Source organism: Rattus rattus, chromosome 8, assembly GCF_011064425.1.
Source record: "Rattus rattus isolate New Zealand chromosome 8, Rrattus_CSIRO_v1, whole genome shotgun sequence".
NCBI lineage: Eukaryota > Metazoa > Chordata > Mammalia > Rodentia > Muridae > Rattus > Rattus rattus.
In genome coordinates, this window is record NC_046161.1 from 10,181,030 (window position 1) to 10,253,118 (window position 72,089).

The 72,089-nt window shown below is 47.2% G+C and overlaps 2 protein-coding genes and 1 pseudogene across 2 annotated transcripts; all 3 read right to left on the bottom strand.

Moving 5' to 3' along the window:
* Window positions 1–294: 294 nt before the first annotated feature.
* Endod1 (endonuclease domain containing 1) lies at window positions 295–30,438 on the bottom strand. The gene is made up of 2 exons (XM_032909754.1): window positions 30,060–30,438; window positions 295–4,135 (listed from the first exon to the last, which is right to left on the bottom strand). Exons 1-2 carry the CDS (start codon window positions 30,357–30,359, stop codon window positions 2,930–2,932), a joined length of 1,506 nt encoding a protein of 501 aa, XP_032765645.1. The 5' UTR covers window positions 30,360–30,438; the 3' UTR covers window positions 295–2,929.
* A 3,268-nt stretch (window positions 30,439–33,706) lies between these two features.
* Window positions 33,707–44,088, bottom strand: LOC116906621 (annotated as a pseudogene).
* Window positions 44,089–62,461: 18,373 nt separating this feature from the next.
* On the bottom strand, window positions 62,462–63,844 carry LOC116907224 (lysine-specific demethylase 4D-like). The gene has a single exon (XM_032910188.1). It carries the CDS (start codon window positions 63,842–63,844, stop codon window positions 62,462–62,464), a length of 1,383 nt encoding a protein of 460 aa, XP_032766079.1.
* Between the last annotated feature and the right edge of the window lie 8,245 nt (window positions 63,845–72,089).

Genomic DNA, 72,089 nt, shown 5'->3' on the forward strand with positions numbered 1-72,089 from the left:
CTAATCAGCTGGTGGACTCCAGGTTCAGTGAGAGACCCTGTCTCAGAAAAACAAGGTGGAGTTCAACAGAGGAAGACAGCTGGCTCAACCTCTGGCCTCCGTGCATACACACCCACAAACATAGAGAGAAGAAATGAGCACAGTACGTAACTCAGTAGGAGCGGCCTCTCCTAACATTAGCTAGGTTTACTCTCCAGCCTCACAAAGGAAAAGGAAGGAAACGGGAAAGTCGCAGACAGCCCCAAACCTCAGTCCAAGCGCTCAGGCGCCTCTCCACACATCTCTCAGAAGCAGTGAGCTGTCAGCAGGGCTTTATTGAGCATCTGCAAGGTACACAGCACTGTACACAGTTATGGTCAACATGGTTTGCCTCGGCCTCTGTAAAGGTGTCCTTCGTCTTCCTGATCGTATATCCTCAGTGTGCTGCTTGCCATGATACACCACAGCAGGGATGGTATCGTACGTTTTCCCCATCATACTGGGGACTCCTTATAGATGGAGGATTTTCCACCTCTGCAAGCTTGACACACATCTGCCGGACAGATGGATGTATGAAGAACAGAGGATGCTTCCTTTGGGTTCCTTTCGTTCCCTAGTTTGCATTAGGAGGGAAGGCACTAAGGGAGGGGGATGTGCCTGAGAAAATGGCTGACACAGGCTAGGAAAACAGCTCCATGAATGACAGAGTTGGCCAACTTCCCCAAGGGCCTGAGAACAGAATGAAGCCACAGCAAAATCTCCAAGCTAAAGACAGGGTTCAGCTTCCTAAACCCCCACGTCAGAGGTCTAAGTAGCCTTCTGGGAATAGGCCATCAGCCCAGAGATCTGGTAGGACTTTAAAAATAAATACGGCTAGTTCCAGTAAACCAGAAACCTGCCGACAAGAAACTCCAGAATGAAGGGTCTCGGCCTCCAACCTGAAGGATATATTTTTGTTTTATTATTATGTCCCATATTCTAAAAAAAGCCACAGAAAAATAAATAACCAGACATTGGAATATGGCAGCAGGGGGGAGGGGGAGAGGGGGGTGGGGGTGGGTATTTCCAAGTGGTTCCTTATAAGGGATTGGGCACTATGGGTGTCCTCCTAGGGCCTCTCAGAATGCAAATATTCACTGAAAGGGAAAGGGGGCTTCATTGAGACGCAGTCAGCACAATGTCTTCTGTGAATACCTGGCCTTTTGTTAACCATGCTATGCCCAGTTGATGAGACAGAGCCTGGAGTCTTTGATAGGTGATCAAATCCTACTTACAGCAGGGAGGCCCACCCCTGTGTGATAGGGTGTTGTGGCCCACCATGACCTCCTTCCAGCCAGCCCTGCAAACAAGGTCAAATACAAACAAGGCCTTGTGACTCTGGGTCCTAAACAAATGAGGGTTTGGCCTCTGGAAACTTCTGAGGATGCCCGTTTGGACTCGCCAGTGCCAAGGTAAGCCCTCACCTTCCCATTGACATAGAAAACTCATGGCAAATACTGCTGTGCGTCTTGATAAACCGTGTGTATCTACCTGAGCACGGGCCAGTCTGCTGTCCAGATTCCTAGTCACGGCTGCATGGAAGCTTACAGGCTGCTGGTCCCCTCTGGTGCTAGTCAGAGCTTCTTCTGCAAAGTTTAATTCTGGCTACATTCACATTCTCCTGTGCCAGCTCCCTGGGAACAGCTGAGGTATGGCCCCCTCTGTGTTTCCTTTCTAGACTCCAAGTCTTTACAACTAATTTCCAGACAGCCATGGGCCATGCCCCCCAAGTTAAGTGCACACTTGGCCCTTTTCTCCTTGAAACGCTAAGAGAAAAAAAAAACTAGACAATTCATTCTCTCTGTGGGAATGTTTGGTTCCCACAAAGCAAGTTTGGCTCCTTTTGTTACAATTTCTAGTGCAAAATTTAAAGTAGCAAGGGATTGATCAAAACTGGAAATAAGCTCCCAAATTTAACTTGCATTAATGAAGCACTGATTTTTTTTAGCCTCAAACACACTATAAAAATAATGTTCTAAAAGATGATAATTCTTAAATATGTACATACATATACGTCTACCCAAGAGGACCAGAATATGTTTCGCTTTTTCTATTACCTAGAAAGTTATAACAAATAATTGTTTTCAGGAGAAAAGTCAGACCGATTTATGGTGTTGAATACTCGCTTGATGGATCAGGTGCTGTGAAATAGGAAGCTCTAGTAGATTAACATGCAGATCGTTGTTTTAATGTCGTCAGCCAGTGATGTAATAGGACCGGTGGACACGTAACACCTGCTTCATGCTGCCTCCTCTACACCTGGAGGGACCAGGTCTGCTCCGCCTGGGGCTGGATCCAAATTTTATTCCGTTTGGCATAAAATGCTTATCGGGACCCAGCAAAATTCGACTTTGGGAGAAAATGAAAGTCAAACAAGCCCTGGAGGCCTAGGTGAAGGTCTGAGCTACAGCAGATGCTACCCCCAGAAGAGGTGAGGGGATTTCAACAGAGCAGTCGCTGGCCCATTCCCGGGTGGGAGTGGAAGAGATAGAGGTGCAGAGACTTTAGACAACGCTATTCAGATCTAGTTTGCCTTAAATCTCCAAGAGCAATGGGAGGCATAAAATACCATTTCTCACAGCATTTAATGTCATCCTCCTTATTATTAATCTTCATAATAAGCCTGGGTCATGCCAGGTGTTTCTTCCCTCTGAGTCAGAGCGCAGTGCTAACGTCACCAGACTCATGGACGTGGACCTGTGTCCTTGCAGGTAGTACACCGGAGCAGGACATCAAACCCATCCTGAACATTTCTCTTAGATCAAGTCTAAAGCCATACTCTTTTTGCAGAAAAACACCCACCCACCAGGCGAACATAACACAGTAGCTGACAAGGAACAGAAACTTGCTGTTTTAAAAAAAAAAAATAAATCAAAATTCACCACAATGGATGTTACTAGGTTTTTGAGCTCTATAACTCCCCAGAACTGTCTAAAGTAACCCTGCAGCCAATCCGCTTGAAGACACTAAAAACAATCTGAAACAGGCCACCCATGGTGCCAAAAGCAGTGTCAAAGAGGAGCGAGAGGGCGCCACCCAGGCCCAAAGCAATGTCCTTGCACACGATGGGAATGGCCCCCACGGTATACACAGGGAACGTGGCTACATCCACAAGGACGCGGAGAGGGATGCTCAGAGCTCGACAGACAGCCTTCAGCACACAGCAGAGGATCCGGAGAAAGGCCCTGATGACCTTGGCCACGACCTTGAGCACTTTCCAGGGGATGCTCACCAACTCGTGTCCAATGGCCACGAGGTATGAGACGACAGCTTCGCCCAGTCCGTATAGGCTACTCGCAACACCGTTTATCACCTGCTTGGCAACAAACCAAAGAAGATGGGCTACGTTCCTTAAGACCGCTGTGATGAGGTAATAAATTAACTGGAAAAGCTTAATGAATGGGGTAGCGAGGAATCCCAGGACTTTCCCCAGAAAACTGCCCCCTCCCTCCGGTGGTGCTTCTGGGGACAGCAGGGCAGACCTCTGGCTTCGGGTGCTGGCCAGGGGACTCATGTTCTCTTGAGACTGCAGAGACCGCTCCTCATCTTGGACTTGGTTGACCACTTCCAGAATCTTCTTCATCTTCTCTGTGTCTTGCTCCGTCTCGCCACAGTTGTCCTGGAACAGCTGAGGCTTATGCGGAAGTAGCTTCTCAAGGTCCCTCACCATCACATCTTCTATGACATCATTGTCCTGGGTGTGCTTGATGAAGCCCATGGCCCAGCCTCCTCCGGGGACAGCACAGCAGGCTGCCAGCCAGACGAATTCAGGGACAGTCACTTTGCCCTTAACTTTGTGGTCGGAGGGAACGGCGCCCGTGAGGAGGTACAGGTCTTTGCCGTCGCCGCACTGTGGGATCAAGGCTCGGTCCATAAGGCTGTTGAGATTCACGTGCCATCGTTCCCGGAAAGACCGGGTCATCGGAACCGAATTTGTGAGTGGGAATGCGGACATCTGGAGGTCACTGTTAAGGGGAAATGGGTACAGCTGTCCGACTTCATAGTCCGAGTCAAGGTAGTCTGCACTCAAGGCTTGCTTGCTTCCCAGGTTGTTCACGGAGGAGACAGCGTCAGCCTCTTCAATTACTTCCTCAAGGTTGCTGTCAGGGTCATCGATCTGAAAGACAAAAGCAGAGTTGAGAGCCATTCGGGCTCACAGCAGAGGGAGGAGCACAGGAACCACCAGCCAAAGCTCCAGGGACATCCTACCCTTCCCTTCCACCATGCCTCACCCTTCGGGTTCTCAAGAGACGTGTGTATGTGTCACACACACACACACACACGCACGCACGCCATTCTAGTATCATCAATGCTAGTATTTGAAGGTATCCTCAAATAGGATACACCCTGCTTCATGTTCTATGCCTGCCCCACCTCATACAGGCATGATGACTCCTCTTAGTCTGTGTATGTATATACATGTAGGTACATGTGGAGGTATGTGCATACAGGCACATGCATGCATGTGACATCAGAGGATAACCTGAGAGCCACTCACCTTTAAAAACACCTATTAACTAACAAAGAATTAAGTTTCATTATGGCATTTTTCTCAAACAAAATTTGGTTTTGTCGTTCCTCTTTCAGGCCTTGGTTTTGTTTGTTTGTTTTAAATTTAAACAGAAATTTAATTACATGCTACGTATTTGTGAGGAGTTTTGTGCACTGTGCACAGATGCACACAAATGCCAACAGAGGGCACCAGCTCTCCTGGAGCTGTACTCACAGGAGGCCATGTGCCGGTTATGGAGCTGTACTCACAGGAGGCCATGTGCCGGTTATGGAGCTGTACTCACAGGAGGCCATGTGCCGGTTATGGAGCTGTACTCACAGGAGGCCATGTGCCGGTTATGGAGCTGTACTCACAGGAGGCCATGTGCCGGTTATGGAGCTGTACTCACAGGAGGCCATGTGCCGGTTATGGGACTGGAAACAGAACTTGGCTCCTCTGGAAGAGCCATCCGTCCAGCGTGCCAACCATGTTTATTGAGACAGAGTTTCTCGCTTACCTGGGGTTCACTAACTAGGCTGACTGGCCATCAAACCTCAGGTACCTCCTTGCACTGGCATTACAAGACCAAGCCACCGCATCTGGCCTCTTTAATGTGGTTTTGGGGGATGGCGATTGTGACCTCAGGCTCACTCTGAGAGCACTTCACTGGCTGATACATCCTCCAGGCCTAAGCTTTCTTTTTCTCAGTTGCTAAGACTGAGCCCAAAAGACCAAGCATGGGCCCTTCCAACTCTGATTCTGTGATAATCTTTTAAAATTTCTCTTTTAGATTAACTGATGTTTGAATTAATCTCTCCATGGTGCTTACTATAATTAACAAGCCACATGTAAATTATCATATATAGATGTATCTTTTTCTTCTTTCTATAAAGGTACTTTTGTAGTTCAACAGTGTAATATATACATACATAGATGTGCACACACATATAGATATAGATAGATGATAGGTAGAGGTAGGTAGACAGACAGACAGATGTTAGTCACTTTGCTAATCCAAAGGCATAAGAACTCTGAGTTAAAGACTATGTTTTCCTTTCCCAAAATAGACAGTAAATTCCTTGGTCCCAGTGACTGTAGTTTTGCTGGAGGATCCAGCTTAAGGCCTGCGGGCTTTCTGTTCACTTTTAGGCCCAGAGAAGATCTAGTGACAGTGTTTGTAACAAGGGCTTGAACAAAAATCTAAACTGTGAAGTAAATGATAAAGCCACTTGCAATTCTGCGGAGGGTGTGATTTAGAAAAGCAAAGGCAAGATCCAGAATTAAATGGTTGGGGCTAGAAAGATGGCTAGGTGGTTAGCGCCAGCTTCTTTTGCACAGACTCAGTTCCCAACACCCACTTATTAGCTTGTGTCCATCTGTAACTCCACTTCCAGGGGGATCTGATGCCTTTTTCTGCTGTCTGATTGCAGCAGGCTCACACATGGTGCAAACAGAAGCATGCAGGCAAACACTAAGACGCACAAAATAAAATAAATAAAAAGTTTAAATGATCATAATTTGCTTAAAAGCCCCAAACTATCTCCTCTTAAAAACACCCAAAACATTTTAAAAGGACGCCTGTGCGATCAACACTGGTTGATTGATTCCTGGATTGCTGATATTTCCTTCTATTTTTGGTCCCTGTACTCACAAATCAATTCAAATCTCTTCTTGCTAACTGACTCCCTGATACTGGAGCTAACTCCCCATACCACCCTTCAAACCTCCAGTAAAGCCAAGGTCATAGGGCTTTGACCAGCCTAGGGCAGGCTGACTATGAGTTTGCCTGGTTCTGCTGCAGCCTTTCCTAGGGTAAATACAGAGCAAGTAAGGGTGGGGACCCAGCAGGCTGGCATGAAGCAGATGCCTACTGGAGCCTCCCACAGTTCCCTCTGTAGGCTGACCCCGCCATGTCACTCCGTCCTCCCTAGCCTAAGAAACAATGTGTCTAGCCATGTCACTCCATCCTCCCTAGCCTAAGAAACAATGTGTCTAGCCATGTCACCCCATCCTCCCTAGCCTAAGAAACAATGTGTCTAGCCTAAGAAACAATGTGTCTAGCCATGTCACTCCGTCCTCCCTAGCCTAAGAAACAATGTGTCTAGCCATGTCACCCCATCCTCCCTAGCCTAAGAAACAATGTGTCTAGCCATGTCACCCCATCCTCCCTAGCCTAAGAAACAATGTGTCTAGCCATGTCACTCCGTCCTCCCTAGCCTAAGAAACAATGTGTCTAGCCATGTCACTCCGTCCTCCCTAGCCTAAGAAACAATGTGTCTAGCCATGTCACCCCACCCTCCCTAGCCTAAGAAACAATGTGTCTAGCCATGTCACTCCGTCCTCCCTAGCCTAAGAAACAATGTGTCTAGCCATGTCATGTCACTCCGTCCTCCCTAGCCTAAGAAACAATGTGTCTAGCCATGTCACTCCTCCTCCCTAGCCTAAGAAACAATGTGGCTAGATGCTCCCCCAAACCCCATCGTAGGAAAAAGATAAGAAGCTCATTCATTTTGCAAGTCTTTTGTCTCCACTTTCTTACAGCTGAAAGATATACCCCAGGAAACAGTAGCTTCGCTGCTGGAGGGGGAGATGAGGACACAGCAGAGTCAGGATCTCTGGGTCATCAATAATGCTTTAAGATGCTGCCTTTGTATTCATTCACTAGAGTAGTTCGTCTGCACTGAGGCAGCTTAGCTCTTCCAGGGGAAGACTGCAGATGACTTCTGGTCACTCTGTTGGCAGAGCTCAGACACCATACTGAAGTGTCTTCAACGCCAAGGGCCACGGAGGGATAGACTGCAGGCCTAAGACATGACCAGAGAAACGGGGTTCTTAGATGATGAAGGAGATAAAGGGTAAGGAGAGGGGAGAGGAGGAGGAAGAGTGAGAGTCCGAGGACATAAACATCCTGGTACTGGGGAGAAACTAGGGCTGGACTGACACACGGCAAACTGCAGGCTAGCCTTGCTGCCGCCAGCCACAGGGCTCCACGCAGGACACTGAGTGGGGTGCCTCTGCATGTGTTCTGACCACATGGGACTCGCTGGGCCTCACAATTCTGGGATCTTTGCTGAGCCTGACAGTTTAGCTTTTCTTGGGGTTCCGTGTGTTTGATCCTTCCAAGGACTAAAGCTTTATGTCAGGAAGAAGCATGAGGCTTTGCCAATGAAGGATACTAGAGCCTGAGAAAGGAATCCTGGTTGCACAGCTTATCTAAGGCTCCCTGGTTACGTGGGGGTCCCTTCCTGCTTCTTGCTTCTTCCCACTGAGTTCAGGACTATGAGGGGACTGACTTGGTGGGTTTGAACTGAAGGTTTGCTATCTGTGCTTCCTGGGTAGGTGGGGAGCAGACCATGTGGGATAGCCATGAGGGCTGCTGTGTCAGCACTTCATCTAGCTGTTTCTTTTTGTTCTGTACACCAGCGGAGGTGACACAGAACACCGAGCAGCCATGCGAAGCAAACTTTCTGAACGAAAATCACAAAATCAGTGCCAACAAGCCTCCTCCACCCCCACACCGCATGGTGGAGTTAAACAGGAAAGGGTCCTAAGTTACCAAGGTAACCTCGGTCACAGGATCTCACCTTCCGAGACCTGTTTCCAATGGACAGAGCTTCACGTCTCCTCCAGTAATGACAGATTTGATGGAATGATAAAGGAATGGACACTCAAGGCAAGTTGAAATGGACCCACAGAGGTCTAGGAACTGTGGCAAACCCTGGAGCTGCTGGGATAGAAATGGTTCCAAAGAGACGGAGGTATCTCTGTGCTCTGTGTTTCAGAGTCACTAGACCCTAGGTGTATGTGATTTCGTGGGCCATGCCTGACCTGTCCCACCAAGGTACGGTACATAACTCATATGGCGGCTTCTTCCAGTTCCCGGGGCTTGTCCTTCATGACCAGAACTTGCACAGAGGTCATACATGGCCTCCCTAGCCACCTGCCACCTCACTAACATTCAGCAGCATTTCAACAGTCATCCCATATGGTTTGAATGTGATCTGTCCCCACAGGTCATGTGACTGAACACTCAGTCCAAACAGCCGGTCTCGCTGTTTGGGAAGGTTATGGAACCTTTAGGAAGTAAAGCCTCAGTGGAAGAAGTGGGTCACTAGGGGTGGACCATGCGATTTTATAGCCCTCCTCCACTCCTGTCCCATTTCTGCACCCTGATTGGCTCAGATGTTGTGAGGAAATTGCCACACCACAGCATGTGCCTCACTTTCTCCAACATGATGAACTGTACCTTCAAGCCACAACTAAAATAGATCTGCCTGTCATTTGCATTCAGTGATGAGAAAAGCAGCTAAGACTCATACTTTCCTACTTAAAAATTGAAGCGACAAGTCTGTCCCGGTGATCTTTTTGTGCTCTGGGTCAAGAGTGTCACTGTATTATATAGTTTGTATTATGCTAACTTCTGTGCATGCACAGAGTTGAGTGCAGACTGCATCATGCACGCCCTCTCTCACTTTCTGATTGGCTCAATAAAAAGTGGGTAGCCTATAGAAGAGGAGAAGAGAAAAGACTGGATTTCAGCAGAGACGGAAACTCTGGGAAAGAGTCCCATGTGGAAGATTTCACTAGCCAGATGTGGAAGAGGAAGCTGGCTGGGGTGAAAGCGAGAGGGAAGTAATAACCCATGAAGTAGAACATAGATTAATATGTGTGTGCTGATTTAAGTCATAAGAGCTAGTTGGGAACGAGAGTAAGCTAGGCCTGAAGCTATAATAAATTAATAAATACAAGCCTCAGAGTCTTTATTCAGGGCTGGGGCAGGCATAGAAAGTCCATAACAGTTACACAAATCCAGTGTACTCCCTTTTCATACCAATCCCCATTACGACAGGCTATACATAATTACGGCTATAAAAGGGCTGTCCGTGAGGCCAGTGCCCACCTCTGTCCTACCAGCAGTCGGCGATGGAAGACAGCTGAACACTGCCTTTCCCTCCTGCAGGGGCCAGGTAAGTGCTCACCATTGTGGGCCTGATTTGTCTGACCATGACTTCAGAACAATACACTAGTACATTCAAATTAGTGGGGATCTACAAGTCAGAAAAGAACTAGAGAAATCTCCCGAGATCTATCTAATCCAGTATTAAACTGTCGGCAAGAGGACAGGGGGCAAAAACCATCACAAAACGGCAAAGAGCCTGTTCTTTCAAAGGCTTGGAGGTCTTCATGGCTGTCCAGATCCCTTCCTTCCTGGCCTGGTCTCTTTTCCGCATTTTACACCTTACTCTCTCCCCCTGACACGGACAGAACTAGATGTTCCATTACAGTGAGACATTCTTCCTAGAATTTATTTCGCCCCTACCTTCTAATGCCTTTTTACCTCATGGGAGTTTGAACACACTTATTTAAAAGTTCCCCTAAAGATGGTCTGCTTCTTCCGATTGCTTTGGTTCATTTATCTCCTTATTAATCGTACGTGTGTGGGGGTGGAATGGGGGTCCTCATCTTATAGGCTGGGCACTTTACACTGTGCCCTCTCTGCAGCTGGCTTCTGCTAATTGGCTTTCGGGTGGTGGGTATGTCTGCCCAAGCCCTGCAGGGTCCGCTGGGGAATGGGGTCCTTCTAGGGCCCAGTGGGCTGTGTGGCGAGCAGTGGAACCAACACTAGTTGCCTTAGCCAGGACCCTACACACGTCTGTGACTCTGGACTAGCTTCACAATGGTTTCCTCAGTTCAGGGCTTCTCATGGAGAAGGGAGGACAGAGCTGAGGAGGACGAGGGCTAGTTCTAAGCATCTCCACAGGGGCCTAGGCAATTCCTCACAGCCTGGCCCTGCAAGCCTGGGCGTCTTGCTGGACTTCCCGGCTGCCCCCAGTGAGCCCTGTTGTGCTTTCATGCCACAGGCAGGAAGGTGGCCTTTATGTCCTGTCCCTGGGCTTGTCAATGCCCAGTCCCTGTGGTCCCGCAGGCTCCCTATAGATCCTTTTCACTGTTTCTTAAAGTAGTTTCCATACCTAAGAATTTCATTCCCTTTTTGCTCAAATATGAATTTAACATTTTTAGATTACACATATGTAGTGACAGTCAGAGAACTCCCATGCTATGGCCCTTGACCAGTGCTTGGGTCTAAACAGCATCTCTGCCACAGACCTTTGACCCTTTCTGATTTGCTGGACACGGATCATCCCCAAATGTGTGTGAGCCAGGTGACTGGGTGCACGCCTAGCACAGGGAGGCAGATGCCCATAGGTCTCTGAGTTCAAGGGTAGTGTGGTCTACACAATGAGTTCCTGGATGGCAAGAGTTGCATAGAGAGACCCTGTCATTAAAGGATGAAAAGAACTTTCTACTCGCTTGGCTTAAATCTCCCAGGAGTTTTAGTTCCTTGGGAGGCTGGAATGCGTATGTTTCAGCCCCTGCAGTGAAGGTGCCGAGAGGTTTACAGGAACCCCACCTGTTCTAATTTGCTTTCTGTGGCCGTCACAAACACCATGGTCTAAAGTAACTTAGGGGAAGAAAAGGCTTATTTCACCTAACACTGCCAAATCACAGACTGTCATGGATGAAAGCCAGGGCAGAAATTTAAGGCAGGAACCTGAGGCAGAAGCAAGGGAGGACGGCCATTTGCTAGTTTGAGCTCTGGTTGGCTCAGCTGGTTTCCATAGGTAGCCTAGGAATGGGGCTGCCCACAGTGGGCCTGGCCCTCCTATATCAATCAAGACAACCCCCCAAAGCCAACCTGTGTAGGCAGTCCCTCAAGTAAGGCTTCTCTTAGCTGACTGTAGGCCCAGGTCAAGTGATAACCAAGGCCAAAAAGGTCACCATCACCAACACAGGGGTTTGGGGACTCCAAGACCGTCACCAAGTCACATGGGGCAGCTTTTGGAATACAGGGTTCTTATTGAAAATGAAAAATGGTTAAGAGCGGGTGACTCAAACATTAATATACTCTCTGGCCTGCTGTCACCTGAAGGGCAGATGTATTTTCCACGCCCTAGAGACGCATTTAATGATCTGCTTACTGCAACTGCAGTAAATTAACGACAACGCAGGTCCCTGAAGACAACATGATACCTATGACAGAAGAAGCAATTTCAGGTTAGTATAGTCTCCAGGTTACACCCACCCCGGCAGCCCTGGATTTGCTGGTTCCCAGGGGCATCTCTGTAGAGAGAACACACAGAACCTCGCTGGCCAATCTGCCTCCCAGCTGACCCCGTCCCTCTGGACCGCTGATGTAATTTGATGCAGTGCCTGTATTTAATGGAATGTTTTTCCCTAAGATCAACATGTTAAATAGGCTTTAGAAGTTGTCTCCATTTTACTAGTCTCCAGCCTCACAAATAACCTTATAATAAATTCCTTTTCAAACTTAGTACCAAGAGAAAAGAGTGTCTCTCAAGAAGCTTATGTGTTTCCTTAACAGATACTTAAACCCATGGTTTTTCAACCCGTGGCATATCTTTTGTGTTTGTTTCAGAATTAAATAGCATGCCAAATTTGTGATTATATTCACGTTAGAAAAGTGAAGGATTGCTACTTTAAAAAGATTATGACAATATTTGCCCATTAAACAACACTGATTGGCGCTGTGTCACATTTGACCTACTGTAGAAGGAATACTGGGATGGAATAATAGTGACAGCCACGACTGACTGACCTATAAGACTATTATTCTAATAATAATAAGACTATTACTCTAGGCCTATTTTAAGAGCTCTGCATGTAGTGAGTCAGTGAGTCCCTCATCTAAACTCAGCACTGCGGGTTTGTCCCCATGTGAATAGGAGGTTGGACAGAGGGCTGGAAGGAGAAAGGTGACAGCTTTTAGTGTAGTTAAGACCTGCCTCAGAAAGCATGGACACTACCTACTCATGTATACATACATAGTGCACACACACATATGTATGTGCTCATTCCTATGCCCCATACACAGGGTCATGCACATACATGTACACCAGCATATTTGAAAGCCAAGAAGAAAGTCAGAGAGGGAAGCTGAGAGTTGGCCCTGGGTTGTTTCTCCAGACTGGAGGTTTGGTCTACTCTCTTAACCTTTGACTGCCTACACCATAATGAAGAGGCTGCCTGTATAGTAGGCTCAGGGTAGCAGGAGATCATATGGGACTGAGGCAAAGTGGGTGTCAGAAGCATTTGGGAAGTGTCAGCCAGTGTGATGGAAGGCTCTCCTGAGAGGAGGGAGGATGAGGCTGCTGTGGATGGTTCCTGGGGCTTGTGGTAGTTAGCACTGACATCACAACATCCAGGGCAGAGCTCAGGAAGAACTCAGGTCAGCTTCTTGGGTCAATGCACTGGAGAACCAGCAAAGGGGAAAGAAAGGCTATGCAAGTCCCAGGTGGAAGGGTCAAGCCAAGCATGCTGGTGGGAGGCTGGCAGACATGGAGGCGGAGCCTGGGCCGCTGGAGGATGTGAAGGCGGAGCCTGGGGAAGCTGAGCAGACAGGGAGGCGGAGCCTGGGGAAGCTGAGCCGACAGGGAGGCGGAGCCTGGGGAAGACTGCGCAGGCTGGGAGGCGGAGCCTGGGGAGACTGATTAGTTTTAGCAAGATGACTACTGTGAATGGAGAAGAAGCTACAATTGACAGACAAACTGGAATTTGAGTACTGTAGAAAGATTGGAATTGTGTGGGTTCAAAGGCCAATTACTTTTATCTTGGGTTAGTTTTAGCCTTCTGGAACAGCCATTCTTTCCCAATTCTGTATCTGAACTAACATCTCATAATAACAAACAAAAGCCTCTCAGAAGCTATAAACTTAATTCCACCAATCAAAGAGCTAAATGTGTCATCAGCTACATCCTGAATCCGTAGAAAAGCTTCCTCCACCTCCATGTATCTGCCTCTCTGGCACACCCAGCTATGTATGTTAACTATAAAACCTTGTGAGACTGCTTCCATATTGGAATATGAAAATTTGAGTAACCTAAATGTGTTTCCAGGCCATGGTCACTCAAAATGGCTCCAGAATAAACTATATCGGACTCTGTCTAAGATAAGGGCTGTAAGCCAGGCAGAGTGGCAGATGCCTTTTATTTCCAGCATTAGGGGGGCAGAGGCAGACAGATCTCTGAGTTCAAAGCCAGCCTGGTCTACAGAGAAAGCTCAAGGACAACCAAAGCTACATAGAAAAACCTTGTCCCAAAAAACAAACAGGAGGAGGAAAAGGAGGAGGAGGAGAAGGTGGAGGAGGAGGGGGAGGAGGAGGAGGAGGAGGAAGAGGAGGAAGAGGAAGAGAGAGGGAGAGGGAGAGGGAGAGAGAGGGAGAGGAGAGAGGGATAGAGAGAGAGAGAGAGAGAGAGAGAGAGAGAGAGAGAGAGAGAGAGAGAGAGAGAGAGAATGAGAGCTGTGGATTTTACGTTTCCGTCAGTCACTGCACTGAAAGGGCATTACCCATCTGTTTGACCTGCTGACCTGAAGGGTCAGGCTAGAGTTCAGCTGTGTCTGCTCCACACCTGGCACGACAGCCTACCCACAGGATGCACGTGGGATTCATCACAACTTACACAAGAGACTGGAAAGAGAAGGGGTTGCCCTTTCTCTTGCTGCCTACCAGATTTCCACTAGGAAAAGGTAGTGCTGATGAAGAGTCATCAAAGTGACTTTAAACTTGGGTGGGTGGAGTTTCCTTCCCCTGGAGAATTTTAAGACACAACCAGATAAGCACTCACTCACAGGGGAGCCGGCCCAGTGAGCACCAGTGTAACTGGGGACAGAGCCTTCCTATGGCTTTGTTTTATTTTTTTAACAAGTCTTAGATAATAGAACAGGCTGAATGGTGTGTGTTCTACTGAGCTACGATGATGAGAAGCAAGTGAACTTAGCAAGCAGTGAGCTTGAATGCACACTCGCACACACACACAGACACACACAACACAGACACACACGATACACACACGATACACACACACAACACATACACAGACACACACACAATACACACAGACATACACATAGCACACAGACACACAACACACACACACACTTACGTGTACACAACACACACGCACACACAACACATACACAGACACACACAACACACACAGACATACACATAGCACACAGACACACACAACACACACACGCACACAACACACACACACACTTACATGTACACAACACACACACGCACACACAACACATACATACAACACACACTGTTGGTGGAGGAAGTCCCTCCTTACCAGGAAGGGCAAGAACCTTGAACTAGACCATCAATCAGATAGATGATCTTACCAGAGCTGTCTAGAGCAGAAAAGCTCCCTGTGAGCACACTCTGGATTTAACTGTCTGTGGGGCCAGGAGGCTTTCATCCAAACATCTCACCAAGGACAATAAGGAACGGCCTTACAACAATAACAACAACAACAGCAGCAGCAGCAGCAGCAGCAGCAGCAGCAGCAGCAGCAGCAGCAGCAACAGAGAGCTAGGGAGCCTCAAACAGCAGCCTTGCAACCCTGGCTGGAGGAGGGACAGACAGGAAAAAAAAAATACTGACCCGCCCATTCAGCAAGAAGCCCGCCTAACTCCCTACTAGGCTCCCGTAATATCAAATCCCTTGAGAACAGAAGCGGCTGCAGAGGATTTAGATAGACGCTAACGTTCCTCCTTCTGCTTTTTTTTAGGCCCAGAAATCAAGAGGTTTCCATTTCCTGTGCTGAGTGTCTGGTACGGCAGAGGGCCTGCTGGCCTTCTTCCTGGTGAATCACCTTCCTCTGGGCTCCCGGGCCACACACACACCTTCCTGTTCTGGCTCCTAGCAGCCAGCCAGGCTGGGCACACCCATGAGTTAAGTGCTACATAACCTGCAAGGATGCTCAGACCAGCTTCTCATCAAGTGACTCAGAACGCTGGGAAAAAGAGAAGCCCCTTCCACTTCAGACTTTCTTCTTGAAAAAGAAATTAAAATAGAACACACCAATTCCAAGCTGGCAGTCAGTGTTGGAAAGCAAGCCCCAAGGGGAGGCCTGCACAGGGCAAGCCAGCTCTCTGGGGACTGCTCTGGCTGCCCCTGCTCTCGCTGAGGTCCCCATTCAATCCCCTGGGAACTTAGAGCCTGGTTCTTCTCAGGCCTTTCCAGCTTGCAGAACCCTCTCAGGTTACAAACCCAGTTGTCTTGGGTTCCTTCCCTATGACACAGAGTCTCTTCTGCACTGGAAACGGCTTGCTTTTCCAGAGCAGCTACTTTTGACAGTTACATAGGGCACTGAATTCAGAGCGTCAGCTAAAGTTAAGATCCCCATTCCTGACATCTTGAATCACTAGTTCTCCCAATTCGGTTCATATATAAACACATCAGTCCTTGTTAGAATGCAGATTCCTGTGTTCAATCCGTGGTACCCAGAAGAAGAGAACTGTTGCCCCCAGAGCTCCTCTGAGTACCACAGGCATGCTGTTTCTGTCCTGCACACCATAACATGTGCACACCTGTACCCACCAGATATTAACACAAACATAAATATTTTTAATATGGGGTGCGCAGCGGGTGGCTTTAAGTATTGCAGTCATCTGGTTTCCTGAAATTTCCCAGTCTGGTTCCTTTGAGACCTGAGTAGTTTATCTCCTCTCCTATGTCTAGTGTGTTCTCATGTCATACCCACCCCCCAACCCCCATGTACCCATGCATCTGATTAAAAGTAGATGAGTCTACAACTCTTGCGTCAGTGAGGCCAAATATCGGGATCCTGTTATTAGAGAATCCAGTGAGCCTGGTATGGTTAAAGCAGGGGCCTTGTGGACAATGCAAACTTCCTGATGCCTGGATTAAAACTGGGAAAACAAGTGCAGAGACAAGTGGCCTTGGTCCCTGCAGCTGGGAGATGAGAAGAGCATCTCAGGAAAAGCAGCAAAAAGCCAGATCAGCAAACCACATGGGCGTAGGACTCCCCCTGAGGGACCAGTGTCAGGCATCTCCACACCAGATCATCGCTGTAATGGAGAGCCAACGCCAGCACGACCTCGCCTAACATGCACTGAGTTCTCACTTCCATGCTCACCCTGAGGTAAAGGAAAAGGAGATGAGATAGAATGAGGAAGAAATACGGACATCTACCTTACAGACTACAGGTCTCTGAGCAATGGTGACTCCTGGCTGTCTCCCATTCTATACGATGAAAAGACATAGTTCTCTTTGCAGAGAGAGCAAAGGGGAGGAGGGCAGCACTGTCTGTAGCCATCTGTGAGTCATATACTTTTCTAAAGAAAGGCAGGATAGAGTAGACTGCGTTTGAAGCCCCTCAGCTCTTCTATGTCTAAGTTAGGATGTGTAGTGAATTGTTTCTGCTTATCTACAAGTTCACGCACTGAAAGGGCCCATATATCCTCTTCCTGAGGGTGCAATGATTGCTTGAGAGACATCTTCATTGAGGCATCATAGAGCCTTGGTCACTAAGGTGAGGAGTATGGAATGGCGCACACATCTCTAAGTGTAATGGAAATTTCTGAACTGTTGCATACACACATCGTACTGGCTAGTTTTGTGTGTCAACTTGACACAAGCTGGAGTTATCACAGAAAAGGAGCCTCGGTTGTGGAAATGCCTTCATGAGACCCAGCTGTAAGGCATTTTCTCAACTACTGGTCAAGGTGAGAGGACCCAGCCCATTGTGGGTGGTACCGTCCCTGGGCTAGTGGTCTTGGGTTCTATAAGAGAGCAAGCTGAGCAAGCCAGGGGAAGCAAGCCAGTAAGAAACATCCCTCCATGGCCTCTGCAGCAGCTCCTGCTTCCTGACCTGCTTGGGTTCCAGCCCTGGCTTCCTTTAGTGATGAACAGCAATGTGGAAGTGTAAGCTGAATAAACCCTTTCCTCCCCAACTTGTTTCCTGGTCATGATGTTTGTGCAGGAAAAGGAACCCTGACTAAGACACATACGCAATCTATGAAGACCAGAGATCTGTGTGTTATATGCCTTGAAAATCTCAAAATTTGATCATGAGCATATGTTACTTTCGTATACATTGAAAGATCTAAATAGTACAAATAATAATTACAGAGGTCACCATCGGCAAAAGGCTTAGCTGAAAATTTCTCAGACCTGCCTTTGGCTGCTGGGCCATGCAGGAGTTAGAGCAGCTCAGCTTTCAAACAGCACTGACGCTACTCGAATCTCAGGCACCAAGTGCTCAGCACTGGCCGACACTTGCTGATGTCAGTCATTCACAAATATACTGAGTGTTGGTACTGAACTAGATTAGGGGCTAGAAACTCACATCCCGTGAGTCAATCTAATTACACGTTTTCATAAATAGAGTATTCCTATGTTGCCTGTGGCTGTTTTGTTAAAATAATAATAGTTGAATAATTGCAACAGAGACATCTGACCTATACCTCCTAACCCATTTCTCACTTGGCCCATTACAGGAAAAGGCTGCTACCCCCAGAGGTAGGCAGTGATGTCCCAGGAGGAGCTACCACAGCCCTGGCCTGTCTCAGTAGGACCAAAAGTCAAGTCATGTGGTACTCAGTCACAGAAATAGCTGTGTGGTCGTAGCGTGCTGGTAAAGGCAAGTGTAAGGGTGACCTTAGAGAGTATTTTGATGTGGTGGTTTGAATGAGGATGGCCCCTATAGGTACATATGTTTGAATGCTTGGTCCCCAGTTGGTGGAACTGTTTGGGAAGGATTAGGAGATATGATCTCGTTGGAGGAGTGTGACAGTTGGGTTCCTGAAGTTTCAAAATTCTCATGCCATTCCCAATGCGCCCTCTCTCTGTCTCTTCTTGTGGATCAAGACGTGAGCTCTCAGCTGCTGCTCCAGCCCTCTGTCACTGCGCCTTCACTCCGTCATCATGGACTCTAGCTCTCCAGAATCATAAGCCCAATTAAACTCTTCTTTTATGAGCTGCTTCCATGGGCATGACGTCTTAACGCAGCGATAGAAACCTTAACTAAGACATACGCACACTTGACTTAACTGGGAATATTATAGAGAGCCAAAAGCAATATAGAGATCGAAGAGTTTACCAAAGCCATGTGATGGGACACAGGAAGGACATGGAAGGAACAACCAGAATGAAGCCCTGGCCTCCAGCGCTGAAAGCATGGCAGGGCATGTGAGCCCAGATAAGGTGGGAGGAGGGCAGTGGCAGGCAGGACAACTCTGTGGGCTGTGATAAGGAACTGTGTCCCTGAAGGAATGAGGAGAATGTTCTCCAAGATAGGACAGAGAAGGACCAGTGGGGCCAGGAGAGACGGACTGACTTTAACCTTCAGGAAGCTGAGTTGCGGCTTTCAAAAGCTAGGTGTACCAATCTCAGAACCGAGATGGCAAAGATCACAGGAGTGAAGTTAGTGCAACTCAGGTGCGGAAAGAAAGGCCACTGGCCTCATCGTTTAAATAGGTATGTCTGGTGCTGTTTCCATAACAGCAGATTCAACAGAGAGACCCAAGAATGAGAACAAGGCATGAGTACAAGAGTGGATGTTCAGTCTTTCAGGAACACACATGGTGGCTGCATTGGTTAGTTTTAAAGAGTCACCTTGGAAGAGAGTCTCAGTGGGGAATTGTCTACACTGGGTTAAACTGTGGATATCTGTGGAAGAGTGTCCTAAGTTAATGTGGAAAGACGAAGCCCACTATAGGTTGCACTATTCCTTAGGCAGGGGGTTCAGAACTGTATAAAAAGTGGAGAAATAGAGCTCAACCAAGTGAGCAAGCATGAATGTATCCGTGTCTCTCTGCTCTTGACTATGGATATTGCTATGACTAGCTGAAGTTTCTGCCTTGATTTCCACACGATGATAGACTGTGACCTGGAATTATGAACACAAACTAAACTCTTCCCTAAACTGCTTCTTTTCAGGGCAACAAAAATGAAACAGATGGGGGCCACTTCCTTAGAGGATCCTGTTCAGTCATGCATGCTGGTCCACTCAATCGACAATTGGATTTGGCTCTATTCCTTTCCTTTATTAAGAATGTTAAAGTAATGAACCACAGGGTTCCTGGAGCCCCCACTGCTCTCTCAGTATCCCACAGGACAGCATATTGGCCAAGCTGAAGTGTGGATTGAGGATCGAGATGGGCTCTTGAAAAGGTGAAAGCTGTCGGCATGCTTCCTACAGTCCTGAAGGGATTTCTGCAGTTTGGCAGAGGTGGGAACGGCCTGAGTTGAAGCCAACTCAACTCTGACATAGGAGGAGACCACCACAAGGGGACAAGACACAAACAGACCCCTGACCCTTAATCTGCCACCTGTTAAAAGCATGCATTCAACATCTCCATCTTAAACTCTAGATTAGGCCACAAAGCAGAGGCTTTACTGACCAGAAGAAGCCCCTTCTGAGGAAACTAAGCTAAAACTCAGGCTCCCCAAAATAAGAAAGACAAGGGGAAATAATTTAAAAAAAAAAAACCCAAATAACTCCTGTTTCCTTGCTTGGTCTTAGCTAACAGAGCAAAAAGACTAATCACTAGCCTTGGTTTGGTTTGCACTGGAGGTGTCCCCACAGCTCATGTTCTGAGTGCTTTCCCCCAGGGGACAGCAGTATTTTTGAATTCTCCTTCGAAAAGAGGCAGGCCTTTATGGTAGAAGAAGCTCCCTAGGGGCTAGGCTCCGAAGTTCCATTTCTGCACCTAGCCACTCTGGGCTTCTTGGTCCCTGACTACATGGTCACATGTCCTTAGCCTGATGCCCCAGACACAAATAATAGAACCCCTATGTCTTTCCCATGACACTGCACTGAAGTCTCTTGAAGTCATGAGGCAAAGCAAACCCCTCCTGCCCTAAGCTGTTCCTGCCCAGTATGTGTTCACAGTGACACAGAATAAGGAATAGGGTCGTCTGGGTTACTTCACATGGGCCTGACGCCTGCTTTGCTAAAGCAGCCATTAAAGGCATCTGTTGGACAACTAAAACCATACTGAAGGCTGACGCTGTAGGCACGGTTAACTTGGCCTGTTAAACATGAGTGCCCCCTCTCCCCTTCCTTGTGCTCTCTTGCCTGCTAAAGCACCCACCTTATCATAAAGCCCAGACCAAACCACAGGACCAGAGCCCTACAGACAACAGATCCTCAGTTCCTAGACAAAGGCATGAGTCAGGAGCCCACCACACACAAAGCCACAATGTTTGTACAGAAGAAGGAAACATTGAAAGCCATGCTCTTGGCTGAGGACAGTCACCAAGCTTCAGGTTTCCCCACCTTATCACATAGAAGCCACCTTGTCAAGCAGCCCGGTGAAACTTTTGGCCACAACCTATTCCCTTCATCTCTCAAGCTGAACTGCCCATTAGTACTGTCTTGTAAGTGGCTTGACCTCCTTTCTTTCTTCCATGCTGTAAGGTAGTTCTGTCTGTATCACCTCTTCTGGTCCTTGAGGTGAGCTCATTCCATTACTGACTAAGTTTCAGAATTCGCTAGGCTGACGTAGCTTTACTTCCCTGAAAAGCTAGACATCCCTTAGCATAGGGATGAAGAGATGGTACAGAAATGTTCACTGAAACCTTGAAAGTGTCTCACATTTGGAATGTTCAAAAAGCCCAAACCAAACACACACACACACACACACACACACACACACACACAGAGAGAGAGAGAGAGAGAGAGAGAGAGAGAGAGAGATTGAGAGAGAGAGGGTGAGAGAGAGAGATTGAGAGAGAGAGGTTGAGAGAGAGATTGAGAGAGAGAGTAAGAGATTAAGAGAGAGATTGAGAGAAAGATTGAGAGAGAGAGATTGAGAGAGAGATTGAGAGATTGAGAGAGAGAGAGAGGGAGTTAATTACTGAGGTATGGCTGGCTGATACATCAAGAAGCAAACATAATATGCCCAATTTTGAGGAGTTTTGGTGCACGTGAACACCTTGGTGTCACCATGCCAAGATGGTGAGCATGGAGAACACCTTTCAAGGTTTCTTTGTGTCTGTGTTTTTGCTGCAGTGAACCACATGAGATCTCTTTAGATGGCTAATTACAGTGACAACTTTGAAGTTTTAGTTTCTTTGAAAAACAGAAAGATACATTTTCATTTAATCCCGGGTGTGGGATGTGGAACTGCCTGATTGTCCACAGCAGATGACTGTGATTTGCCCCACGTTTTAGCAGAGGTGTGATTTTTGCCAGCTGTGGATAGTTCTGAGACTGTGTGATGTTTGGAATTCTGGGGAGTTTTCAGAGGGTATAGAAATGCTAGAGCCCCAAGAGGTGATGGGTCGTTGATTGCTGTTGACTGTGATTAAGTAGTAGTGTACAAAGAAGAAACAACAAGAAGCAATTATATATCCTGCCAGCAAAGACCAAGCTTGTCCCAAGGAACTCAATGTTCCTAATCAGCAGGAAGTAGTCATGTCACCCCTCTTTTGACCCATGACTTTATTTAAGGATCTCTTCTCTTTCCTCTATCCTTTTTCTCTCTTATCTAGTGTTGGGGGGGTTAAAAGGGTAGAGAAGGGTGGGAGAAGGAAGAACCCACAGAGTAGCAAAGACAAACTACAGTTCGTATTAATTATAAACTTGACAAAATTAGAATTACTTGGGACATGGGCCTCTGAGAATTGTCTGTGGGGGATTATCTCAATTATGTTAAGATAGGAAGACACACCCTCTGAGAGTGTTACCATTCCCTAGGCAGTCGATCTCAGTATGTATAAGAGTAGAGAAAGCTAGCTGGGCACTTGCAGAGGTGCATTAACTCACTGCTCTCTGCTCTTTACTGTGGGTGACTTCCCTGTAATGATAGATTATAGCCCAGAACTATAAACCAAAAAAGCTCTTTACCCCTTATAGCTTTCAGCAAAGCACTCTACCACAGTCGCAGCCATGAAACAAAAGACTATTAACCACTCTTTCTGTGTGATGATCAGCATCACCAACTGTAGGCTCGCACTGCAGACTTCAAGGAAAAACCCATCCAGTGTCACTAAACTGTACTCATCGAATGGCAGCCCACCCCATGTCCCCCACCTCTAGAAGCCACTGAAGTGTTCTTGCCCTTTCAGGCAAAAGCAGCTCTTGGTACCCTCTGGAACTGGCTCTTCCAGGACTGTCCTCAGTCACAGGAATCCCACTGCATCACTCACAACTCCACCCATCCTCTCATCCAAAGATCCCTAGTCCTTTCTTCAAAATGCAATGCGAACCACACTGCCCTGTCACAGCACTCCACACTCAGACCTAGCAAGCCATCACTGTCTCTTGCTGAAAGACAGACACTCCTAACGTGTCTCCATTTCTACTCTGGATCCTACAAGGCTGTTATGGCTACACCAAAATCATTCTAGTAAATATGAGTTGGATCACAGTGTCGGCCTCTGTCCATAGCCCTGCATGAGGGTTTTCCATTTCACATGGTGGAAAAGGCCACTCCTTGCTACAGTCCACGGGACCTGAGTGATCCAGCATCCCTCCCCACCTCCAGAGCTCATCTGCTAAGCTTCCCATAGCCAAGCTGGCCTCTTGGTTCTTCCTCATGCAAGGATCACACATACCAGATGGCCTTTGCACTCACAAAGCCTTTTGCCTGCAATGTTCTTGCCCTAGATATCTGTTCAAGTGACCTCCTTCCTCCCTTCCCAAAAGTTGCATTCTCAATGACATCTTTGCAAGAAAACCGTTTATGCTTCACCTTTTCCTGATATCTTATATTCATTTATTCTTCTCCTCAACACATAAAGACTTAAAAACTAGTACGTTAATTGTTTTTAATTTACTCATTTTACTTCCTTCTGCATCCTCTATCAGGTAATGGCTCCCAGACAGCAGGTAATGCTGTCTGTTTGGGTCACTGATCTAATCTCAGCAATGACACATAGTAGAGCTCAATGAATTCTTGAGTAAAGGGGCTTGGTGTTGTGTGACTGTGCTAACAGTAGGGCAATCACACCCATATCGGGACAATCTGAAATCAACGTATAAGTTAACTCAAGCATAATATTTAATTTATATGTTTAGTTAATGCCTTCAGAATGATTCCTTTGAGGTGAGCTATACTTCTGTCTGGGTACAGAGCCAATGAAAGCTTAGCAAGAGTGCTGAATGGCCCGTCCACACATGGTTCAGCAGAAGGGTCAGTTTTCTTCTGGCCATCGCTCCTTCCTTTTTTGTTTTTTGTTTTATTTTTTTCTTCAGACAGGATCTCTTGTAGCCCAAGCTGGTCACAAGCTCACTATGTAGCTCAGGATAGCCTTGTACAGGTTGATGTTCCTGCCTAGGCCTCCTGACAGCTAGGATTACAGACAAGAACCAGATGCCCACATTTCGCTTCCCTTTCCATGAACAGACAGACATGGCAGCAAGAGAATCGCTGCTCTGACCCACGCCAAGTTTTGTGGAATGAAAAGGAAAGAGCTGGCACAGTGGATAGGAAGTGCATCTCGCATAGGGGAAATTCCAGTTTCCCTTGACTGTGGTGCTTCTTACAGAGAGGAAAACTCCCCACCGGCAAGAGCTGTCCTGCCTCAGTTTACTCTTGGCACTGGCGGTTTAGAAGGGAGGAGTTAGAGCCTGGATATTAAACTGTTTGCATCTCACACAAAGCTTCATCCAATCACTGAGAGTCAGAAGCTAAGCAGTCAGCAGTCGGAAGCAGTGATTCTGAGAGCCAGAGGCTAACCAACAATTAAACAAAAACCCAAGCAAACAAAGCAAAACTGGTCAATTCAATAAAACAGCAGATTTAATCAGACAGCTTGAACTCTGAAGAAAATTTTAAAATATTTTAATTGAAAACAATTTTCATGATGTATATGCTAATTACACCTCTCCCAGATCCTTCCCCACCCACTCAACTCCATACCCATTCTTTCTCTCTTTTTAGAAATCAAATACTGGGGGGTGGGGCACATGTGTAAAGGTCAGAGGACAAGTCGGTGGAATCGGTTCTCTCCTTCCACCCTGTGGGTTCCAGGGATTGAACTTAAGTCCTCAGGCTTGGCAGCAAGTGCCCTTAGCTGCTGAGCCATCTTGCCAGCCCAAACGGCAGCTTATGTAGAAAGTGGCATAACAGAGAAGAAATGGAGCTAAAAGGTTTGGTCCTTCAGCACTAGAGCAGGATGGCTTAGGCTCTACTAGCTGTCAGCTGAGTGACCCCCAGATAGCTTAATTAGCCACGTTGAACATGAGTTTCCTAAGCTATAAAACATGGGTCACTTTGGCCAAGAGTTATTGCATGATTTAAAAAAAAATAAAGGTTGATGGTAAAGACCTTTTCAAGAAGGAAGGGATCAGGCATGGAGAGTTAGCACGGGGTTACACAGGGTAAGCAAGCCCTTAGTCTGATCCTAAGAATGGCCTGTACACTAATTCCCATGAGAGATCCAATGCAGGAGAGAACTGTGCTCTCTGAGGAAGCCGCAGGTGATTGGTCCAGGAGCCCAAGTCCTGCATGTCCAGCCTCACCCAGGCTCTCAAATGCTCTTGCTCACTGTTTGTGACATGACACTTCTTGGTTGCTTAGCGCCAGAGAGGGTGGAGGTATCCCTGATGTCTGTGTTGCTGGTTTCTATCACTGTATTGCACCCACGCATGCACCCATGCGTCCATGCACACATCCATCCATGCACCCATGCACCCATGCATCCATGCACACATCCAAGCACACATCCATCCATCCAAGTACACATCCATCCAAGCATACATCCATCCATGCACACATCCATCCAAGCACACATCCATCCATGCACCATGCATCCATGCACCCATCCAAGCACACATCCATCCATGCACCCATCCAAGCACACATCCATCCATCCAAGCACACATCCATCCAAGCATACATCCATCCATGCACACATCCATCCAAGCACACATCCATCCATGCACCCATGCATCCATGCACCCATCCAAGCACAAATCCATCTATGCACACACCCATCCATCCATGCACACATCCATCCATCCATGCACACATCCATTCGTGCACACATCCATCCATGTACACATCCATCCAATTTCTCACTCCTTCAGGCTCTCCCCATACACGCACTGAGCACTGACATGATGTGGGATGTAGAGTATTTGAGATTCTTCACAGGTCTATGTGGGAGTGCAAAAGGCACCCACCTAGCCACCTAGTGTGTGTGCATTTGTGATTACCCAGCACCCTTGAGGCCTTGCAAAGTGCATACATTAATACTCACTCTAAGTTTCTATAGTCCCGGTGCTACACTGCATGCTTACTACATGGGCTTGTGTATTGTCACAGTTCCATTCCACAGGGGATACCACTATTGCCTCTAACAAACAAACAGGAAAAACCCGGGTGGCACACAGCTTGTACACGACGGGCCAGGAATCTGAACCAAGCCTTTTACCAAGAAGTAAGACCCATGTCTGCTGTAACCTCTACACAGAGACTTAAATGTGTGTTGGCTTCTACAATCTGATCTCTGATGTAATAAGAGGGGGCTGAGACTACAATACATTAGATGTTGTAGCCAAGTGTTTCCGGGTGCGTAGGCAGGAAGCAACTGTCAGAAACTAAAGACCGAGGACTCCAGGTTCTTAGTGAGACAACTTCATGTGCAGTTGCTAAGATGTGGAATGCAACCTTCCAGGGCCCTCCAGAAACATCCCCATCACTGCAAAGCCAGAGGAGATTTCCACATCTGCATGCATGTTCTCCTTCGTCCGTGACAGGGGAAAGAGGAAGAGTAGATGTTAGGATTCTCTATGAAAGATCCAGGAGAATCCCTGTGTACATAAGAACACCAGACGACAAGGAATGGGTCCTGTGCTCAGATATAAGCTCTGTGGCCTCAGACTCCAATTCTGTCATGTTAACAATGAGGAGACAGTGACAAATCTTTTTTTTTGTGTGTGTGTGTGTGTGTGTGTGTGTGTGTGTGTATGTGTGTATCTTTTTAAGATCAATAATGTGCACTGTCATCACTGGTAGTAAGGCCAGTCCCCTTCAGTGTTTGTGTTTATAAGAGAGGGGCTTTCATATTGAATTTGGGCACAAATACACTTTTGAAAACACTAGTATCATATACGAAAAAGTTCCTCCGTGTGTCATCAAGGTGCTGACCTTGTTCCTAAAACTTAGCACTGCTCTCAGATTCTGGAGCCTTGGGTGTCCGCAAACACGAGGAGGTTTTCCCCATCTGCTGCTCTCCAGCAGACAGCAGGGGTTTCTCTGCTTCCCTCTCCATTTTTCTTTCCACCCCTCAAAGCTTTCCATCAGTAGACTGTAGAGCTGGGACCCTGGGGCCTGTGAGCACAGATGGGAACCAAGTCATCGCAGTGTTTCAAGGCCCAGAGCTGGTGCTGGACGGGAGGCTACAGAGAAAGGTTCTCCCCATATTAACGTGTTCATAGCAGGGTCCCACCCATATTCAGGTGTTGACAGCAGGGCTCCTTGCCAGCAGTAAGGACACATTCCTGACCCAGGAAGTGCATCACAGCAGAGCCACCGCGCTTGAGTGAGCCACCAAGCCCATAGTTATTTGATCCATCGCCAATTATGTGCTCAGTAAGCTCTGTGCATGCAAGAATGAGTAACTTAATGTCCTACATCCTCAGCTGGAATTCTAGGGCTCAAGCAGGGGACACAGACACACAGACAGACAGACAGACAGACAGACAGACAGACAGAAGGAGCAAAGTAAGACATTGCAGTAAATATAAAAATGAAGAAATCAATGCTGGGCCTGGTGGCATACACCTTTGATCCCATCATTCAAGAAACAGAGACAGGAGGATCCCTGAGTTTGAGGCCAGCCTGGTCTACACAGAGTTCCAGGACAGCCAGGCCACGCAGAGAAACCCTGTTTCAGAAGGGGAGGGAAGACGAGGAGAAGAGATCAGCCATGGTGGCTCACCATCCCCATACTAGAGAGGTGGAGGCAGGAAGATGGTGAACTTGAGGATAGCCTGGGCTACATAGCAAGACCCTGTGGAGGTTGAGGAGGCAGAGATTAGCAGAGGAGAGTGTGGTCCTGGCTTACAGGGAGGATCTGTCCCATTGGACAGTACTCTGGGGAGAAGTTATTCCAGCAAAGATGTCAGGATGGACTGGGAGAAGGTGAAAGGTCAGGGTTCACGGGAACTATGTAAGAAAGGCATTCCTGGGAACCACAGGTAACACAGGCCTTGCAACATTCCCAGGGGTGTGGCGACAAGGCCGAGTCTGGCCAGGAATGAGGCTCCCCAACACCCAAAGGCTCTTGCAAATCAAAGTGCTGGGCCTGCTGCTTGAACTTTGTCCCCAAGGTGTTGCTACTCAACACCTCATGACCACATTTCTACATCCTCCATTCAGAATCCTTCTTCAGGGAAAACTGCAGGCTGCTGAGAGCTGCCCAGCTGGGCTCCGTGCCATCCTGCCTGACTCATTGTCCAGCGCTGAACTCCCTGTCTTCCTCCTGGACCTCTTGATCACACTGACTTCATAAGATGATTTGGGCACTGACGGACTTGCCAATAGAAACTCCTTGGAAGCGTCTAGAAGCACACGGAGCCCCGAGCAGGACTTACAGTTCGGGCACTGGCTGAGAGGCTGAGAGGCTGGTGTTGAAACAGAAGTAGGGGCAGCCTGCTGCAATGGCTCCAGAGGTCACCTGCATTTCTGCCTCCTCCCCTCCCCTCCCTTCTCCGTCCATCTCCTCCCCTTCCCTTCCCTTCAGTGTTCTTTGGATCCCCTTGCTGACTTCAAGGTAAGGTACTGTGGAGCCCACCATCTTGTAGGGAAAAGCAGCCTCAGTTCTCAGCCTTGGCAACTCTCCAGGGGTGTGGGACGCTGAACTTGTTCATTCTAAGACAGTCTCATATAGCCCAGGCTGGGCTAGAACTCACTATACGGCCTGAGGATGACCTTGACATTCTGACCTGAGTGCTGGGACTATATGGGTGACCCTCATTTTATGCAGTATTGGGGGTAAAATAAGTATGGCTAGGTGCATGCCAGGCAAACACTCTGCCCTCTGACCACAGAGCACTTTCCAGAAGTCAGACCGTCTTCAGTGCCAGCTGCCCTTCAGAACTACCCAGCATTCCACGATGACATCTCAGGCTTGCCCATTTCTCCACCCAGGGTCTCCACAGCCTCTCTGTCAAAGCCTGTTCCTTATGACTCTCTTAATAACAGGTCCAAGGCTCTGCCTAAGTCTCCTCGGATGACTCCTTCACCTGCTCCTCCCTCCCACAATTCCCCTTTATTCTGATTCCTTGGGACTCATAATCCAGTATTAGCTTACCTTCTCCACTCATTCCCAAGCAGTGATCCAAGAATCTGCCACGCCCATTTCATACAATACCAGTCTGAAATTCCGTCTTCTTCTCCCTTCTGAACCCTGCTAATCCTTCCACACTTGGCACAAATGCCAACCAGACCCTAAGTTTTTCCCTATCACCTTACAAACAGACTCTAACAGGAATCTGTTTACCTAGGTTAAATTATGTGTTTTGTGAGCAACACAACGGCAGCTAGTACTTATGGGTCTCTGGAGAACTTCACATATAGGAACTCATTTAACCCCACTATGTACTCCTGGAGCCCTCACCCGTCAACAGGGTCAACAGCTAGTCTAGAGGAAGCAGGATTTGAATGCACGCAGGGAGGTGCAGGTGAATTCTCAGGACTTCACCCTGTGAGCGTTTGTCTGCTGCTTTCTTTCCAGACTGGGGAAACATAAAGCACTTCTAAGGGTGCGCTAGGGGAAAGTAAGCTTAGATTAACATGTGCCTTCCCTATACGCACAAGCTAATACCTCTTTCTCCTGGCCTGAGCTCAAAGGTCCCTACAGCAGGCCGCTGGACATGGAAGGATGTAAGAAGGTAATATTGGTGCAGGTCGCCTGAAACCTGCCTGGCCAGTGGTAGCTGGAAGTGTGGTGCAGGTACAACCCACACTTTCAGGCGGAGACACCTGAAAGCCAGAAGGTTTGCATTGGTGATCTGCATGAACCAAAAGCTATGGGACACACAGGGCCAGAAGGCTGGGGAGAGGTCAAAGAGGGGCAGGACAGGGTGTCTTACGGAGGAGACCTGCAGGGGAATCAGTCAGCAGGTTCTGCATGGCTTACAGAAGCCTTTCTCCTTGTTTGACCCCTGCCACCAGACAGACCCAACACTGTCAAAGGTGACTTGATTGCAATGGTTTGATAATCTACAGATAACGAAGAGTCAGGAAAAACTGGTTTGTCCTTTCTGCGTGAACAAAGTCCCACTGAACTTCTCAAAGTCCATGCACTAACAGAAGCTTTCCCCTTAGCACAAAGGGCAGTGATTTTCTAGCCTCAAGACCGGCTCGCTCATCTCACCAGCTGGGTGGTCTTCTGCAAGCTCCTCCACCCTCCTTGCCTGGAGCTGCTCCCAGTAAAATGGGGTGAACTTGCCCACCGCCCCGAATGTTGCTGGGGGGACAGGGGGTGGGCTTGAGAAGCTGTGCTTCCCGCGGATATGCCTGGTTTCAGGCCACCAAGGGCTGTCTCCCAGTCCGTGTTCTCTACTACCCAGGAAACCAACCAGACACTGCAGATGTCTGCGCCCAAGAGGAGGGAGGGCCATCTCCCCAGGGAACCTCCCGCCCCTGCGGCTTAAGAGGAGACTCCCACCAGGACAAGGCAGGCTGCAATTGGGGGGTGGGGAGTCGCCGGGGTGGGTCTGAACCTCAGATTCCCCTCCGACCGAACCCTGCTTACCTGCGGCTCCAGCAGCCCGCGCTGCTCGGCGCTGCGGGAAGCGGGACGCGCAGCGCGAAACGCGGAGAACACGGGGATGCGGTGGCCCGGGCTGTACAGAGTGGCGAAGCGCTCGGAGCCCGCGAAGCGTTGACAGATCCTCACGTGCGCCTCGGTCGCCAGCCCGGCGGGCGGGGTCCCCGCGTAGAAAAAACGGTCGCACTCGCCGAAGCCCGCTTGCTGCGGGAGCAGCAGCCGGGCCTGCAGCAGCCCCAGCAGGGCCAGGAGGCCGCCCAGCGCCAGCCAGCGCGCACAGCCCATGGCGGCCTCTGCGCCGCCGGGCGCCGCGGGAGCAGGGAAGTCCGCGGTGCGCCGCTCCGGCAGGGCGGCTCCGGGCCAAGGCCGCGCCCCTTCTCCGCCTCCACCCCGAAGATGGCTGCAGTGCTGGGCCCCCGCTTTCTGCGGCTGCACCGCCCCTGGAGACCGGACACCTGCCGCGGCGCTGCTGCGTGCCAGACCTCCCGCTCTGCGCTGGTCTGGCTTAGCCCAAGGGACCGTCCCCAGGGCTGGCGCGGAGAAGCCGGACCTTGCGTGCACCAGGTTCCTCCGAGATGCATGGAGGCGGGGGATGCCCGCAGAGTAGACAGTGCCTGCCCTTCCGCAGCAGACCCCAGTTAAGAAACCCGGTTAAAGCCAGTCATGTTGGTAGAGGCAGAGGGCTCTGTAATTCATAGCTAAACAGGGCTCTGTAAGACCCTGCTTCAAACATAAACAAACAAACAAACAAACACTTGATAAAGGAAGTTCTTAGGCAGACGGCACAGGCCCGCTGTGGTTTTCTCGGTATGAGGGTTAGACATCAAACCGAAACTCAGAAGGGAACCAAACAGCCAACACCCTTTATTCATCCCACTGCTCACATGCCTCCGCACACCCCCGCCTCGAGTTAGTATAGTGATAACCAACAAGAGCAGGATCTCTGTTTGGTGAGCTTATTATTAATTTTTAAAAATGCACTTTACGGAGTCATTGAAAACCCACTGTTAATCCATTGCGTGACTCCTGCGGGACTTTAGGATACAGTGTAAGGAAGTTGGCCCGAAAAGATGGTCTCTGAACTGACACCGGCGGAAGGCAGCCCCAAGCTAGACTTTCCCAGAAAGGAAAAGAATGAGGGAGGAACTTGAAGCAGGCTGGTGGGATAAAGAGCAGAAGAATCTGCCTGGAGTGAGCAGAGCGCCTGTCTAGTTTGTAGGAAGTCCCGGGCCCCGCCCCCAGGACAGTATATAACTAGCCGCGGTGTATGTGCGTATTATTCCTGTAATAGGGAGGTAGAGGCAGAGGGACCAGGAGCTCAAAGGCAGGATGGGCTTCTTGGACCTTGTCTCAAAATGAATGAATGAATTAATTTAAAAACAAAACAAATAAAAAAAAAAGACAGTGGGTGACTTAAATGTTTTCTCTAAGCCACTAATGGATTATAAACTGAAGTTTGGAAACAATAATATACACTAGGTTAAGGAACCAAGAAGGGTGATTCGGGCTTGTAATTCCAGCACTAGAGAGTAGGAAAACAGAGTTTAAGGCCAGCCTGCACTACACATCAAGACCCTGTCTCAAAAAACAAACACGCGAACAAACCAATAAAATATATCACTGAGAGTTTAGGTCTTTCTATCATATTCCTGAGTTAATAAAACTGCTGTACTGGAGTGGCCCAGAAGGAATGAAAAGCAAAACCAGACCGGGAGATGGCTTAGTGGTCACAGTGACTGCCATGCAAACTTGGCCGTGGGGGTTCAGATATGAGCAAGAGAATCTGTTAGAGTTTGATGCACAGAACCTGAGTTTTAAAAAAAAGTCGGGGCAAGGTGGCAGAGACTATAATCCCATGTTGGGGAAGCAGAGACAGGTAAGTTGTGTACATATCTCTGCCCCACTACTTCAGTTTTACCTCAGTCTCCTGTGAGTTACTGCCAGATATAAACAGCATCTAATGTTGATCATTTTGTCAGCTTGACTTCCTTGTGCTCATGGCAAAAGGCAGTGTTTTTGTTTCTGCCTTTGCTCATATGCTTACCTCCAAGGATGAAATTATAATTTTGAATTTGCCTTTTGAAAAATTAAAACTTTCCTCATCCCAAGAGTCTGGAGGGAAAAGTTACAGGATGGGGAGGCTTGGATGCTCATTCCAGGGGAAGGCTGTCTTTAGCAGCGTACAAGAATGTCCAGGAATGCTCCTTGGTCTGTCGCTGCTGTCTTGGCCTGGTCACCCTGAGTCTCTTCCCTTTTCCACGGACTCTGCTCACAGGGAAGACAGCTTTGGCCCTGGCCCTCCTAGGCCTCTCTGCTCACAGCGAGACAGCCCTTACACCTGCCCAGAGCTCCTGGGTGAGGCCTGAGGAAGAGACAGTGCCTGATGTCAAAGACAACGACATTAATGTGCACTCCTGTGGTTTGAGTTTCTAGCCCAACTTATTTGAAAAGATGAGCCTTCCTTGTCCCCATACCCTGACTTGGGACCCTACTACCACACTGAATGAGCCAGGCCCTTATCTCTCAAACATGCGATTTATTTCATCTTCTCTCCTACTCTGCATTGCAGATGGGAGGACTTCTAACTCTCCAGCCCGCTCTCCAACCCCTCTGTGTGTGCCTTCAGATAAAGCCAGCCCCAAGCTGGTCACAGAACCACTGAAGCCCCGCCCCACACCCCAGGTCTCCTCTCTGACCACTTCCACCTTGCCCCGTGACCTGAGTGAGAACTGTTCAGTTTCTTACAGCCCTACAAACGTGACACAGTGCACTGGACCTTGAGCGTCTGCATCAGGAAGTTCTTCTCTCTCCCCTTGGCTAGCTCTTTCCTGTGGTCTGCCCCACACCCTCACGCCCTCAAGCCCTCGGCCTTCCTAACAAGCTCAAACTTACTCTGCACCCAACTAGAGGTTAAAATCCCCTTCCACTTGTACCTATTCAGCACAGCATTTCCTCCTCCACCTATGCCATAATTACCTTCACAGTAGACATTGTGGTAGTTTAAATAGGCATGGCCCCTGTAGACTCATGCATTTGAATGCTTGGCCCACAGAGAGTGGCACTATTCAGAGGTGTGGCCTTGATGGAGGAAGTGTGTCACTGTGGAGGCGGGCTTTGAGGTCATATATGCTCAAACTACACCCATTTCGGAACACAGTCTTCTTCTGCTGTCTGCTGATCAAGATGGAGGACTCTCACCTCCTCCAATATCATCTGCCTGGACGCTGCCATGCTTCCTGCCGTGATGATAATGGACTGAACCTCTGAACCTGTAAGCCAGCCCCAATTAGAAGGTTTCCTTTTTAAGAGTTGCCTTGGTCATGGTGCCTCTTCACAGCGATGAAACCCTAACTAAGACAGAGGTGAACTATGTGCTTCTTGTAAAGACAGATTCCATGTAGTGAGAACGGGGAGAGGGAGGAAGAAGGAGGAAAGAAGGAAGGAAGGAAGGGGATAAGGAAGGGGGAAAAGAAGACTCTTTTTCCTACAACGCCTCACTTAGGCTTTATTGCCCCAGTCCGTTTGTTCCCAGAATGACTCTTTTCCTATTTACGTGTGTGAGCGTTTGCCTGCATATGGTAAGCGAACCACTGGTGAGCCTGGTGCCAGAGGAGACCATTGGAGGCTGTGGAACCCCCTAGAACTGGAGTTACAGACAATTGAGAGCCTTCATGATGGTGTACCTGGGCCTCATTCTTAGAAAGTTTCTTTCTTCTTTATTTTTCTTGTATGGAAACTCTTATGTGGACCCAGCTGGAGCCCGGGTCCTCTGAAGAGAGACTGTGGTGTGGATTTTCACAAGATGGTCAGTGAATTCCTGGTAAGGAGACTTGGCAAACACAGCCTCTTTCCAGAGGTCGGGGGTCAAGTAGCTGCAGGTCTTGAAGATGACATCGAAGGCAGCCTTGGCAAAGTTGTCAGGGTGGCAGTGCAGCCCCTGGCTGGTGTGCAGCAGTCATCTATACTGGCTTCTTGGGCACAGGAGCAGAGACAATGCCAGTGCCTCCAGGGGCAGGGATGAGCGCACCAACACAGAGCCACGGCGCCTGTCGCCTTGCATGGAACAGCTTGCCAATCTGTTCCCTCAGTAGCCTCTCCACACAGGGATGATGGAGAACTTGGCCAAGATGATGTCCCCTCAGATGACAATGGCTAACTTTCTGGAGCATTCAACACCAAGACCAGCATTGCCACTGAAGTCCCCAATAGCATCAAAAGCCTTGAACCTGGCCCCCTGGCCAGTCAGAGTCTGCTTCTGCACCAGCAGGATCTCCAGAACCTCGTCCTTTTGGGATGTGCCCAGGAAAAAGTCAATAATCTCAGATTATTGACTCCTTAATGAGCCAAGAGAACAAATGGATCTCCTCTAGGGACTTGATCTTCATGTCCTTAACCTGGGGGCCCAGCTTGGTGGCAGGGATACACTCCTTGTCTTTGGCTTTACTTTCATGATCCCAGGGCCTTGACCATAACCAAAACCTCAGCCATGACCGAAAGCCCGTAAGACCACTGCCAAATCCTTCATAGAAGCCACTGTGGCCTCCTAATGCTGGGCCACTGCATACTCAGGGCTCTCCCTCTTGCTGTATTCTGTCATCTGCCATTTGGTTGGTTGCTTGTTTTCCCAGAGAAGAAGCCAGAAAGTTTCTTACATGCCCACCGTGAGCCAGCGACTGCACTAACTGCTGATCAGTCAGAGAAGCTGAGCCTTATTTGGTCCCCATGCTCCCCTGAAGATTCACCCCAGAACCTTTAAGGGCCAAAGAGAAAGCGTAAGTCAGGGAAGCTCCAGAAGCTTCTTCCTGAGACCAGGAAGAGCAAGGCATGGGGACTTCACAAAGCCATCAGGTTCTGAACATACGCAAGGTCAGGCAACACTAACCTCCACACCGTAGGAGTTGAGCTGTGTCAGGAAACAAAGACGAGCAAAGCTATCTCCGTGCAGTGGTGCGGAGGACCGTTTAGGTAGATAATAGGAGTGGCAGAAACTAGTGCAGTCTCAATGTGTTAGAATCCAGCTCTAACTACAATAGGCAGTCATTTCTGAGCGCCTCAGGCCGTGTCTTCAGCTCTCCTCTCTATAGCCTCTAGCATTAAAGAACACACAATGAGGTTTGTTACGGTAAAACATAAAAAAGGGCAGAACGGTTCCTGCACATCTCTGGCGGGCACTCTCTCTCTAGTTCCGGCTCCCGCAGGCCAGCACTAATTTATGTCAGCGGCTCCACACTGCCCCCCACGTATTCTCTGACCCAGGCGGTCTGAGCCATTCCAGCGGGCACCCCCCTCTCACTCTCAGCTCCGCCCCATCTCACTCAGCTACGGTCTGAGCCTGGCAGCAATCTCTCTAGGCGGGGTAGGTTTCCACCACATCAGGCATACACATCCCAACTTCAAGGCGGGTCCCGTGCATCCCGCCACCATACACGCTCTTGAACTCAAATTAAGTCACCACATGAAAGGACACACCACATAATAACCTCTGATCCAATTGGTTAGATGTAATTTTCCCATCTAGACAGCACAAAATCCTGTACACACCCATCCCTTAAAAATAGTCATAATAACCTGTGTCTATGTGCTCCCGCCCCATGTTCTCCCACCTCCCTCTCTTCGCTCCCGCCCCTCTCCCCTCCCCTAAAACTTCCCGCCCATCCTTCCTTCTCGTCCAATGACAGGCCTCGTTTTATCTTGTCTGCCTTCACCTGTATAATGACATCAACCTACAGAGGTTAACCTGATTTGAGTTGGGAGATGCTAGGAAACTGAGAAATAATCCTTTTTGGAGTTGGACTTCACTCTTTCTCTGCCTGATACCGGCAGAGATGAGGTAATGGGAGACCGGGAGGCATTGGTAGGATCACCCCATAGTGAAAGACAAGACCGAACAACGTAGATGAGGACATAGGGTCTTGGTCACCTGTGGGTAGACGTGACATTTTCTGTAAAGTTGAACTTTGAATAATGTTCACAAGTAACACTGGGCAGTATTCAGTTGAGTACAAAGACTCAGGCTTGCAAGAAGAAAATGCCATTGATATCTGTTTCACGACAATGTACTTTTCACCCTTGGAAATAGCTAAGATGGCTAATTCTATATTTTAATCGCACTTTAAAAAGCTAAAGTATAGTTGCCTGAGGGAACTTCCGGTCTCACAGAAGAGGAGCATGAAGTGCGCACCGCCCCTCCTGTTGGGAACTGGTTCTAGTGCTCTGTCTTATTTTGGCTCCCACGAGCTGCACTTCAGACCTGAGGTCCCTGCCTCCAGCTAGCTCCTATTGATAATAAAGATTGCCTTATAGCCTTCGGCTGGGCAGGGAGACTGGGCGGGACTTTTAGATTGTGTGGGCAAGGGACCAAGCGAGGGAGAGGAGAGAGGAGAATTGCCATGATGTGGAGAGAGAAGGATCAGATTTAAGAACTGCAGGAGAGAAAGCATCTAGCAATGTAGATGGGAAAGGAATGTGGCCCTACGAGGGGTTGGGGGATTCAGGGGTGGCTGCTCAGACAGTAACAGGGCAGCAAAGATTAAATATAGACTTAGAAGGTGTTAAGCCGGGAATATGTGAGGGAAGTGTGTGCTAACTTGCTTACCTCACAAGTAGGAAGACTTAATTCAATCCCTGGAATGTATACAAACATGACCTGTGTCATGGCAATGCTGTAATCCCGTGCCGTAAGAGAAGACAGGAGGATCCCAAGGGGTTGCTGGTCAGGCAGTCTGGACTAATTAGGAAAGTCCAGGCCAAGGAGAGATCTGATGTCAAAGGAGATGATGTCTGAGTGCACTCCATGTTTTCTTCCAGCCTTCATATGCACCTTCATGCATATGCACATGCACTCACATGGATGAAAATCAAATAATACTTAAGGCTCCTGAAGTCCGTAACTTCAGTAGATTCAGCAAGTAAATACTACAGGAAATCCCTCATAGCATCCTCTTCCCACTGCCCTGTGGCTCGAGCACCTGCTCACTTCTTCCATACAGGATGGAAGATGCAGCATTGAGACCCAACGCCGTGTCTCCAGATTGGGATAAATGGCTTGGTTTCATCTACCTGGAGGCTGTTAATACCATGCAGTCACCGGAAGCCATCTGCTCAGAAGAACACCCATACACATAAAAATAAACAAATACTTTTCAAAGATGTGGGGGTGTGTATTTATGATTCTAGCACACAGGGAAGTCAGGAATAAGAGCTGAAGGACACCTCGGGCTGTGAGGAAGACACTGCTCAAGACAAAGGAAGACCAGACCCCCTTCCATCACTATTCCCCAGAGCAAAGAGCGTCAGTCCACTTGTTTTGATCACATATTGGGCAGCACCGTGCTAGCCCCTAGGTCATAAGGACAGGAAATAGCCACAATTTTAACACCATCAGCAAGTGGCTCTCCCTGGGAGGTCACGGATACAATGTATCTCCAGTCACAGATACAGGCAGACATTCTCCTCCAGAGTGATCTGTGTTAACTCCCACACTTGCCAGGCAAGTTCAGTTTCAATGGGGAGAAGACATTTGGGGATGCTAAGAAACACTTTTAGATTGCCTCAAAGAGAGAGGCAAAAGCATTGTGAGGACCAGGCAAGAGGTAGTCATGCTTAGACCCCAAAGATTCATAGCTGGCCACCTCCTCTGACACAGTGAGGGAGGACTTGTCATCAGAAACGAAAAGAATGAGAGTCAGCACAGGATCCAGGTGAAGCATCTAGCCTGGCTCTCTGATTCTCCTGGGTCCAGCAGTGACAAGATACTGTCATTTCCACCACAGACCTCTGTACTAGTACATGTGCTCACATAAATGTCTCCACTATTGTTATTCCTGGTCCCTTCTCTCGAGAGTTCCACCTACACTCCCAGTAGCATCCACACTATGAACTCAACTCTCCAGTCTTACTGGAGTCTGCCCCCTCCCCTTGCCCAGTGTAGCACCAGCCCTGGTCCTAGCAGTAAGCCCTGCTGTTAACATTGTCAGGCATCTGAACCCTTTGTCTTTGGGTTTTTAATTTGCACTGCATGTACCCAGCACCCAACAATGAGGGCATCTGTTACAAATCTATTATTAGCAACGAATGCCAGTCACATCATCTTGTACAAAGAGAATATTGAGAGTGAAACGTTTGGTCACTCACAGACACATGGCAGCCTAGAACAAGGAGCTTTGTCCAATGCGGGACTCTAGGTGACACAGGGGCAGGGAGGTCTGCGGTTTGGGGGAGGAAGTATGCAGAAGACAAAACAATGTAACTTTCCGTAGTTCCTTCTGCTTTGGCACTCCTGGGAAGTGGATACATTCTGTACATCGCCTACAAAGTCCGGCTGCTTGCCAGGGAGAGAGGGCCAAAGGACTCTTGAAGAACACTCAGGGAGCTTGGGTGCGGTACAGAGTCAGATGCACATGCTTGGGGCTTGGCTCATGAAAGGTGCACTTTTGTCAGGATCTACCTAGCCAGCAATTACAGACCAAGTTAAATGACCACAAAGCTTTTGGCCACAGAGCTCAGAACACCTCAGGAATCTTGTCTATTCCACCAGCCCAAGCAGAGCAAGATCACTTAGGTTAGTTGTTGGGCTCCAGGGGCATTTTTTCCAACCCAAATAGACTATGTATAGAACACCCAGTATTTCTTGGGGTTGATGGATGAACTCTGACCTCTGAAAGCATGTGGGGTTTTTAAGATGTTTTAATTAGCTGATGACATTGAAAACCCCAAATATTTTTCATAAACTTTCAAGTTTCTAGCTTCTTCTGAAAACCAGAAAATGACAACCCTGTGACCATCATTCTCTGAAAACACCTGTCGGATGCCTCCTCTCTGGTCCCTCGGACAAGTGGGCAGGGACAGAGGCAGGAGGAGAGCCTTAGTTGAGGAGGTATTTACTTCCCTCGATGAACAATGAAGGTCAACAGGGCAGGGAGATTTGAGGGGGGAGGGGAGGGAGGGAGGGAGGGGGAGCAGAGCCCACATACTTTTAAGTATCAAAAGCTTCAGCCTCCCTCTTGCCAAGTTTGCCAACACAGAAGGATGTATCAAGTCCTCCCGCAACCTCACATCTTCAAATAACAAAACAGGATGAGGGCTGGGGATTTAGCTCAGCGGTAGAGCGCTTACCTAGGAAGCGCAAGGCCCTGGGTTCGGTCCCCAGCTCCGAAAAAAAAAAAAAAGAACCAAAAAACAAACAAACAAACAAACAAAACAAAACAAACAAAACAGGATGAACAGGGATGACCAGATGGCCCAGAGGGTAAAAGCACTGGCCATGAAGGCCCATTTGAGCTCAGTCACTGAAACCCACAGTAGAAGATAAGGGACTCTCCATAGTTGTTGTCTGGTGTCCCCACGCCTGTACACACACATGAATACACACAATCACATACACATATACACATGCAATCACACACACACACTCCACACACATACACAGGCAATCACACAACACACTCCACACACATACACATCACACACACACACATCACACACACATATACACATCACACACACATACACATCACACATACATACACATAAACATCACACACACAATCACACATACATACACATCACATACACATACACATCACACACACAATCACACACACATGAATACACACAATCACACCCACACACAATCTCACACAAACACACAATCTCACACATACACATCTCACACACACACATACACAATCACACACAATCACAATCACACACATACAATCTCACACACACATACACAATCACACACAATCACAATCACACACAATCACAATCACACACACAATCTCACACACACAATCTCACACATATACACAATCACACACAATCACAATCACACACACAATCACACATACATACACATCACACACAATCACAATCACACACACAAACAAATAGGAAAGGAGAAAGCAGTAATTATCAACAAGAAGAAACTAGCAGTAACAGAGGGATGGGGCATGCCGGAGCACACCTTTAATCCCACCACTTGGAGGCAGAAGCAATAGGAGATCTGTGAGTTCCAGCTCTGCCAAAGCTACATAGTAAGACCCGGTCTTAACAACAACAACAACAACAACAACAACAACAACAATAACTAATACTAAGAGTTAATGTCTGGAAAGGGGACTCCATAATGGAGCTTCTGTGTGTTTATCATCTATCATAAGGTAGACTTTTAAGTGACAAAAGTCTTCGAGGGTCTTCTACACTCCTGTAAGTAAGCTCAATAAACTCATTGTCCTATGCCGGTTCTGAGTAGAAGAACCCTTCCTTACTTGTTCTGGGATCAGTGGCTAAATGGCGTGAGCAGACAGGCATAAACTAGCAAAATCCACCTTGTGGAGGAGACCTGACCATAGAGGGCCATGAGACCTGGAGCCGAGGTATACTCCTCAAAGCCATGTAGACCTCATCTCTGAAAGGCCCAGTAAGCTGGGACCTCACCAGTGGCTAAGTCATCTGTGTGGCTAGATGTGTCACCTCTCAACACCGCTGAACACTGCCGTGAGCATCATTGCCTGGGCCTGTATTAGCTCCCTAACCTCCACAGGGCCCTCACTGATGTGAATGATGCAGCTCACTTCAGTTTAGGGAGAGGAAGACGCCAAGCCTGCATCGTCCATGAGCACAGAGGAGCCGTTTAAATGCCCTGTGCACGCTGGGAGCACAGAGCTCCAAGTTTCCTGGAGTTACAGTCTCCACTGGCCTTGCTGTACAGACTCCTGAGAGAGGGAAAGAATGATGGACGCTGTCTTCATTAGAGTGTCATTGCTGTGAAGAGACAACAACCAGGACAACTCTTATAAAGGACAGCATTTAATTGGGGCTGGCTTACAGTTCAGAGGTTCAGTCCATTAGCATCCTGGCAGGAAGCATGGTGACCTGGAGGCAGACAGGGTGCAAGACAGGGAGCTGAGAGTTCTACATCTCAATCAACAGGCAGCCGGAAGTGACTGAAACATACGTCCTCCGACACGGACACATACACTCCAGCAAGGCCACAGCTCCTAATAGTGCCACTCTTTATGGTGTCAGGAGCTGTTTGCCTGCTTCTCTGAAGCAGAGAGAGAGAGAGACAGAGACAGAGACAGAGACAGAGACAGAGACAGAGACAGAGACAGAGAGAGACTGCCTTCCAGGCTGAGTCAAGGCAGGTCACAGTCTGTTAGTAGATTTCCCAGCCTGCTGAAGTGCACCCAAGGTTCAAGGCAAGCGACTGAAGATTCGATTGACCTTGATGGAAAGAATAGGGAGGTTTTGGGGTGAGAATAAATGCCTTGTGTATATTTTAGCAATATTGTTTGTGTCAGCTTGTGGCTTTGCTCCCCACAGTACTGTAGTATAAGAGGCCGTGAGAAATACACTCGGGGCTGGTGTGGTAGTGGCTTGCAGCCCTCCCATATCTGTCTCTTGCATCCTTTTTTCTCTCTTTCCTACAACCTCCCCTTAGAGGACTGTTTGACTTCATATTGGCTGGACCAGTACAAATGGGCCAATGGGGGCCATTTTCTTTCAAACCTCCACAGATACAATATCTGTGAGATTCTTGGTTCTGATCCTTTTCTCTCATCTTACCTTCCCCATGAGTATCCAGGATTCACTTTAGATGAGTACTTCGCTGGGCATCTCAACTGGAACATCAATGATAAGTATCGTTGTCCTGATAGCATAAACCATAAACACCAGCTTCTTGGCTCTGGAGGCTGGAAGTCCTCCATCGGGGTACCAGTGTGATCCATGTCTTGTGAAAGCAATTACCAGATGGTTCCCCCTTCCTCTCTCCCTCCCTCCCTTCCAAATATTTATCGGTTTCTTTTTTTTATTTTATTGTGAAATAATTTAAGTTTGTAAAGAATTTCAGTAATAATACAAATGATCCCTATGTGCTACCGACCAGGGTTTATTTGTTCGTTTTTGTTTATCTTCGTTGGCCTGGAACTCACTGTGTAGACCAGACTTGAACTCACTGAGATCTCTGAGCACTGGGATTAAAGGGGTGTACCACCATGCCTGCCTGGAAGACACATTTCTTTAAGGTCTTAAACCCAGAAGCTTGGGGACACCCCAGGAATCACGGTGACTTTTTAGGAGTGGCAGTAGGTGTAGTGAAACTACCTGCATCCTTGTCTGTGTCTTCATCTAAGGTGACTCTAATGTTCCCCGCAAGACACGGCAGAGTGACCAGGACGTAAGGAGTAATTAATAATATAGCACACGTGGCCCTGAAACACGGGAAACGGTTATCATAACTCTTCAAGCTCCTTCAGATTAAGACTGATGCTTTTCCTTTTAATGTCTGTGGGTACTTTAATGTGTTCGGGCACTTCGCTTGCGTGTGTGTTCACTCTTAGCTTCCTGAGCAGCCACCTGAGCCACGTCTCCCACCAGGTGTTTTATTTAAAAGATAGCGCATGTGACACATTTAGCTCAGCTGTTTCTTACGATGCTGCCTTGTTTTCATTTGCTCAAATAGTTTCCAGTTGTTGATTCCATCGGTCATATTCATTGAGTCTTCAACATACAGAATAAAGAGTGAGGAAGGTAATGACCTGCTGTGTTGATCATTCCTGGGAAAGGACGTAAACTTTGAAGACAATAGGGCAGTGCTTCTCAGCCCTCCTAACGCTGCGACCCTTTAACACAGCTCCTCATGTTGTGGTGACCCCAACCATAAATTCATCTTTCTTGTTCTTCATAACTTGGCTACTGTTGTGAATCATAATGTAAATATCTGTGTTTTCTTAGGTGACCCCTATTAAAGGGTGGGTCAACCGCCTTAAAGGGGTCACAACCCACAAGTTGAGAGCCACTACAATAGGGTGTCTAGAGGGCCATTTGTAACAATAGTCAAGATGATGTCATCCCAGCAGGCCAGGCGAGAACACTTGCCATTTAAGAGGTTTCTCAGGTGGGAGAAGCAAATGCAGCAGACCCTCGATGTCCATACAACTGGATCCTGAGATCTTTGCAAAGCATTCATTCTAGAGCTTTCCTGAGTCTCCTTATCTGGAGCCAGGCTCCCCAGAGCCTCCATGTCTGATTTTCTTCACCCCAGCTTCGTGCCCTTCACTATTCAAGTGTGAACCCCACTAAGACTCCATGGTGCAGGCTGCAGGCCACTAATTTGGGGTTTTGGATAAGTCACTAAAATGGTGTTGAGAGGCCAAATCTTTTAAGTTCAGACTCCATCTAGAGAACCTGACCTAAGTTTGAACTCAGGTAAAGTAACAGGCTGGTACCTAGCATCGGTTTCCAAGTTGTCACCCCCAACAAAACCAGAGAGCCTAGCTCCAGCCTCTTGGCTAATCCCCCAAAAGATCAGTTTTTCCAGGTTACACCCTCAACAAGACCAGCTTCTCCAGGTTGCTCCCCCAACAAACCTGCACCCCAGGTTTTAAGCCCACCCCCTGCCTAACGACCACCAATGCAGGAGAAGAGAAATTAAGTTTATGATATGAGTCCCAGCACCAGCCAATTATGTTAAAGGCCACAGTAGCTTTACAATGAAATGCTTGCACACTAACCCCCTGCTTGCTGCTTACTATAAAGCCTCACCCAGATAGACATTTGGTGCTCCCCCGTGTGTGACAGTGGTGCACTGGGGGGTGAGGGGTGGTGGTGGTGAGCTAGCTCAAATAGAATAGAGACCCTGCTGTGAGTTGCAGCAGGTTGGCTCCTGTCTGTGTCTTGGGGGGAATCACTAACATTTCCCTGGCACAGCAGTGTTACCTCTTAGTAAATGTGGTACATCTATGAAGTGTACAGCGGGTCAGACATGCAGTGGTTCAGCAAGGCACACAGCACCTACTCCTGTTTGCTGGGCTGCCTGCTACGTCTCCATTTAATTGAACAGCATCGGTTCCAAATGTTCAGTCTGTTCTGTGACCCCAGCTGAGGGCACTAGTATCAAGCACACCCCTGAATCCACCCAACTCCCACCAACGCCAGCCTCTAGGCTCATCTCCAAACACATGTTCCTATCTGGCCATTTCTCTTTCTCTCTCCCTCTCCCTCTCCCTCTCCCCATCCCCCCTCCCCCTCCCTCTCTCTCTGTCTCCCCATAATGATGCTCATTTCCATGTCTGTGTGTGTTGCAGGATATTTGATCATATCATGAACCATGAGATTGTATTGGGTTGTTTTGGTTTGGTTTGGTTTTGTGCCTCTGTTTTTAGGTTTTGGGGGGTTTGTTTGTTCTGGGATAAAGCTGTTTCTAGTTGTGCCGTGGGTCAGCTTTAGCACACATCTTTAATCCCTCTGGCTGGAATACAGACACTCCTCTACAGCACGAGCCTTTAATCCCAAACAATGAAGGTAAAGTTAATTTGTAGAGGGAAGCACCCCATGTTTGAAAGTGATGTTCAATTGCGTGGCAAAGTGACAAATCAGAGAGATTTGACAGAAGAGGATTTGAAGGGAGAGAGCAGGAAGGCCAGGAGAGAACACTTGCATTTAAGAGGTTTCTCAGGTGGGAGAAGTGAATGAAAGTAGACACTCGTTGTCCACACAATTCGATCCCGAGATCTTTGCAAAGTACTCATGCTAGAGCTTTCGTAAATATCCTGAGTATTTTCACAAGAAGAGAGAGGAAAAGGAAGCTACTTGAGGGGCAGTGCAGAGACGAGAGAAGGCAGGTTTACTGGGACAGTGGCACAGAGACGGGTTGCAGAGAGAGAGCCAGCTAGACACAGGCGAAGACAGAATGGGCCACAGAATGAGAAGGAACCAGAAGATTAGAACAGACTGCCATGGTTAGTATGAAGCCAAGCAAAACAATTCAGAAGAAACTAAGAGAAACCAGATTGAATCAGTCAGCACGGAATGAGTTTTGAGCCAAAACAGCTGAGTTAGCCAGCCAGCCAGCCAGCGCTTAGTCCATAGTTTAAGTCTCAGAGGCAGAAAACGTTATAGGCCTGGATAGGATTGAATGGAGGCTAGAAGCTTCCAGGAGTAGGACTAGGTTAGCAGACAGAGGCAGTGAACCTTCAAGAATACAATTATACCAGGTGAGTAAAAGTCTCTTTAACGTGTGTGGCTCACTTGAAGATTACATCCAAAATGGCATCCTACAAATACAGCAGAGCCTCTCGTTCTCAAACCTGACTCTGCTTTGGCTTCCACACAGCCTTAGGAGGAGACAGGGTGTCTTCATATATCACTCTTCACGAGGGCTTCAGCCCCAAGAGTTAAAGTTGTCCACATTGTCAGTGTCCTTGAAGTTAAGACATCACCTGGTGCCCAGCAGATTATCAATAAACATTCGTTGGACAGATGGATGGATGGATGAATATTTCAGGCATTAAATATTGATGTCTACAAGTAAAGATGCCCTCTGGGGTTTACAGAACCAGATGTTGAGCAGAGAACCCAGAATAGTCACGATACAAAGACACTGTTAGGTCCAAAGAAAACACCTTTCCCCAAAAGACAGTCCAAATATCCAAAAATGGGTTCAACCCGAACTGTAGGAGAATTTCTAACAGTTAGACAAAAGCCAGCTTTCCTCAGAACTTGTGAACCTGCTTCCCCTCTACCAAAAGGAGCCATTTCCCTTACCGGACACCAACCTATGGCGCTGGCGACACAAGTACATGTTACACATTCCGACGTCTCTGCTACAGTATTCTAGCCCTCGGCATCTCCTTACCCATTCTAAACTCCCTCCAGTTCACTGCTTCCCTCCCCCAGCCGCTCGTTCTCCCTATAGCTGTATCAGCTGTGCGGTCTCGCTGCTCCCGCTTCTCTCGCCATGCTTTCTGTACTCTTTATCCCCTGCCGTCCTTCTTTCCGTGACAGATAACCCAGGCAATGTTCAGTCTGCTCCTTGGATTCTTCTCTGACGTCTACCACGCCATGGAACACTCATGTCACCAGTTTATACAGGTACTGTTTCCAGGACACTAGAGAGAAGATTTTTAAAATGCAGAAAGTCAGCCGTCCCAGTCATGTCTCTCTGTAGCACAGAGGGTTAGTGAGGGTGCAGGGCATCACCCTGGAGTCTCTGCGGCAATGAGCAGTAGCAGGAAGTCAGGTGTTCCAGTATGAGGCTGGTGAGCAGAGCGAGAGGCCCAAGACCGCTAGAGCAGGCCGTTTCTCACCAGGCTGCTGTCAGCTCAGATGTTTTCCTTGCCACCAGTCTCTGCCGAGAGTTCCTGGCAATTGTTTGTGGGTTTCTATTTAGGTAACAAAAACACTGGGGAGGAAAAACACTTTTGAATCCATATATGGCTGCAATCCAATGTAGTACAAATATCTCTAAATATCTGGAAATAGCTGCTTACATACATATATATAAAACAAAATTAGCTAGCATCATGGTCAATCATGATAAATAATTCAGTGTACCAGGCAGGTGAAACCCACAGCTGAAAAGGTTTTAATAAATCTTAGAGGAGTCCCAAGACGTGAGCGCCAACCTCTACAAGCATGCGTGCAGGTGTGATTGCTAATGTAACAAGTTTGCTGAGAAGTAATAATAACAACAGCTGACATTTACTAAACCAAATTGTACGCCTGGGCTAAACCCGCACGCCAGCTCCAGCTCAGGTGCACTCCAACCAGGAGCTCGCTGTGCCCAGAGAAGGAAGCAGAGAGCCAGAAGGCCGCCAGATTATTGAAAGATTACTCCATAAGTCCTTGTAAGGTGCTATAAAGAAAGGTTAGGCCTTTTGGCTCCTGCATGCTTACAAAATCCTGACCTCGCTCTGGTAACATGGCAACCAGGCCAAGTATGACAAGGAATGGAATTTGCAAGTAAGCTCATATGACCCTTTGTATAAATAAATATCTGATTAGATCATGTGGGAAAATAACCGGAAACGTAATGGAGGGAAGATTGCTGGGCAGTTTTTGGTTTTATTTTTGTTTCAACAAAGCTAGTCATATATTTTTTATACCACCCAGTGACTGATTTCTTCATATTTTGACAAATAAACTCAAAGCTTTCCTCCACACAAAATACTATATATAGATGTTTATGGCAGTTACAGTCATAATTACCCAAACTTGGAAGCAACCAGGACGTCCTTCAGCCAGGTCAACAAACAGGGGGCAGGGGCAGGGGCAGGGGCAACAAACAGGGGGCAGGGGCAGGGGCAGGGGGGCAGGGCAGGGGGCAGGGCAGGGGCAGGGGGCAGGGGCAGGGGCAGGGGCAGGGCAGATGGATCTCTGAATTCAAGGCCAGCCTGGTCTACAGAGCAAGTTCCAGGACAGCCAACACTAGAAAGCCCTATCTCAAAAGAAGGAAGGAAGGAAGGAAGGAAGGGAAGGAGGAAAAGCAAGAAAATCTGCATCGTGTATGGCCCCAGTGATAGGATATCCTAGATGAAGCATGAAGACCAAAACCCGTGGTCAGGAAGGCACGGATAGGTGGCAGAAAGGGGAGTTGCAGGCAGTAAAGCTGTTGTACGTGGTGCAGTATCCGAGCCCATAGACTACACAGCACCAAGAGTGAACCTGATATGAACTACAGCCTTGGGCAGCAGTAGACAGAGGGCCAATGTTGGTGTAAAAGGCACGCATGGTAGGGGGTGTTGATAATAGGAGCTTCTGTCGGGGCTGAAATTTGATAACTATACCTTACTTTCTCTAAATGGTTAGGAACTCCTCAAAAGTATAAAGTTCATTAGTTTTTGTAAAAGGGAGAACCAGATAAACCTGTAGGATGGCAATGAGGCAGTGGCACTCGAAAGCCACAGTGGTGTGTCCTTGGCCTTGAGCTAGAGTATACAGACGCACTGAAGCCATTCTTTTTCAAACCTACCTACTGCCTCCCCTTGGCTGCCCTGTTCTCACCATATAGAATCTATTTTATGAGTATGTGTGTGTCTCCGTGTATGTACACGGGCCATGCTCATGCCTGGTGCCTATTAGAGTCAGATAAAGGTATCAGAACACTTGGAAGGTCGTGAGGTAGCATGTGGGTTCTGGGACCCAAACCCACATCCTCTGCAAGAGCAGCAAGTGCTCTTACCCAGTGAGTCATCTCTACAGCCCTTCATACAAAGGCTTGCACTGAAATTTTGGCTCAGGGAAAATGAATGGATTTTTCTTTACCGAAAGACACGTCAAAAAAGTGGCAAAGCCAAGGGCGAATGACTCTGTGCCTACTCTAACCCCGTGTCCCCTCCAGCTGCCGGAAGGTGGAGTGGCAACTAAGGAAAGGTTTGCTTTCCTGAACACAGCACACTTCAAGTTTGTACCACATAGGGTTCCCAGCAGGCACAAGAGCGGCCTCAGTGGGGGCAGAGAGAAAGCACAGACCACATTAGCACCAGTGTATACCTACTTCACTATTAAAAGAAAACAGTGGGTTGTGGGAGGTGGCCATGAAGTACCAGAGAACCATTATTGCTTCAAAGTAACTGGCTTCTGGGAATTTCTCATCCCAGGGCGTTAGGTGTTTGCAGTGCAGGAGCAGAGGCAAACTTTCCTGGGAGTCACCCTCCTTGATGAAGAGGTGGAAAGCCCTGTAGCTCTGAAGCCATGCCAGGAAAGGTTGCCTCACAACCAGTAACAATGCAGGGCGCAGCTCACACGCTCAGGAACCAGGCAAGAGCTCTCTGCAGACACCACTTTGTTTACTCTTGGGAGGCAGAGACAGCAGCGAGAATGCTCAGCATGCAGAGGGAGAGGCAAACTGTGAAAAAGTTCAGCTCAGTACAGACAGCTGGATGCCTCAGGACCACTAGACAGTGAATGCATGGGGCCTCTGACACCCATAACAACGTCACAAGATGACGACTACCTCATCCATTATCAGTCATTCTTCATGGATCTGAGCTCCCACCTTAGCTGGGTTTTTTACACGGGACAGTTTTGTCTTGTGGATAATATCACTCTAAGACTAGGAGAATAGAAAGTAGAGAACTTCCTTAGGAACTTGATAACACATGTATGTGGCAGAAGAGCAAAGAGGAGACTGGAGACATGTTCTCACTAACTCCAGAAAGCTCTCACTAACTCCAGAAAGCTCTCACTAACTCCAGAAAGCTCTCACTAACTCCAGAAAGCTCTCACTAACTCCAGAAAGCTCTCACTAACTCCAGAAAGCTCTCACTAACTCCAGAAAGCTCTCACTAACTCCAGAAAGCTCTCACTAACTCCAGAAAGCTCTCACTAACTCCAGAAGGCTCTCACTAACTCCAGAAGGCTCTCACTAACTCCAGAAAGCTCTCACTAACTCCAGAAAGCTCTCACTAACTCCAGAAAGCTCTCACTAACTGCAGAAAGGCTCTCACCAACTCCAGAAGGCCTCTCACTAACTCCAGAAGGCTCACTAACTCCAGAAAGCTCACTAACTCCAGAAAGCTCTCACTAACTCCAGAAAGCTCTCACTAACTCCAGAAAGCTCTCACTAACTCCAGAAAGCTCTCACTAACTCCAGAAAGCTCTCACTAACCCCAGAAAGCTCTCACTAACTCCAGAAGGCTCTTCTAATGAGCATGCTGGCCTCCACTGGGTAGACATCCAAAGCAGATGCTTTAAAGTCAAGGATAAATGGCTGCGTTCTGGGGCTTCAGACACCAGCAGGGAGGTGCACATCTCCATGGGCCTCTTTAGAATTTGGACATAACGCAACATTTAACCACGTGACTCAAAAGCAGGAAGGGATTTCCACCAGTGTAGTAAAAGCAATTTAGCCCATGTTCCTTAAAAACCAGGTGATCCGACTGTGTCAAAGTCTATGTGACAGGTTAAGTGCCTTGTGGCGGGGACTCTCAGTCTTGATGGCACGGTGGGAGCATTCAAGGCCATTGCATCTCGGATCTCCACAGTGCAATGCTGGTGCCTAGGCTCCAGTTCCAGAGGCTCTCGTCTAATTGGCTGAGATCCCTTTAGAGACCAGCCATTGCCCAAGCTGAATGTCCATTAGCATCACCTGAAGAGCTTCTTAAACTAGATTCCTGGGACCAGCAAGATGGCCCAATGGGTAAAGGTGCTTGTTGCAAAAGTCTGCCAATACAAGTTCATTCCTTAGAGCTCACTTAAAGATGAAAGGAGAGAACTCTACACATAAGCACAAGCACGCACGCACACACACACACACACACACACACACACACACACAGTAGTAGTAGTAGTAGTAGTAGTAGTTGCTGTTGTTGTTGTAGTAAATGAAATTAAGAAAAACAGACTTCTAAGGCCTACTCTGGAGTTTAATTCAGTGGGTTTATGACATTAGAATTTGCATGAGTAGCTTGCTAAGCAAATGCCCTGATCATACTAATCCCAGGAGGAAGGAAACCACACCCTTCAGAGTCACTGATGTTGGCCCCATTGAGCCCCTAGAAAAGAACCTGGTGGTCTCTCCATCTTGGCTACTCACCAGTGATGACATCCGTGCCACTGGGTTTGTGTGATCTCAGCTCCAGTCCAAGCTCACGGAACTGAGTTTGTGTTTTAACACACTAGACTCATTTCAAGTCTGAGAACCCTTATTCTGGGCTTACGAAGCGAATCACTGTTGTGTTTGATATAGAACTCTTTACCTTCAGAGCAGATGCCCCCTCTCCATTCTAAGAACTTGCCTTGCTACTGGGCACTGACAAGGCAGACCCTAGCACAGTAGGCCAACACACAGATTGACCCTCCCATAATAAACTGATGACTAGGCCATCAAACCATATCCATTGTCTCTTAGTCATGAAGCAGATGAAAATGATCAGGGCATGGGTCAAAACGATGGTTCAGTATATTTCAAATCTATCACTGTGATTTCTTTTTAATGACCAGGTCATGAAAAGTGTTTAAGGCACAAGTAAATCTCACATTCAATAGTAGGCCAGCACACAGGCAGCTTCCTCTACTCCTCACTTACAGCCTTCTTGAGAATCCCGTGGTGAGCCCGCCCCGGAGGGAGGAAAAGAGTGATCACAACAGCAGACAGCTTTGACAACCAGCTAAAATATCAGAGGTGATTCACCCGAGGCAGAGCCTCCCAGGTTCTTATCATCGACCTCTGGAAGGAAACAGGTAAGACCACAGCGAAGGCCATCTTGACCGAAAGGAAGCAAGGCCTGCTACTGGAGACCAAGATCTATTATAAAGCTGAAAGAGTGAGGACACTTGTGATGGTTTGAATATGCTTGGCCCAGGGGATGGCACTATTTGGAGGTGTGGCCTTGTTAGAATAGGTGTGTCACTGTGGGAGTGGGCTTTAAGACCCTCACCCTAGCTGCCTGGAAGCCAGTCTTCTGCTAGCAGCCTTCAGATGAAGATGTGAAACTCTCAGCTCTGCCTGCACCCTGCCTGCCTGGATGCTGCCATGCTCTCGACTTGATGATAATGGACTGAACTTCTAAACCTGTAAGCCAGCCCCAATTAAATGTCCTTTATAAGAGTTGTCTTGGTCATGGTGTCTGTTCACTAACTAAGAGGACACTAGATACAAAAACACGTCAATGGAGATAAATAGTGAGTTGTAAATCAACTTCGTCTCGTGGAAGCAAATAGGCACATTGAACAGAGAGCATTTCCATAAGCAGTGCTGGGAAAATCAATATCCACGTGGGGAAACTTGGTTGGGGTCACATGCATGAAAGTGCAATTGTCATTCAATAAGTACAATCTGAAAACAGGGCCCATTATTTTAAATGAGAATGGCAACTTATCAATCAAATAATCAGCTTTCATCCAGCTCCCACGACAATTTCCTCAGACGGTAGACTTTCTGAAACCACGAATCGTCATCTGGAAGGAATTCCTCTGACCTGAACCATCTTTTGGCACAGCTCCCACAGGCAGAGACAGCTCATGACCACACCCATTTCCACATCAACAAGTTGTGAATAAATGTCACATAACTGACAAAAGGCAAGGCCTGCTCTGCACTCAGGGACGGAAGGGCCAAGGAGTGTATACTGCGGTGGTCGAGGCTGGCACCTCACCATAGAGATGAGCAGTGGAGACAGACGGTCAAGCGTCCGAGGTCACAGAGGGGGAAACAGAAGAGGGCTATGCTTGCTGTGGTGCCCTCTCGCAGCTATGGGCTGCTCTGGGCTTCACCCACTGGTCTCCAGGAGAGGCCATTGGGCTAATTACCGGATGTTCTGGCCAAAGGTCAAACTGACGACCTTGGGCTTAGCTGTCACCATTAGATATAGATCAGTTGACTTAGATGGATACACCCCAGCAATTCGCCCTCACTCTCCTTTTTGGAGAGAGGGTCTCACTGTCTAGCCTGGCCTAGAACTTGCTATAATGTTTGGGGTCTGGAAATCACCACACAAACCACTCAAACACCAGTCTCAGTCAAATAGGGATGGTTTATTGAATGTCACACTCCAAGACTATTCAGGGAGACTATTCAGGCTCAGGAGCTGACCCATGACATTGAATTAAGATCCTATGTAGGTTTCAAGCCTCAGATATGGAAATATCTGTGCCAAGTTATTTCCACAATCGGGATTTAGGGTTAGGGGATTCCCTAGGAATGTCTTGTCATACACTTATTCTGCTGCCATTGGTTGTGGTATTCAACTGTGGAAAGGAACGTGCCTTGTCTAACATTCGTGTCTTAAATTGTCATCCAGGGAGATTATAGAGAGAATATCTTATGTATTTTATGGTTGTATCACTTGTCATTTATAAAGCCTATGGCCGATGGCATAGGCAAGAAATAGAAGGTGGGATATCCAAGAAGAGAGAGAATTCTGGGGTAGAGCCAGGCACAAAGATCGGCCCTGGGGAGATGTGAGGAGATGGACGAATGGTACCTGGTCAGAGTAGAGCCTAACTATATGGCCAAAGTACTTGTAAATATATTTTGAGTTTGAGTCTTACTTTTGGGAGCATGGGGCTAAGAGAAAGAACCAGGCATAATGACTACAGGACTTGTCTAACATTCATGTATTTAACTTGCCACCCAGGATGTCAGTTCCCAGGGAAGTCTTGGGAACTTAAGCTTTATTCGACCCCTACTCAAAAAGGAAGTCTTATTCCAAATAGCTCGGTTCAGGTGTCTCTTAACGTTGGGGATCTATCCCAGAGGCAGCTTATAAAAGCAGATACCATAAAAGCTTATGCATCAGTGCAGGAAGTGCTGTTGGGTGGTTGGTTTTGGTCCAAGCTTATTGTGGGTAACTATACAAACCAGTTCTACTGACTTCTATCATGATTGGTTTCCAAGAACATAACAGAATATGTAATCGACTTGGCCATGAGAAAGTTCCCATTAACAACAGAAACAACATATGGGAAAGTTTTCCTTTTAATGAAAGGCTAGCCAGGTAACAGTTACCTAGACCTTAACAGTTTACCTAGTCCTTAACAATATAGCCAAGGCCTGGTCTTGAACTCATCTTGTCTCTGCCTCCCAAGTTCTGGGACATACCTGGTGACCCTAGCATTCCTTTGCTTAATCAAGGTAGTAGTTTCATTTAATAACTGTACATCCTTTTAGCGAATATATATATATATGATATATACATATATATTTGTGTGGATATAGAAATTAATGAATCAAGTAATGAGATCCTCAGGAAAACACAAATGTATGAGAATATAGTAAAGTAGCAGTGGAAAAATTAAGTGGACATTCTTTTTAAAAATGTATATGTGAGGGGCTGGAGAGATGGCTCAGTGGTTAAGAACACTGACTGCTCTTCCAAAGGTACTGAGTTCAAATCCTAGCAACCACATGGTGGCTCACAACCATTTGTAGTGGTCCAATGCTCTCTTCTGGTGTGTCTGAAGACAGCTACAGTGTACTTATATACATAAAATAAGTACATATTTAAAATGTGTATATATATACATATATATGCATGTTTGTGTCTTCACGTATGCACGCATGTGTGGGGAACCCATAAAGGCCAGAAGAAGTGGCTGAATCTCCAGAGCTTTAGTTAAAGGCAGTTGTAAGCTGTCTAACGTGGTGTTAGGAACCAGCTCAGGTCCTCTGCAAAGGCAACAAGTTCTCTTAACTGCTGAGCCATCTCTCCAGCCCCTAAATTGGCATCCTTGATTTGGAAACAAAATTTGGAACAACATAGGGAGATTTCAGCTCACAGCAGCTGGGTTTATCTACACAAGACCTGCAGGGAGTCAGGCCATCATAGGTTGGAGAGCGGCCACTGAGATCTCCAACCCTGTCCCCCATTAGAGAAGCCATAGCCAGGTGATGTCTGCAGAGGCAGGAAGAGCCACTCTCCTTTGGTAACAATTTTAAAAGGAGGACTTGGAGCTGAGAGGGAAATAGGGGCACTGGAAAGACTTCAGGGGAGTAGTAGTGGGTTGATATTATATATAAATATATAAATATATATAATAACTATATGAAACTTTCAAAGAATAAAATATTAATTATACTGAAAAATCAAAACGTATCTATCTAAACTAAAAACTTTCTCATTTAAGTTTCTAGAAAGTCCATTTGCCTGCTGTGAAACAGAATTCTTTAACATTGCCCTGCAAGTTGAAAAAAGCTACTTTTTCCTTTAGTTTGTCCTCCTTCCCTGTCTCAAAAGGATTGTCAGCTCCGCAGGCAAACGACTAAGGAGTTGTGGGTTTCTGCTTTGTTGTTTTATATGGGGTCTTTTATATGCCAGACTGGTTTTGAACTTGCCAGAAGGGAAGATGATTGAATGTCTGATCCTTCCCCTTTGACCCCTGAGTTTTGGGGATTACAGGTGTGAGACATCCATCTCCTGTTTGTTCAGAGCTGGGGATCAAACCCAGGGCTTTAGAGATGCTAGGTAAGCGCCCTGCAGGCTGAGCTATACGGCCAGCCCAAGACATTCGTCTTTTGGTTTTTTCATTTACTCCAACCCACTATCCCATCTTTTTGCATCGATCACCAGCTGTATTTCCTGAATATATTCATATGTTCACCCTTTAGTGCCAGCAGCTGTTATTTCTTGTAGAGGTCCGCCTCCCACCCAGCCGAGCTGACAGAGCCATTTTGTTCCATGCCCACCAGCTCTCTTATATTGCTGCTGTAATATGCCTGCCAGTCATTGGTGAGGAAAAATAACTTGACTCAGAACAGGGTCATGCTGACCGCATACTCTGTTTTGTTTTTGTTCTGTATGTTATGAGGTCTGCTAATCTTACAAAATTCCACAACTATAAGCTTCATGTAGGACCCATCAAATTAAAAGCCAATATGAACTGTTATGTCTAAATGGCTCGTGTCAGGGCTGACCACTGGGCAGCACGTCCAGCACCTGCATATGAGTTCATTGTGGATTTTGCTGTTTTAGCTTTTATAAGCTGACATAGAAAACTGTATGGGGCTGTAGCCACAGCCCCCCAATTCTGAGCTACAGATTTGATCAAGCAGTCTTTGGGTATGAGTTTAATAAACCATCCCTGTCTGAATTGTGTTTGTGTGATTTGTGGGGTGACTCCTGGACCCCAACATTTTGGTGCATTGGCCAGGAAGCCCCCTACTGACAGTGAATACTTCAAACCATGAGGAGGTAAGGTGTTTTTTTTTTTTTTTTTTTTTTTTGGACCTGAACACTTCATTTTCTTGGTTTGGTCTTAGTTTTTCTTGGTTTGGTCTTGTTTCTTGTACCGTTGGGTGACTTAACTAAAGGCTGGACACAGTAATGCTCTTGGGTCAGGGGACGGAGGATGCTCTGATTAGCCTCTTGGCTAGGGAGTTAGCCAATCAACTCCGTGAATGCGGGCTTGGTCAGGACTCTTATCCGAGAGTCTCAACGTGCAGTGCTATCTAAAACTCGGTTTTGTTTGCCGTCTTTCACTTTTGTTTTGTTTTTTAGTACCTCTTTCCTCTATCTTTAACTCCTGCACTATGGATACTTGGGTCCCTTCCTTCTCCTGCCCAACTCTATGGTTGTCCTTGGAGGTCAGTCTGTCCATATCTGTCCATTCGGTCTGTAGTTCTGTTTAGTTGCTTGATTGTTGCTGTGTGTTTACGTATTCAGAGGAGAAAGATGGTTAAAACTTGCTCTGGGCTGGGGATTTAGCTCAGTGGTAGAGCGCTTACCTAGGAAGCGCAAGGCCCTGGTTCGGTCCCCAGCTCCGGAAAAAAAAAAAAAAAAAAAAAAAAAAAAAAAAAAAAAAAAAAAAAAAAAAAAAACTTGCTCTGCTGGCCCTTACCCTTCACTTTAGCTTCAACTTATTTCAAGCATTTTTGGGGGGAAGCAGCTGGATAGGAACAACACCAACTGGTAATAACTCCTGCCCCTGGAGCCCTCAGCTGCAGCCCCCGGAGTCCTCCACGTCTGGGGAAGCCCTGCCAAGCCACGCCTACAGGGGACCAGCTGCTTCTCAGGTTCTCTGGTGACAAAGCTGATGGCTAGTCCTGCTACAAAACCTCTGTGCCAGACCCTGAGAATCAGAATCAGCAGGTGGCAAGGTGCTAGAATAGAAACAAAAAGAAAACTTTTGTCTGTGTATTCAAAGTGTCTAAGAGTATGTGGCCACTACATCAATTCTGACTGGTCTTAAATGTATAAGTTCGCTATGTTCTGCATGTCTCGGCTATAGATTATTGGCTTAAAAGTTATTGGGGTGTGGTTAAAAATCTGTAATGTCAGTAAAAAGTTAGCTTAAAACTGGTAACTCAGCGTTGGGGTCGTTCTGGGCAATAATTCACGGCACAGGGCAACCCAAGAAAACAAGTCTCTAAAGATACTTTTAAGTCGGGATAATATTTTTATTCAATTCCTGTCCAAAAAAATCAGACTTATAAAAGATAGGATTTAAAGCAATGTTTCTTTACTGAAGTATTAAAGCTGTACCTTCATGCATTCATATATAAGAAATTTTCCTGCTGGCAGTCAAACTTTATAACAGCAAAATAATGCACTTGATATTGATTTTAGGAACAACAACCTGATTAAACGGCTACAAAATTTGCTTTGTCTTCTAAAAATTATGGTTATGCTCCATGGCTTCACTTTTTAAAAAAGATGCTTTGTTTTGATGTTGTGAAAACAGTATTTTTAAAAAGGATTTACATATATAGAACTATGGGACATTTTAAATGTTATTAAATGTTTTCTTACAATGTCTCTTTTAGTATAAGATGATTACAATGAAGGAGAAACTTTAACAGAAATAACTATCCTGTGATGGAAACTATAATGCCATTAGAAATTATAATAGAAAACAGCGATCAAATTATGAACCCGTGAAAGGGGTACAATTATGACTAAAACCTCAGGCAATCCCCTACTGATAGTTATGGTCTGGTGGAGATAATAAGTATGATAGCAAGGTTTTCATTTAAAATTACAGTTGTTGATCAATATGATCAATATGTCAGATAGATATACATTACTGAGGAGGTTTATTTGTTTGTTTGTTTGGTTGGTTTTTTTTTTTTTTTTTTGAGCTGGGGACCAACCCAGGGCCTTTGCGCTTGCTAGGCAAGCGCTCTACCACTGAGCTAAATCCCAACCTGAGGAGTTTTTTAATCTGCTGTAGCTTCGTCTTCTGCTTTTTCTTTTCATGACATCAGGTAATTTATATACAATACAGGTAAATCTGTGAATTATGGTAATGATACCAAGAATAAAAACTGAGAAATTTTAATTAAAAAAAAAAAAAAAAGAGGCTTGCAATAGTAAAATGGTTAAGAATCACTGGCCCTTGAGATCGATCCCCAATCCCCTCAGTTTGCCTGAGGACCAGCAAGACTCCAACAGTGCCCCCTCCTTGCAGCCAAAAGAGTTGAGCAGAGAAGACTTTCCTTGCCATTTCTGCCAACATCTTAACCTTTTTCTATCCTGATATTGGCTTCACCTTAAACCTAATCCTATAGGGAACTGTTATGTTCTATTGTTGCGTGTAATATTTAAAAAAAAAAAACCAAGCTTTGGGGCTAATAACCATTTATCAGTGAGTGCATATCATGTGTGTTTTTCTGTGATTGGGTTACCTCACTCAGGATAATATTTTCTAGTTCCATCCATTTGCCTATGAATTTCATGAAGTCATTGTTTTCAATAGCTGAGTAGTACACCATTGTGTACACACTTTCTGTATCCATTCCTCTGTTGAGGGACATCTGGGTTCATTCCACCTTCTGGTTATTATAAATAAGGCCTCTATGAACATAGTGGAGCATGTGTCTTTGTTGTATGTTAGAACATCTTTAAGCATATGCCCAGGAGTCCTCAGGTAGTACTATGTCCAATTTTCAGAGGAACCTCCAGACTGATTTCCAGAGTGGTTGTACCAGCTTGCAAACCCTCCAACAATGGAGGAGTGTTCCTCTTTCTCCACATCCTCACCAGCATCTGTTGTCACCTGAGTGTTTGATCTTAGCCATTCTCACTGGTGTGAGGTGGAATCTCAGGGTTGTTTTGATTTGCATTTCCCTGATGACTAAGTATGTTGAACATTTCTTTAAGTACTTCTCAGAAATTCCATATTTCTCAGTTGAGAATTCTTTGTTTAGCTCTGAATCCCATTTTTAATAGGGTTATTTGGCTCTCTGGGGTCTAAATTCTTGAGTTCTTTGTATATATTAAATATTAGCCCTCTATCAAATGTAGGATTGGTAAAGATCTTTTTCCAATCTGTTGGTTGCTGTTTTGTCCTAATAACAGTGTCCTTTGCCTTACAGAAGCCAAGTTCAAGAAGAAGGATGACCAAAGTCCAGATACTTCAGTCCTGAAGGGGGAACAAAAATATTCATAGGAGGAGATACAGAGACACAGTTTGGAGCAGAGACTGAAGGAATGGCAACTCAGAGATGGCCCCACCTGGGGATCCAGCCCATACTCATACAACCATAAAACCCAGTCACTACTGGGGATGCCAAGAGGTACATGCTGAGAGGAGCCTGATATAGCTGTCTCCTGAGAGGCTCTGCCAGAGCATGACAAATACAGAGGCGGATGCTCGCACCCAACCGTTGAACTGAGAATGGGATGCGCGTTGGAGGAATTAGAGAAGGGATAGAAGGAGCTGAAGGGGCTTGCAACTCCATAAGAACAACAATAACCACCAATGGTCTTGATGGCCTTGATGTATTAAAATGTGTCTCACCCAGCTTTCACAAATAAAGGCCAATCAGCCAAAAGCTTACAACTAGACTTTATTCCTAATATCGTAGCTTCAAATAGTGGGATCACTAGACCAACAACACTTGCTCTGTCTCCAGACAGCCATGCGCATGTCTAATCTAGGGAAATACATCACGGTGTACTAACAAGTTCTACTTGTGTCTCCTATACCACACTTCCAGTGAAAGCCATCCACATATCCTTCACTAGTGTGTGAGTGTGTCTGGGAGTGTGTGAGTGTGTGTGTGTGTGTGAGTGTGTGTGTGTGTGAATGTGTCTGGGAGTGTGTGAGCCAGGCTGGATGCCAGTGTGGAGGGCAGAGGATATTGGCTGGAGTTGGGTCTCCGTGTGCCATGTGGTCCCTAGGAATCCCACTCATGAAAAGACTTGGAGGCCAGCGTCTTTCCCACTTAGCCATCTCATCTGCCCAATGCCTTCTCACTTCCTTGTGAAACAAATTCATGTGGATATCCTGAGACCCTATGTCTTCCCTCTATGCCTGGACACAATGAACTCCTTCTATTCCTAGGAGAACAATCTCTATTCTCCATGGCAGTCTCGGGTCTGTGCTGATTCTGCAGATAGATTTTGGTGCTCTCACCCTGCCTTTTCTACATCTTGGCCTCAGGAAGGCACCCTTTACTTTGCAGCCTTCCAGGATGAAGTGGCCCCAGGCCTTCTCTCCATCCATGTCTGATAGTAACATCTATGGAGGATCAGCAAGATGGACCAGAAGGTTAAAACAGTTGCCTCACAGGTCTCCCTGAAATGACACCACCCAAAACACAGACTCACACACTCACACATACTTACATACACCTAAACACTCACACATACATCCTGCACACACACATATCTACATACCCACAAACACACAACCCCACATACACACATACACACACCTACATACACACAACCTGCACACACCCATCTACACACCTATATACTTACCCTTGCTACACACATACACCCCTACAACCTCCACAAATAGACACATACACACCAACACACAGCTACACCCACACACATACCTACAAACACAGACAACTAAATACAGACACATATTTACACACCCAGATACTTACACATCCACCTGACACACACACACACACACACACACACACACCTCCACAAAACCCACACACATACCTATACAGCCACATACATCTATACACACATATACAATTATACACCCCACCTAAATACCCAGACCCACATATACATACCCATACACATATACATCTACAACACACACACAAACAGCACTATGCACACATCCCCCCAACTATTATTAAACTATTATTATTAACTATTATTTAATCTAATAAAACACACTGGATCCTGCCTTTTGTCCACCTTCTTGTTGAGTGTTCATTGGCACTCCTATAACTGTCAGGGGTTCTGAAATGTTTTCTTCTAGTACATCTAGTACTTGTACTTCATATACCTACAATGTTAACCGTTAAGTATGAGTATAGGTGAATGCACGTGAGTGTGCCATAGCATATGAACCTGCAGTCCGATGTAATTTTTTTTTAACAAGAGAGGGTTTCATTGTGTAGCCCTGAATATCCTGGAACTCTTCTTATAGGCCAGGCTCCAGGCTGCCCTTGACATCTGAGATCTGTGTGGAACTGCACTCAGTATGGTGTGTGTGTGTGTGTGTGTCTGTGTGTCTGTGTGTGTATATGTGTGTGTGTGTGTGTGTGTGTGTGTGTGTGTGTGTGTGTGTGTGTGATTCAAGTGCTGCCCATCAAGCCTCCCACTGCTCAAATGACGGGAAACCCTGCAACATGTGGGATGGCCACAGGTTTTTCTCTGAACCCTCAGGTCTCAGAGGCACAACCTTGTGCCATAAACACCTTGCCTTGTAACTGAGGGATGGGGGTCTCTGCCTAAAATTTACCTTCCTGAAGGAGACCAATCCATGCGGCAGGCAAAGCAGAAAAGCCAGGGCTGTAAACACAGGTAGTGCTGGGGGTCTGGAGACACCCAATGGTTTTGGGACTCTGAAGCACCCCAATGACTGTGGAGATCGGCTGGGCTTCTTAGGAGCCATGGAGATCGGCACAAAGGGGTCCCCCCAGTGGATTCCCCCTACCCTCCAGTTCAGACCCAGGGGAGGGCAGATCAGGTAAACTGGTGAGTGAATTCCGGCCCAATTAAGAATGTTCTTCAGCTGGTGACTGACAGTAGCTAGCTCTTTCCTGTCCAGGATTTTGGCTTCTACAGGGACCACAGCACCACACTGCTTCCCCAGTTCTCCACACATATGCTTCAGAATGCAGAGACCAGACAGTGTCCATGGGGAAGCTCACCCTGGCCTCCCCACAGCTTCCCCACACTTCAAGATAAGTGTCCTGTGGGTTAGAGATGGCTGTGTGACAGGCAGAGATGGAGTCTCTACCCAATCCAGACTAATAGACTTATTAGAGAAACCTGTCCTTGGGAGACAAAAATCTCTACCCTCCCTTACAGAATCCCCCCCACACACTAAAGAATACACCACACTTTAGTTAGGGAGAAAAGATATTTATTGGACCTATTTACAGAGCATGGGATAGTGGTAAGTAATAAGAACCCTTACGAGCCCTGCCGCCCTCATGTGAACAGCAGGTTACTCATGCCCTCACATTTGGAGTCCCCCCACCCATTGTGTAAACCTCCCACAACGTCTAATCTCTAGCCCTGCCTGAGCCTATGAGACAGTTAAGACAGAATTACAACCAAAGGCTGGGAAAATTTATCACAGAGAGCAGTCTGTAGCCTCCCAGTCTCTCCTCCATTCCAGATTCTAGGAGGGAAAAGTCAGTGAACTCATCTGGGTGTCTTGCAGGTCCTTTCTGATGTTCCGAAGACAACGATTTCAGGGTGCAGTTTGGCCACACGCACATATGCACGTAGGCTATGCTGAGAGCCTGAGATGTGCTTTCTCTCACTGTGGCATCTGATTGGGGAGCTTCAAGTCAATGAAGGTCCAGTGGCCAGAGCAGGAGAAAGAAAACATCAGGCACCCTCAGCACAGCCATGTCCTTCGAAAGAGCGGAGAAGTTCTTACTCCTCAGTGCAATTGCACAAGACCTTGCAGATCCGACTTGTGCAGGAATTCTGAAGGAGACCCTGTGCAAACCAAGAGGAGACTCAAGTGAATCATCCAAAGCTGATTTGCCAACATCTTAGACAGCTGTTTACTTCTGTGATTAAGAATGTCCACTGGGGGTTGGGGATTTAGCTCAGTGGTAGAGCGCTTGCCTAGCAAGCGCAAGGCCCTGGGTTCAGTCCCCAGCTCCGGAAAAAAAAAGAAAAGAAAAGAAAAAAGAAGAATGTCCACTGGTAGCCAAACGGCCTCAGATGTGTGTGTCTGCGATTTTGCATGTGTGCCTGTGCACATAATCCTGCATGTACTTAGTTCAAGTATTGAAGCGGCAGGGAGACTTTGAGGCTAATGTCCAAGACCCTACAGGCCTGTGAGTGGTTCACAGCTAGAACATCAGTAGAGATGACAGGGATCAAAGAGGCTCCAGAAGCCGCCTTGGAGCACGTTGTCCCTTGGGGAGCTGATCGAGGAGCCAAAAGCTTGCCTGTGGGAACGCATGAGGATTCTGGATGCGCTTTTGTGTATGGACAGCTTTTCTGGCCTCTCCTCACCCGGATCCTGAGAGGTCCTGAATGGGAACCATTCAGCTTCGAATCGGGTTTCAGCTGATCGATCCGGAGGGTCAGATCCTGCCTGGGGCTTGAGGTGAGCGCCGGGGAGTCCATAGCTCTTTGATTCCCTTGCTGTTTCCACATCTCATATCTCTCAGGCTGCAGGAGGCCCTCAAAGGCATCCATGGAGAAGCTCACCCTGGCCTCCCCACAGCTGCACTGAGACGCCACCTTGCCATAGTCAATCCACCTCGGCGTGGCGAAATTGATGGCCTCTGCGCAGTTGAAGCCATGGTTGAAGCCCGCGTGGTAGCCATAGGGAAAGGTGACCATGAACTCCCCAGCCTCCTGGGTGATTCGACCAAAGGGGATGCCATTCTCCTTGAGCACAGTGGGTGAGATGAGCGCCACCTTGTGCCTCAGGAAGGCCTGGCAGCCCTGGGAGCTGCCTGGGAAGAGTTCCTTGGCTAGGAGCTCCAGGCGCCTGCCATGCTCAGGGGGTACAGCATACCAGGTCTTGGGCTGCCCAAAGTGCAGGTAGTTGATACTGTACAGGTCCATGTCCTCCGTGTGCCACGCGAAGGAGGTCTTCCACATACCAAAGTACAGGTAAGGAGTGTTGACGCCCTCAATCACTATGCGGCGGTCCTGCTTCAGCACATCCAAAAGGCTTCCAAGATGGCCCACGTTCCAATGTTGAGTGTTCTCATCAAACAGCGAGCCGCTGACGTCAGCACCATAAATTGGTGATCCAAACAGGCGATTCTTCCAGTATTTTCTCTCCAAATCTTCAAAGTCCAGGTGTGGTGGGGTCTGGTATTGTTTGCTCTCGGCCAGCTCACGATACTTCCCCACTGTCATGGCTTTCTTCTTCTTGTGGTATTGGGTGAACACACCTGCCTTCCCGGAGACCACTTGCTGCAGAGGAGCGGGAATCGACATGTCCATGACATCCTCACAGGACTGCCTGCACTTCCAGTCCTTGGGCGGGATGACCTTGGCCACCCCAGCTCGGTGTGCACCTTGGGACTCCATGTAGGCAATGTATTTGCAGAAGTCGGAGAATTCTTCCATGGTTGGGCAGAAGGTCATGACGCTACAGCCTGGGTTCTGGGACACATCCTGTTCAAGGGTTGTCATGGCCACAGCAATTCAAGAGCTCAGTCTGGGGTCCTGGCTGCCCTGGGTCTTCAGGCTTCTCAGAGGGATCCTTCTGTCTGTCTCTGAGTACCTCTTTCCAGGCTCCCGTGGGATTTTCTTCACTCTTATCTGTCCTCAATCTCCTCCTTTTACTCCTTCTCTTTGGTTTCCTGCTGGACAAGATAACATGTTGAGGATTCAGTATGGCTCTCAGGAGAATACTGGTCTGAGCAGACAATTATCTATGGAGCAAGAACCTTCTAAACTCTACACTGGAAAGAAAAGCCAAGAAAATGAAGGACTGGAGAAGCCTTGCTGGCTTGATTTCCCAGGGCATCCTCCTTCTGGTCAGCACTTGAGGAAAGGAAGTGTCTGTGAGTAGAAGACCTACCCTGCTCCTGCGGCACTGGGAACAGAAGTCCAGCTCCATACCTGGAGCACTGGGAGCAGTAGGCCTACCCCACTCTGGAGCACTCCCTTGATTCCTACTCATACTTGGTCCCCCTTGGTCACTGTGTGGCCATAGGGCAGGCTCAGAGCCCGTGCCTTCTAAGTGGGATGCACACAGGAAGGGAAACAGTTCCCCCCAGGGAGCATTTCCTTCTCCTGCCTGCTCTAAACAGCCGAGGGGGAAGGGGGAAGTGCCCCTTGACTGAGCCTAAAGCTAAAAGTTCCACATCTTTCTCTCTCCCAATTTACCCAATGATGGGTAAACCTGGAAAACTCAAAACAAAGCTGTCTCTGAAAAGAAGTGGAAACACTTCAGCAAGACGGGGGGCCAAGGGAATTGCTGCACACAGCCCAGCCTGGAACACTGAGCTCTTCCTTCTGCCAACACAGGCTGAGATGATTCAAGTCATTTTTACTAGGTCCTCATTAGAAGGATTGAAGAAGGTGCTACAAAAAGAATTTTCCCTTTGTCACCCAGTCGGCTGCAGATAAAGGGTATAAACAGGTGTAAAAATATAGAAAAATAAAAGTTACATGTAATAGGTCCCAGTTTCTATGAAAAGGTGTTTAACAACAGAGGAATGATGGGGAGGAGACATTTTGCATAACAATATCACCTGCTACCATGGTGAGATGCAATTAGATTTACAGAGAGCCAGGAAACTTTTGTCTTGTCATCTCTCAGAGAACATCTCCTAGCAGAAAGTCCACTGCACAAGCAAAAACCACAGGTGCATCCTATAACAAAGGGCAAAAACCATCAGTGGTTTCTCAGGCCCTATTCTTACAGTATATAAATGATTGCCTCCATGTCTCTAAATCTAAACAAGGTTATAAAAGGGTCACTGAGGAAGTTCCTCAAGAATTACAGACTTGGGTTTCCAGTGTGTTGCCTGTGCAAGTCCAACTTTGTACAACATGGACTGACTTCCTGTCTGTTCCAGCTGAGCGCTGGCAAAAGGAGTCTGCCTCAGAGGCTGCTGCCATCCTTCAGATCACAGCTCCAAACGCTAACACCGGGGTGAGCCTTTCCAACGGTGACAGAGTATGGTGGCCTCTGGGTACCAGTGTTTTGAGGAATAACAAGCCGTCTGCAGATAAGGAGGAGGTGCGGCCTGGGCAGCACTGAGCTCTAATACAGAACTAGGCTACAAAGTGGGGCATTAACCCAAATTATTAAATATTGGACCCTTTAGTCATAGAACAGCCCACCTATGTAAGAGCTGGGTGTGGGCTATCCCTAGTCTAATGAAAAACAAAAAACAAACACAAGTTAATGTGGATCACAGCACCCCACTATGCAGCTGAGGGAGAGACCACCTCCTGAGAACAACAGAACTCTAATGTCTGGGGGACTCAGGACCTGGTCCTCCTCCTAAATCACTGTCATTGACCCTGCAACTATCCTGCCTGGTGACAATCTATGCTCATCTATGACTGTCATGTGAGGGGACATGACATTATGTACCTGGGTACTGCTGTCTTTACTTTCCCTGGAACTATTTCGATCCAGGCAGGCATCTCAATCCAGAGAGAACCAATCAGTTTAACCCAGGCTCTCAGAGAGAGAAAAGTAAGTCACACCACTATATACACAGACAGCTGCTATGCCTTTCCTGCCATACAAGCACCCCATATGATCTATAGAGAAAGAGGGCGTCCCATCACAGGGTCAAAAGAACCTCAAAATGATGTCACTGGGTCACGAGGCCACTAAGATGACTCCTGACAAATGGCCCTGAGACAGTGAGGACTGTGAGATCCTGAGGACAAAGCACTACCTGGAGCTTCCTGAGACTCCGCAGCACAACCCAGAGCAACATAATGCAAAAAGGAAAAATGGACGGTGGATCTCGAGAAGATGGAGGACCCCAGAGGGAATGGTCATCCTCAAAAACCTGTCAGGACTCAGTAACTGACCTTCACAAGGGGACTCATCTAGGGTCCACAAACCCTGAAAGAGACCAGGATCGAGAGGATGCAAAAGAAGAAGTTTCAGCCAGAGGTCAGCTCTGTCCGTCCCCAGTCCAATAGGAAGCTTGTACCCCAGGAAGGGATCTAACAGGACACCAACACCACTGGAACCCTGGGAAAATGACTGCACGAAGATCTAGACTGCCAGGGCAGGTTACATTACTTTTTAGTTTTTATAGATAGCCGTTCTGGGCTCATAGAAGTGTCTCCTCTCATACTGAAATCATTCCCCAGCTGAAAAGCTCCTTCTGAATCAGGTCTCATTTGCCTTCCCCAACAGAGGATCTGACAATGGCCTGGATTTTACAGCTACAACCACTCAATTAATACCTGAAGTTTTGGGCAAACCTTAAAGTAGACCTTAAGAGTTCTGATCAGGTTAAACAGGTAATGAGGGCATTAAAGAAAGTATTACAAGGGGTGGATACACCTACTTTTGCTTCGAGTCCTCTGTGCCCCATGGAGAGAGGTACGTATCTCAGAAAAGAAGTTCACCCGAGAAAGGCCCAACACCCAGGGTTCATGCCTGCAAGCTACTGAAGTCTTTCTCTAGGTTCAAACCCATTCCCAGCTCTCCCCTCTCGTTGCTGACCAATAATAATCTGACTGAAATGCCATATTCACGAAGAAGAAACACAAATAAATCTCAGATAAAACTGACACACTAAAGCCAAAGATGACCAGCATTGTCTGATGCTTTGTACAATGATTGAATCTTAGGAACCATCACCACCTGTCACTTTCTCACAGGAACAAGTATGCAAAGATGTGAAGAGGACTCACCCAACACCAGTGGAACAGAGTCCTGGGAGCAGACAATCCAGCACCAGAGAGCTTTCTCCTGTGGGACTGGATCTTCCTATGAGCCTGGAGCCTGATGGCCTCTTCTTTTATAGCCATGGAGGAGGCCTGAGGCAATAAATGCTTGCCCACCCACTGCAGTCTCCACCTATCACTTGCTCTCAGCTGACTTAGCCCCGCCCACCTTTGATGTAAGCAATCCCAATAGGAGACAAGGCAAGCTAGGAATACACTGGAGAGAGGATGCTATAATAGCAATATTCTATCACAGACTGCTCACAGAATCAGTGCAAATGTTTTAGAATTCCTCAAAGCTAACTGGGAGCACGTGACAGAGTGACACAGAAGTGAGACAGAGAGAGCATGCCTGTGGTCTTGCTGGATATACCGTCTATGTACCACCATTTCTAAACCTGAAATAGACAGGAAAATAGAAGGGTCCTCAAGTTTTGAAAAACTAAGCAATCATAATTATTTAACCAGAAACTATCACAAAACACAGGAATGAAAATGCCTTTTTCCTGGCATTGAATTGCATGCCTTTAATCCCACTCTCCGGAAGCAGAGGCAGGAGGATCTCTGAATTTGAGAACTGCCGAGTCTACAGATCCAGTTTCCAGCACAGTCAGGATTACAGGGATAAACCCTATCTCAAAAAGACAGGACTGGGGAGGGATGCCTTTTATATGCATAAAATCATTTCAAACTTTTATCAGTATTGAAATATAATAAGTTTGAACATCATAGAGTCAGTACTGAGCACAGATTTGTCCACAGTGAAGCAAACAGAAAAATAATACTAAACATGGTCAAGTGAACAGAGCTGGCAGGCACACGCCTTTAATCCCAGAATCTGGGGGCACAGACCACAGAGGCAGAGGCAGAAGCACTTGGACTACAAAGTCAGTTCCAGAACAACCAGGGCTGTTACACAGAAAATCTCATCTCAAAAACCAAGAAACAGAAGAAACAACCCAAAATGGGGAAGTGATCTCCATGTTGCCTCTACTGGATCTTGTGTGTGCTCTTCATCTGGAAATAACTAGTGGTCCCTAGGAGTCAATCCTGCCTGAAGCTGTCCACCCGTTAGAAAGTCATGGCTGTCTGAGGATTGTTTACCTGGTCTCTGCCTATCACCTTCCCTCCTAACCATCTTTCCTGAGCCTTAGAGCTGTTTCCCTCTCTCTCTCTCCCTCAGTTTGGGAAGGTTCTGCCCTGACTACTACATTCAATTCCTTTGAGTTTTCCCAACTTTCCTTTGATGTTAATTTTCCTGGCTCCTGACTGAATGGTTAAACACTTCATTCTCACCCAGTATGGTCTTCAACTCCTGACCTTCCAGCCGCTCCCTTGCAGAGCCTTTTTTTTCCCCACTGAGATTCAATTAAAGTTTACCATCAACTATTGCGATCCAGGCAGGCATCTCAGCCCAGAGAGGAGAACCAATCAGTTTATCCCAGGCTCTCAGAGAAAGAAGAGAAAGGCACAGCACCTTCTACACAGACAGCTGCTATGCCTTTCCTGCCATACGAGTACCCTGTATGATCTATAGAGAAAGAGGGCGTCCCATGACGGGGGCAAAAAGACATCAAAAAGATGATGTTGGTGGGTCACCAGGCAACTGAGCTGACTCCTGACAAATGGCCCTGAGACAGGGAGGACTGTGAGATCCTGAGGACAAAGCACCACCTGGAGCTTCCTGAGACTCTGCAGCACAACCCAGAGCAACATAATGCAAAAAGGAAAAATGGACGGTGGATCTCGAGAAGATGGGGGACCCCAGAGGGAATGGTCCCCCCCAAATGCTGGCAGGACTCTGTAACTGACCTTCACAAGGGGACTCATCTGGGGTCCACAAACCCTGAAAGAGACCAGGATAGAGAGGATGCAAAAGATGATGTCTCAGCCAGATGCCAGATCTGTCCGTCCTGAATCCAATAGAAAGCCTATACCCCAGGAAGGGATCTAAATGATGCCGAAACCCTTGGAACCCTGGAAAATGACTGCCTGAAGATCTAGAATGCCAGGGCAGGTTACAAGAACTTTCCAGATTTTCTAGGTAGCCTCTCTGGGTTCATAGTTGTATTCTCCACTCAGATTGAAAATGCTCACTAACCAAAAAGCTCCCCTCGGACCTGACCTGAGGATTTGCCCTTCCCTAACCATGGAACCTGACGATGGCCTCGACTTTGCAGTTAACCACTTCAATACCTGAATCTTTAGGTGTTCCTTAATGTAGACCTTAAGAGTTCTGCCCAGGACAAAGCAGAAAATGAGGGCATTAAATGTACTACACAGGATGGATAGACCTCCTGCCTTTGCTTCGAGTCCTCTGTGCCCCATGGAGAGAGGCACGAATCCCAGAAAAGAAGTTCACCTGAGAAAGGTTCAGTGCTACCCTGGGATCCCCAACACCCAGGGCACATGCCTGCAAGCTACTGAAGTCTTTAGGTTCAAACCCATTCCCAGCTCTCCCCTCTGGTTGCTGCCCAATAATAATCTGACTGAAACGCCATATTCACAAGAAAGAAAAACAAATAAATCTCAGATAAAACTGACACACTAAAGTCAAAGATGACCAGCATTGTCTGATGCTTTGTACAATGATTGAATCTTAGAAACCATCACCACCTGTCACTTTCTCACAGGAACAACTATCCAAAAGTGTGAAGAGACAGGACTCACCCAACACCAGTGGAACAGAGTCCTGGGAGCAGACAATCCAGCACCAGAGAGAAGCTTTCTCCTGTAGGACTGGATCTTCCTATGAGCCTGGAACCTGATGGCCTCTTCTTTTATAGCCATGGAGGAGGCCTGAGGCAATGAGTGCTTGCCCACCCACTGCAGTCTCCACCTATCACTTGCTCTCAGCTGACTTAGCCCCGCCCACCTTTGATGTAAGCAATCCCAATAGGAGACAAGGCAAGCTAGGAATACACTGGAGAGAGGATGCTATAATAGCAATATTCTATCACAGACTGCTCACAGAATCAGTGCAAATGTTTTAGAATTCCTCAAAGCTAACTGGGAGCACGTGACAGAGTGACACAGAAGTGAGACACAGAGAACATGTCTGTGGTCTTGCTGGACATACCACAGTGTCTGCACCACCACATCTAAACCTGAAATCGACAAGAAAACTGCAGGGTCCTCAAGTCCTGAACAACTAAACGATGATAATTATTTTACCAGAAACTAGCACAGAACACGGGAATGAAAATGCCTTTTTCCTGGCATTGGGTTGCATGCCTTTAATCCCACTCTCCGGAAGCAGAGGCAGGAGGATCTCTGAATTTGAGAACAGCCTGGTCTACAGATCCAGTTTCCAGCACAGTCAGGATTACAGGGATAAACCCTATCTCAAAAAGACAGGACTGGGGAGGGATGCCTTTTACATGCATAAAATCATTTCACACTTTTACCAGTAGTCATATTCAAATCTGAATGCCATAGAACCAGTATTGAGCACAGGTTTGCCCACAGAGAGGCAAACAGAAAGGTAATGTTAGACATGGCCAACTAAACAGAGCTGGCAGGCACACGCCTTTAATCCCAGAATCTGGAGGCACAGACCACAGAGGCAGAGGGAGCAGATCCAGGCAGAGGAGGCAGAGGCAGAGGCACTTGGACTACAAAGTCAGTTCCTGACCAGCCAGGGCTGTTACACATAAATCTCATCTCAAAAACAAAAAACAGAAGAAACCATCCAACAGGGGGAAGCAATCTCCATGTTGCCTCTACTGGATCTGTGGGTGTTTGTTCATCTGGAAATTACTAGTGGACCCTAGGAGTCAATGCTGCCTGACAGTGTAGCGCTGTTAGTCAGTCAGGACTGTCTGGGCATTGTTTACCTGATCTCCCCCTATCACCTTCCCATCTAACCACCTTTCTGAGCCTCTCTCTGCTGCTCCCTCAGATTGGGAAGCGTCTGCCCTGACTGCTGCATTTGATTCGTTTTTGTTTTAATAAGTTTTCTTTGATATTAATCCACCCAGTTCTTCATCTTGAATGGATAAACACTTTATTTCTCACCTAATGTAGGCCTTGACCTTACTATTCACCCCATTATGACCTCCAATTCCTGAAACTTCCAGCCACCCCAAGTCCTTTTCTTTCTCTGAGATTCAATTATTCTAAAGCCTGCCTTTACCAGCACAGTTCAGACCTCTAGGGTTTTTGTTTGTTTGTTTGTTTTTTGGTTGTTGACCTGTATTTGACTTGACTTTCATATTTACATTTCCTTGTGTTTACCTTAATTTCATCTCAGTATTTTCTCTGAATTATGCAAGGATTACTTGATTACTCTATATTTTCTTTAGGTTTTGAGCTTAAACTTTTTTGGAGACACTGAGGCACCGTAGCCAAGTCTGAGGAATCTCATGCCCTCCAGAAAACATAAGACCAGAATGGCTGGTCATGCTTAGACCCGTGCCTCAGCCCCAACACTACACAGGGACAAGAACTAACCAGACTGTTACCCACTGACTGGCAAATCTCTCCGTGAATAGGGCAGCCCTAATGTTTAAACTAATACTAGATGACTTACAAGGGATCCAAACCTTTAGTCCTGTGCTTCCTCCATTGGCAGACACCTGCTGCTCTCTTCCGTGTCAGCTCATCTGGACAACAGCAGTATTACTGGACATGAGGCTGGTTGGCTGGCAGGGTACTCATGATTTGTCTATATGTGCCTCTTCCAAAGCTTTCCAAACTAACTAGACAGTTTGAGCAGGACCTAGAGGTATTAAAAGTTTCTGCATCTGTTAAACAACAGTTAGATTCCTTACTGAACGTAGTCAGGAGTAATTAGAAAACATTGTGCCCTGGTTGGGAAAAACAAAACTCAAAAGAAAAAGTCAAAGCAATAAATGATCCCGGGTACCAGTCGAACTTGACCTTACTATTCACCCCATTATTGTCTGTTCTCTTGGTCCCTGGCTAGCTTCTCTGGGTCTTTAACTCTCATTCTGATTCATTAAGACCAGCAAGGAACGTGAGCCCAACACGTAGCACAACTGAT

Excerpts from the sequence above, each read along its gene's own strand:
- Endod1 (XM_032909754.1), bottom strand. The coding sequence starts at position 30,359 with ATGGGCTGTGCGCGCTGGCTGGCGCTGGGCGGCCTCCTGGCCCTGCTG. Across the intron at positions 4,136-30,059 it reads GCGGGCTGCTGGAGCCGCAG|ATCGATGACCCTGACAGCAA; the intron begins GTAAGCAGGGTT and ends TTTGTCTTTCAG.
- LOC116907224 (XM_032910188.1), bottom strand. The coding sequence starts at position 63,844 with ATGACAACCCTTGAACAGGATGTGTCCCAGAACCCAGGCTGTAGCGTC.